Raw genomic sequence first — 72,089 nt, forward strand, 5'->3', positions numbered from 1 at the left:
TCAACTAGAATTTGCCCAAATCTGGACTTCATACAAACAGAATGACACACTGTGCACCCTTTCACGTGTCTGGCTTCTCTCACGAGCATCGTCTGTTCAAGTTTCATCCACGTGATACCAGGTGTCAGACCTTCGCTCCTTGGTCATGGCTGAGTCATATTTCCTTGCAAGTGCCCCCCACCCTGACCCCCAGGAAAGAGAACCCGTTATTTCCGCCTCGAAAGAGGGCAACAGGGTATTCTGCTGATTTGGGAAACTGGGTGTGTTTTCAGCCTATGTTCTGGGAGTAGGTGTGAAGCCATCTGCCCCTCCCCCTGCTCATGCTGACTCTCTCTCTTTCTCAAATAAATAAATAAAACCTTAAAAAAAAAAGAAATGAAGAGAAAGAGCCCAGCTTAGGCCTGGCCACTGGAAAATATTGGGAGAGCACATCGTGTTTGTTCTTTGCCTTGCATGCCTGCTTTCTCTCTTGGGTCCTCTGGTAGTCAGCTCCTTGCAGACAGATTTTCTCTGCTCTGCATGAATCATACAAGCAAAGGCGTAAGCCCTCCATTTCTCGGCTCATGAGGCCATCCATTTGTGACGGTTAATTTTATGTGTCAGCTTGGCTGGGCCACAGTGCTCAGATCTGTGGCCAAACACTCTTCTGAGTGTTTGTGTGATGTTAATTTGTGATTGAGATGCACATTGAAATCAGTGGGTTTTTTTTTTTTTTGAGTAGAGGACATTGCCCTCCCTAACGTTGGTGGGCCTCGTCCAATCAGTTGAAGGACTTACACAAACAGAAACTGAGGTCCCCTCACCCCCGGAGCAAGAAGAAATTCAGCCTGCAGAAGTGTTCAGGCTCAAAATGTTAAGTCTTCACTGGGTCCCCAGCCTCCTGGTCCAACCTGCAGATTGAAGACTTGCACCTGCACAACTGTGTAAGCCAATCCCTTAAAATAAATGTCTCTATATCTCTATGCATCTGATTGGCCGAGCTCGAATCAGGTGTCTGAATCCAGGACCCACCCTCATACCATCAGAAGCTCTGCCAGAGGTCAAACTCCAGATCGGGGCTGGAGTGGGGGAGGGTGCTTCTTAGAGAAAGGTTGTCAGGGAAAAATCAGGAGTAGGAAGGGTGGCATGAAGAATTCTTTAAAAAAAAAATTAAAAGCGAACTTGTATGGTATTTGTCTTCCTCTGACTGACTTACTAGGCAATGCTGAAGGCAGCAAGGAAAAGATGGGGGTCATCCAATACAAAATCCACCAGGAAAAGGCAAACTCTGGGACAGTTCAGGGGCAAAAGGATAAAGAGAGAAAATGTAGAAAATCAGGTGAAAGTGTAATACATACAGATGTTATCATATGTATGCACAAGGACCACACAACAGCTGAGCATCCCAAAAAGCCAGAGATGGACCCGGAAGGGACAGCACGGATAGACTCCTTCTTTTAGGGCAGAGTTTCTCAGCTTTGGCACTAGTGACATGTGCGGTGGGTCATTTTCTGATGTGGGGCATCCTGGGCACTGTAGGGTGTGGAGCAGGGTCCCTGGTCTTCACCCACCATGTGCCAGTAAGATGTCCTCCTCAGTGTGACTGCCGGAATTGTCCTTGATTGCAAACTACTGCCATAGATACATAGATAGATAGACATATAGATAATCAATAGATGGATAGGTGGATGGATAGATGATAGAAAGATAATAGATGATGGATAGATAATGGATGGATGGATGGATGGATGGAAGATAGATACATAGATATATAGATGATGGATACATGGATAATAGGTATCTGATGAATGGATGGATAGATAGATACCTACATACATAGATCAACAGATAAATTATTGATGCTTACATGATCAATAAATACATAGATACATAGATGATGGGTGGATGGATGGATGATGGGTGCATGGGTTGATGGATGGATAGATAGATGGATGGATAGATGGATGGATGGATAGATGGTAGAGGGATAGATGATAGGTGGATGGATGGATGAATGGATGGATGGATGGATGGATGGATGGATGGATGGATGGATGGTTGATGAATGGATAGGTTGATAAATGGATGGATAGATAGATGATGGATAGATGGATGGATGGATAGATGGTAGAGGGATAGATGATAGGTGGATGGATGGATGGATGGATGGATGGATGGATGGATGGATGATTGCTTGGTTGGACAGGTAGAAGATGGATAGATGGATGGATAAATATATGGATGGATGGATTGTTGGATGGATGATTGGTTGCTTGGTTGGACAGGTAGAAGATGGATAGATGGATGGATGGATGGATGGATGGATGGATGGATGATTGGTTGGTTGGTTGGACAGGTAGAAGATGGATAGATGGATGGATAAATATATGGATGGATGGATAGATAGATGGGTAGTTGGATAGATGATAGGTGGATGGAGGGATAGATAGATAGAAATGATTGACAGGTAGAGATGATAAGTCAATACAGATGACCCACACACAGACACAAACGTAAAGAGACAGGTGAGGCTCTTTGCTCGGTTTCTGAGCTCTGAAAAACAGGAGAGTCTGAGAAGCAGGGGAGAAGGGCCCCTCGCTCTGAGCAGGTCTGTCTTCACTATGACAACAGAACATCAGACAAGGGGCGACCTCACACCAACCCTAGAGGAAAACCCCAAACCACATGGGGGTGGGTGATCTCTGTCGGTGGACCCACACCACCAGGTGCCTCAGGATCAACCCTTCACTGCTGCAAAAGCACACAGAGATCGCTACGGCCCCCTGACCCGCAGACGACCCCCGCTGTGGGAGCTGAGGTTTTCCGGAAGACTCACTGGGAAGGAGAGGGGTTGGGGGGGACAGTCCCTCAGGAGGCCAGCTCACAGCCTGGCCCTTGCACGGTGCAGGGGGCTGCATCAGGCGCCCAGGGGAGACCTCACGTTCCATCCTGGATACGTGTGCTGAGGAGTCTGGCTGATGCAGGGGTGAGCACAGAGGAGGCAGGGTCAAGACTGCCATCCCCCAGCCCCCAGCACCACTGACATATGAGACGGGGCTCACACTTTTGGTACCAGCGACCCACCAGCACCGAAGCCGACTGTCCGCTGAAGTGTTGTTCTCGCCACATCTCCGTTTCCCACAACACCCCTGTGTGCCCCAGAACGCCAGCCAGGACCCCATATGACATCAAGGAGCTCCTCTGGGCTGTGACACTTTGTCAGGCTCGCCTCGTTCCTGGTGTCTTTCTGGCACTTTCGAGGCATGATGTTTGGGGATTTTGTAGAATGTGCCTCTGTTGGGGTTTATTTGTGTGATGTTTTTCTCATGTTAGACTGGGGCTGTGGGTTTCGGGGAGCAAAAGCACAGAGGTGACACGGCTTTGCGGTCCCATGCTATCGAGGGCACCTGCTCTCAGCCTGAGTCGTCCCCGTGGACGCCGACCCTGAACACCTGGCTGTGGTCTGTCTGACAGGTGTCCCCATTGTGAGGTCACGACTTCCCTGCCTTGGATTCTCTGCTTGTTGGAAGGAGCGCACACTCAGGGGTGAGGATTCAGGTGAGCAGAAACGATTACCTTAGCACATCATCACTCCACCCGAGGTGCACTGCTCCCGATTCTCTCTATTCCCACTTCCGCATGGCCCGCCGAAGGCCTTTGCTTAGAGGCCATAATAGTAGTCGAAACACCAGGGCTAGGTTGGGACATCTGCAGTGGGAAGGGACAGCCCCCCACACCCAGCCATACCCTCCCATGTCCCACACCACCTGGAATTCCACATTAGAGATTCATTCCTTTGGCGTTGATGAGGTAGTAATGAACGGCCTTATTGAACTGGTATATTAACAGGAGACAATTTAATGAACCCCATTTCCAACCAAGACAAGAAGAGACCCAAGACAAGGAATCCCAAGGTCAAACGCGGAAGAGTGACCTGACTTGGTGGGTTCACCAAGCGGATGATGCCTCCTGACATTTTTGGCCCAGGGCTACCCTGCCTTGTCTTTCCCGAGCTTACAAGCCCAGGTGGGCCCCCCGCAGTTGTTTGCCATGGGGCAGGCCCTCTAAAAACCCCATTCGTAAAGGATGTTCCAAGGGTTGACCTCCACTCTCGCCAATGGCGTCCAGGCTCTGCGCGGGCTGTCCCCAGTAGCTTGACACCATGACTGTGTCCCGAATGGTTGCATGGCAACCACACCAGCACACGTATGTCTGGCTTTCTCGAGCTCTCTGGGAGGCAACGCGTCTGGGGAACGAGCCACGTGTGCACGTGCAGTGGGTCATGACCGCCAGTCACCCCCCAGCTAATCAATGACGCCCACCCCTGAGCGCTTTCCAGCACGAACGCTTAGGTTCAGAGAGGAGTGCAGGTCAGACGTCCTGGAGGATTGTTGCAAGTGTGATTCCTGTTTGCCAAGGAGGCTGTGCGTGTGCGTGTGCATGTGTGTGGACGCGTGCACATGTGTATGTGACCATCATGGGTTCGTCCTGGGGCACAGACGCTTGGTTTCAGGGTTCATACTCCACCAGGAGATCGTGCATCCACAGTGCTGTTCTGTAGCCAGAAGTGTCTGCAGATGAGAGGAAAAAGGAAATGTGGTGAATGTATTCTCTCATCTTATATACTCTATCATGTTATATATTATGCCGTTCTATTATGTATAAATTATATTATACAGGTTATACTATAGAGATTGTATTCAGTTCTATATATTATATACACTTATAGTATCTAGATTATATTATATATATGGGTATATATGGATATATATAGGTTATATTATATGTGCATTATATTTAATTGCATATAGTATATATTACATAGATTATTATATATAGATTTTATTTTATAGAGTATATGTAGATTATATTATATATAGATTATATTTTATTATATATAATTGTATATATAATCATATACTATCCATAGTATCTTATATATACACTATAGATATATATTAATATTATATATTATATATTTATATATGAAATATAATGTATGTTGTTATTATATATTATATTTATATATTATATTTATATATTATTATATTATAGATATTATAGATAATAACTGTAATATAATCTGCATATAATTGTGGACTATGTGTATTATATAATTACATGAAATATATATGATTATTATACAAAATATATTGTAATTATTATATAATATAATATTTTATATTATAAATTATAAATATAATTATGATATACAAATATAATTCATATAAGTTATATTAAGTAATTATTATATAATACAATTATTATATAATATATATTATATATAATTTTGTATGAAGTAATTATTATATAATACAATTATTATATAATATTATATATTATATATAATTTTGTATGAAGTAATTATTATATAATACAATTATTATATAATATATATTATATATAATTTTGTATGATTTATGTTTTATATATGTTTTATATTTTTTATATATTTTATATGTATAACATATACAAATATATAACTATATATTGTGCCTTTTGTATATTTTTAAAGTATGGTTTATATATAAACACTTAAATATTATATTTATATATAAATATTTTCATATATATTTTAATATGGTTTATGCTTTTTGCTTTATCCGTAACAGAGTACCTAACGCTGAGCCGTGACGACCCAGGCAGTCCCGCCATTTGCAAGAGCATGGATGGACCCCGCGGGTATGATGCTTCATTCCACACGGCAGAGAAAGACACGCCGTGCGCGCTCGCCCTTCTACAGAGAATCTAAAATGCTCAGACTCACAGTCGCAGAGACCAGACCGTGGTTCCCAGCGGCTGGAGGTCGGGAAAGGCAGAGTCCTTGGTCCCAGGGTATGTATTTAATGTTCTTTAAGATTTTTCTTTATTTATTTGAGAGAAAGAGAGCACAAGCTGGGAGAGAGAGAAGCAGGCTTCCCACTGAGCAGGGAGCCCGACGCAGGATTCGATCCCAGGACCCTGAGATCACGACCTGAGCGGAAGGCAGACGCTTCACCACGGAGCCCCCAGGTGTCCCCAATGTCGCCTGGCGTCCCGTGTTTAGAACATACAACCTCAGGGCACTAGCACGTTCACAACTGTGCACCTGCCATCTCTATTTGCAGAACCTTCCATCCCGCGGAGGAGACCCCGTCCCCCTCCCCAGCCAGTGGGGACCACCTGTTTGCTCCCCGTCTCCGTGCACTTCCCATGTCTGCAGGACCACACACGACCTGTCCTGTGAGTCTGGCTTCTCATACGAGCATCGTGTCCCCAGAGGCCGTGCACGGGGCAGCCGGCCTCAGAGCTCCGTTCCTGTTCGTGGCTCAGTCCTACTCCATCCACGCATGGACCCCGTTGCATTTCTCCGTCCATCTGTGGACGCTGGGCTGTTTGCATCAGCGGGGGCTGGGCACGTCCCGTGTTGACCCACAAAGCAGAAAACACAACACAGCCTCCCTGAGCTGCAGGACATGGGGACACGGGCTCGTGTTCGTCACCTGCTCCTGAGAGCCTGGGGCGTAGTGGACACGCCCACACCCCGTGGCCTGGCTGCGTGCCACGTCTTCAGGGAAGTGGCATTGAGTACGGGGCCTCTTGTACCCGCGAGCTCGTTTCCTTGCACCGCCTCATCGATGCCAGCCCTGCAGACAAACGGCCACGGCCAGATGGGAGGGCCAGATAGCGTGTGCTGCGGTGTGCGGGGCGGAGGCCCTGTGGCTTCCCTTCCCGTGTCCTCGCCCACCTCACGATGACGACAGGACCTACCCGGAGCTGCAGAGACGGAAGGAGGTGACCAGACAGGACAGCGGGATAGCACGATGCGTGCCTCCTGAAACCCACTTGGGGGGCTCGGCATCCCCGAGACCTCGCAGGGTCAGGTTTGCTCAGAAAGGTGATGCTGGCACAAGTGTGCAGGGCACAGGGTCCGGGGCTGGCCTGTGGGTCTGGTCTTCGTGGCGCGCACAAGGAAGCGTGGGCATCTCGGTTCCCCCACACACGCTACCCCCCCCCCTTGATGCCAGAGTATGCCGTTTTCCTGGAGAAAGAGCAGACCGACCGTGCACATGTGGCAAAGCCCCTACATGCACAGGACTTGGGGTCTGGGGACCAACAGGGCTGGGCTGCTGGCATATTCGCACCCAGCATCCTAGAGTCACGCCTGCAACACTGCGACCGTCAGAACCGCACGGAGCGCTGACTGCTCCCTTCCTACCGCCGGGCGTGAAAGCATCGCCAGAACTGGGCAGAAAACGGGCTGGTCGAAGTCCCCACACGGTTCTCCCTGCAGGTGCTCGCGCCATGCACGCTTCCTCGTTTCTCCCACACGTTGCAGCAGAGGGAACTGTGGACTCATGGGGTTCTCGGGGTCCCCATTTCCCACACACAGACGTCTCTACTGCTCTGTGCGCGGCACCTGCCTTTGGTGACCATTCCCTGCCGGCAAGGCTGACGGTGAAGAAGAGTGGGGTGCACGCACACGTCTGCCGTTCCAGCGTGACCCATTTCTGTGGCGTCCACTGTCTGGAGGAACAATCCAGGGGTGGACCCTCAGGACCCTTCCGCGCTCACCCTGGGTGAGCGTCCGTGCATAACCCTCTTTTGTGGTGTTTCTGCCTCAAGTCGCCTTACTGAATTAAAAAAAAACCCAAAAAACAAACACACAAACCCAAAATCCTAACTTAACTGCACAAAGGACAGCTGGGGAGAGGCTGAGCCAAAAGGAGAAGGCCTCATCAGCTCCGTCAGCCCCACCTGGGAATCTGCCTGGCGGGGACTCCCATTTTTCATTGCTTTGCCCATGTTGGCAAAGGACCAAAAATTGCCCTCAGTGTTCATTTTGGGGTTTGTCACGAGTGCACAGATTTGCAAATTCAGGACTCACCAACAGTGAGGATGGGCTTTAGGGGCCCCCAGCTCGGACCGAGTCCGCAAAGGGGGGGCTGGGTGGGGTCTCAGTGGGCTCGTGACAGGTGCACAGCGGAGTCAGAACGGCGAATTCATGATCTGTTGGCCGAAACTGGTGTCCACAGACCCTTTGTACGTGAGGCGACATCAGACCGTCCCTGCCCGAGGGCCTCGTCCCCAGCATGGGGACGGACAAACAGGACGTGGTCCATCTACCCGGGGGAATATGACTCGGCCGTGAAAGGGAGGGCAGCTCTGACGCCTGCTGCCCTGTGGACGGATCCGGAAGTCCCGACGCCCCGTGCAAGACACAGACGCACAAGGACAAATCCTGCATGGTGCCGTTTATGGAAAACGTGCAGAACCAGCAAATGCACAGACATAGAGCAGATTTCCGGTCACCCGCGGCTGCGGAGGGCATGCGGAGCGGCCGCTCACGGGGACGGGGTCTCCTTCGCAGGGGATGTACGTGTTCCGGGCACAGAGAGAGGTGGTCGTTGCATGACCTTGCGAATGTACGACATGTCCCCTGAGTTGTGCACTTTGAAAGGGTGGGTTTTGTGTTGTGCGAATGGAGGTCAGATTCACAAAGGCACACGAGGGAGAAGAGCCCTTGTCCCCGTGTCCCCTGGGCTGCTGCTCAGCTCTGGGTTCCCTCCTGGGCTGTGACGGTCACTGCGTGCCACTTTGCACATCTGCCCACCTGCTCCCTGCCGTGCTCCCTCCCAGGGGATTCATCCTGTCCCAGCTCCAGAGACCAGAGTTTGAGATCCAGGCGGGGCAGGACCCCTGAGATCCAGGCGGGGCAGGGCCGTGCTCTCTCCAGAGGCTTCAGGGGGGGGTCCTTCCTCCTCTTCCACCTTCTGGGGCTCCAGGCGTCCCTGGGCTGGTGGCCACGTCCCTCCCATCTCTGCCTCCATCCTCACGTGGCTTCTCCTCTGTGTCTCTGTGTCTCCTCTTCTGTCTCTTGAAAGGACCCCTGTCATTGGATTTAGGGTCACCCTGATCCAGGACGGTCTCATCTCAGATCCGTAACTAATGGCACCTGCTTCATACCCACAGGCTTCAGGGATTCACGCTTGGACATAACTTTCGGGGCCCCCCTCGCATTCAGACCCGTGCACCTGCCTTTGCGAAATGCCACTCACACCCATACACCGCAGGTCATCGAGCCAGACAAGAGGGTGCAGCATGGTGGGTGCGAACCCCTGAAGCCTCAGCCCCAGCAGGGAGCGGTCACCTGAGCTGACGGCACCATAGCCGCGGACAGATGGCAGGGATGTGCAGGAAGTGCCCGGAAAGCTGTGACCACAGCAGCTGCTGTCACGGTGTTTCTGCTGGCCCTCATTGCACCCCGAGACAGCTCCTAGGGAGGCTGCCGCACGCGGTGACCCGGGGACAAACAGGCGGACTCCTGGGCGTCATGCCAGTGCACGCAGAAGGGCAATGCATCCTGGACGGGAAATAGTTCTTGCTGGACACACAGTCCCTCTGCTGGTCACACGGTCCTTCTGCAGACCCCCTGGGTCCCCGTGCACCCCAGCCACAGCCCCTGGGCTCTGACAGAAGCCAGGTCTGACCACAGCTTCCTGCACACAGCCCCAGTCTGCCCTCACGGTCTCTCTGGGCTGATGTGCCTGGCCACTGGAGGTTGCCACAAAACCCAGTTCTGACCACGGTGATGGAAGAGGAAGTTGGCCGCAGGGATGCTGACCAAGGTGCTGCTTTCCTACCACGGGGCCAGACTCAGAGGAGGGCGGACTGGCACAGGTCTTTTCCTCCTCCTGCCCTGAATGCAGACGTGACACCTGGTGCCGTGGCAGCCGCTTTGCACCATGAGGCAAGGATGCTAATTTACCAAGAAGGATGGTGGAAAAGGATAAAAAGAGAGGGGTCTTCAATGGCATCATGAAGTTGCCCACCCTACCCTGGAGGGCTCATCTCTAGATTTCTTAATACATGAAGAAAAAATAATAATCTCATGGTTTAAGCCACCAGTACTCAGGACTTACCGCTGGAAGCCTTCTTAATGAGTCATTCTTTTTTGTTTTTTTTTTTTAGGATTTTATTATTTATTTATTTATTTATTTATTTATTTATTTATTTGACAGAGAGAGAGAGACAGCTAGCAAGACAGGGAACACAAGCAGGGGGAGTGGGAGAGGAAGAAGCAGGCTCCCAGCGGAGGAGCCTGATGTGGGGCTCGATCCCAGGACCCTGGGATCACGCCCTGAGCCAAAGGCAGACGCTTAATGACTGAGCCACCGAGGTGCCCCTAATGAGTCATTCTTTGTGCAGAGAGGCTTCTCCAGCTCTCATTGAGTAGGCACCGGGGTGTGAAGACCTGTCCCAATGGCCAAGGACATGGGGTCCCCTGCGTCCACTTAGGATCTGAGGTACAGTTTGTGTCTGGAGGCAATCTGAGCTTTTGGAAGGCGCCGTGGTGTGTCTGCCTGTCCTGGAGATGGGTGAGGACCTAGTGTCTGTCTGTCCTGGACATACGTGAGGACACAGGTCCGTGCCCTTTTGTCTGGGGTCCCAGGGATTGAAGCATCAGTCCCCTACAAGACTCGTGAGTGCCCTACAAGACATGGAAGGAGCTTTGTCACTCCCACTTTGTTTCCCCCTGAGAGAAACTGTCACTCGGAAGGACCAGGTGCTCCCAGGGACTCCAATTCAGGCACAAGAGCAGATAAATGTGCCCCCTGCCCGACGGCAAATTCTCTCTGAACCCTCCACACCCATGCTTCCCTCCTCCACCTCCCTGTGACTGACACTGTCCACGGGCACCTTCTAGGGGCTGGCAGGCCCAGGGGCTGCTTCTGAGGGCTTGCACGCTGGGGACAGGGGTGCGTGCATCAGGGAAATAACTGCCGTCGACAGGTCAGTGGAACCATATGACTGATGTGACGGCCCCCTTAGCAGGTGCGAGTGCCCAGCTGGGGCTCAGGGTCTTGGCGTGGAATCCCCCACAAGAAGGAAGCTCGTGACTTTGGAAGGAACTGGGCTAAGGCCCAGCAGGTCTCAGCCTGTCCTCTCTGTCCCCAGAGCCAGGGGTCTTGGGAGGGCAGCCGTCAATACCTGTGCATTCATGCCAGACCTTAACGGGTGCTCCAATAAGATGCAGCTCGGTTTCCCAGGGCCTGAGCTGCTATTTTGGGTCCTGTTCTCCCTGTGGGACCTGCAGATTCCTCTCTGTCACTCAGAATCAGTCCCTGGCTGCCCAGAGCACATCCGGTCCCTCTGGCTTCCTTACAGCCAGCCCCAAACAAGCCAGCCGCAGGAACTCGGTTGGCCTGTGCCCAGCTGCTCCCTGGGCAGGTGAACTTGACATTCCTGGGGCCGAGAACACCTTCCAGACCACTTGAAGGAGTTGAGTCCATTTCTGTGCAAGGCACACACACAGTAAGACCAGCCTAATATGCATCCACACCCAGCCCCAACATGCCCAGCTTTATCCCCAGGGTCCTCACTGTTCCACCCTGAGGTCAACCACATGCACCGGGAGCCACAGAGCAAGGCTCAAAAACTCAGCCCTCAGGCCTGAGCTGGCCCCCAACTTGCTTTTGTAAATAAAGTTTTATTCGAACACTTCTGTGTCCATTTGGTTACATATCGCCCATGGCCGCTCTCATGACAACCACAGAGTCCAGGCATCTACACGGACACTGTGTGGACCTCGAGGCTTAAGTATTTCCAACCTTCTTCCTTAGAGCCAAAATATGACAACCCTGAGCTACAGCCCCGTGTTCACAAGGAGGTCTCGACCCCAGGTCACGGCCTTGGACACATTCAGTCAATAAAGATGCATCTGGCAGAGAGCTATTCACCTCATTCTTTAAAAACCTTAACTCGGGGTGCCTGGATGGCTCTATCAGTAAAGTGTCTGCCTTTGGCTCAAGTCATGATCCCAGGGTGCTGGGATCAAGTCCCGCGTCGGGCTCTTGCTCAGCGGGAAGCCTGCTTCTCCCTCTCCCTCTCCCTCTGTGTTCTCTCTCTTTCTCTCAAATAAATAAAAATATTTAAGAAAATCACCCCTAACTCTTGCTGTAGGGTTGTTTCATGATTCGCTGCTGCAACGTGCCCTTTTTGGAATTGACGGGACAGGGGGTGCAGGTGAATCCCACCTGGTCTATTTCAAGATGAGAGAACTTACCTGAGGAAGATGAAGGTAGAGTGAGTCAGTCAGCGTCCTACAGGTCATATCCACCCCGTAGGCCCTACAGATCTTGGATCTAATAGGTACAGCACCCTATTGATAAATATCACCACCCCCCAGCAGCCCGGCAGCCTGGACTCTCGAATGGTGACCGTCACTGGTGTCGTGGGAGAGATGTGCCCACGCCTTCTGCAGCATCTCAGAGACACATCCTCTGTGTGGGGCCGACCCCTCCATCATGAGTGTGACCTTCCGACATACCAGCATCACAGTCTGTAGAAACATAACATATGTAAGTAGGTAGATAGAAAGATGGATGGGTGGATGATAGTGATAGATAGATAGATAGATAGATAGATAGATAGATAGGATGGATAGATAGAGTGGATGGATAGATATGATGGATGGGTGGATAGATGGATGGATGGATAGATGGATGGATGGATAGATAGATAGATAGATAGATAGATACGATGGATGGATGGATGGATGGATGGATGGATGGATGGATGATGGATGGATAGATAGATACGATCGATGGGTGGATGGATGGATGGATGGATGGATAGATGGATGGATAGATAGATAGATTTGATGGATGGATGATGCATGAATAGATAGATGGATGATGGACAGATATGATGGATGAGTGGATGGATGAATGGATAGATAGAAAGATAGATAGATAGATAGATAGATAGATAGATAGATAGATAGATAGATAGATGATAGATAGATAGATATGATGGATGGGTGGATGGATGGATGGATGGATGGATGGATGGATGGAAAGATGGGTGGATGCATAGATAGGATAGATGATAGAGAAGATAAATGTAGATAAATAGATGATGGATAGTAGATGACTGATAAGTAGATAATACATAGATACATAGACGATAGTTGCATAGATATTGATAGGTATTGAAAGATATATAGATAGATATGAATAGATTAATAAGTATAGCTAGATATTGATAGATATTAATAGATATAAATTATTGATAGGTATGGATACACAGATGATACAATTCATGCATAGATCAAGATGACAGGTAGAAATAGGTAAATGGTTGATAGGTAATAGATGGCCGATACTAGGATAATAGATGCGTAGAAATATGCAAGATGATAGATAAATACAGATAATGACAGGTCGAGTCTACAGATGGTATATTGACAATAAATAGAGGACAGATCCCAACAAATAAATGAAAAGTCTATACAACGCAGATAGATGGGTAGCCCTGCATTTCCCCATGGAAGAGTGGCCCCGGGACATCATCACCGGGTCCCCAGAAGTGACTCACCGTCCACAGGACAAAGGTGCGGGAGCTCAGAACTTGGTTCTCTGGTATATCTTTCCTGCATCTTCCGCATCCTTCCCCACGCACGCAATGTGGTGAACTCCCCCCGTTGACTTGTGAAAATATCTACTTCTGCCCTCCAGCCCCACGCAGCTCCCCGCTGCTGTGGACACCCACCGGCCGGGTGGGACATGCAGGGACTGAGCCAGGAGCCCCCCTCCTCATCCCCACCCGTCCACCACCCTACCCCCGCCCAGGGCTGATGTGGGCAGTCCCTGCCCCGTGGCCTGGCCGTTCTGGCAACATACCAAAAGATGTCGCAATGCACCCAGCTTCAGAACGCAAAAGGAAATATGTTCTGCTAGCAACTTTTTTTCACTTTTTTTTTAATTAAAAAAACAACAACAACAGGAATGAGCTGTCTGGGTCGGAGGGCGCGGTTGCTTCTCTGCCTGCTATCTCCGGCGGATGGTCCTTGCTCTCCAGCATCGTGCAGGGGGATTGCATCCTGCAGGAGACACTGGTGGGGTGGGCAGGGTCTCTTGCGGCCTCTTTTTTTTTTAAATTTTTCTAAAATAATTTTTTATTATGTTATGTTAGTCACCATACAGTACATCCCTGGTTTTTGATGTAAAGTTCCATGATTCATTACTTGCGTATAACACCCAGTGCACTATGAATACGTGCCCTCCTTACTACCCATCACCAGCCTATCCCAGTCCCCCACCTCCTCTCCTCTGAAGCAGCTCTGAGGTCAGACGGAGGGAGGCTGTGGAGCGGGCACCCTGCCCCGCCCTGAGCAGGGTGGCGGGCGAGCCTCATAGGAGGCGGGGGCCCCACGGGCTTGGCCCTCGACGGAGCGAGCGCACAGACGGTTAGTTGCACAGGAAATTTCAACACGGGTTTCCTCTCTACCCACCCTGCCTCCCAACCGTGGCTGCCAGACTCGGAGGTGGACCCCGGCGAATTTGCATTTCGCAACGGCCTGGCCATGCCCCCGTGACACCTGCCCGAGCAGCCTCCAGACGGCCACCGTGACTTGGGCCGGCCCTCTGTGGACGCAGATCATTCAGGGGCACCTCTGACCGCCCGCCGGCGTGCAAAATGAGGACGGCTGCCTTCCGGATACCAGACGCCGAGGCTCAGCAGCGCGCGGCCCTCTGAGACCCCAGGTGAGCCCTCCGCCCTGCGCCCTGCGCGGCGCGCGTGCATGGTCGGGAATGAAGCGAGTCCGGCGGGGACAGGGTCTCAGGGGTGCCCACGTGGGCGAAAGGGGGTGGCGCGCACACAGCCAGGCAAACCCCTAGAGAGCGTTTGCAGAGGCGTCCAGCAGGGAAACTCTCCTGCCAACACTCATTCGGTAAAAGGCACCTGGGCCGGCCGAGCGGAGCCCCGCACGGGGCGCGCGGATGGGGCCGCCACACTGACAGCCACCGCGGCGGCCTGAACGGGGGGACAGGGGGCCCTGAGACCCCGCAGACGAGCTCACGGGGTGCCGGATCGTGTAAAACCACGGGGCGTTTGAGCATGTGCCAAGCCGCCCCCCGCCCCCAGCAGCGTCTGGGGACCAGGGAGCTCGCGGCGCTGGCTGGAGCGCGGGTTTGGACACAGTCAGCGGCACTGTTTGCGGTCAGTCGCACTGGGTCGTAAGGAGGCGGAACCCCACACCACGTGCTTCTGCGCCCACACCAAAGACCGTTTCTCTCGGTCCCCGTCCTGTTTGCGCAACGCGGGCGGGCGGTAACAGAGGCAGGGCCCCGGCGGCGCCTGGGGTGAGAAACGGTAAAGCCCCGGGAAGAAGCCCCTGGCCCTGCTGGGAACTGAGCCCGCGGGGTCCGGACACGAGCCAGCGAGCGTCTGTTGTTTTCTGATCGGACGTTTCCATGCTGGAGGAAGGGCGTGTGGTTGGGGCAGGGCCGGTGCCAGCGTCGGTGCAGGGAGGGGAATGTGTCTCCGGGGACGGCGGCCCCCAAATCCTAGTGATCGTGTCTGGGGAGGGAGATGGGACCCAGGACTTGGCAGGAATCAGGAGGATGGATGTGAGCGTCCGGGTGGTGCTTGGAGAAGCATCTGTGGGTCTGCTTGCGGTGGGAACTATCCCGGCTTGGCCACACCCCAGGGACGCAGGTGGAGCAGCGTGGACCCTGTGCAAGGCTCACCTGGGACCCCCGACCCAGCCACACCCTGTGTTGTCCTGTCCAGGAGAAGGGGGCAGGGATGAAGGGATGGTCGGTGACAGGTTAGCAGGGAAAGTGGGTAAACACCAACTACCACCGGCCTGGAGATGCCCCTTGACAAGGCAGAAGAGCCCTCCCACTGACCCCCCAAACTGGGGTGCTGCTCTCCTGGTCAAGACCCTCCGTCTGCACCTCCTCCTTGTATCACCAACGGCCGGCAAGACACCGCCGCTGGGGCCCTCCCTTTCACATCCCCCTTCATGTCCCTGGAGGCAGCGGGGTGGGCGGGCAGGATATGGGGAGCCCAACGTGCACCTGCCACCTCGCTCTGCCTCCCCGACTGAGGACAGGGCCCCTGGGAGCTGACCCACACCTGTCACGGCCCCTCTCGTCCACTCCCTGGGGCCAGCAACAGCATGGGGAATCGTGACCCTGTGACAGAGCTCAGGGCGCAGCTGAGGGGACGTCCCCGGGGACAGCGCTGGGCTCCCCCCCAGCCATGTGTGTCAGTGCCCTCGTCGGCCACACGGAGGGATGCAAGGAGTGCCTTCTCTCTGGAGCAGTGCACAGATCCCGCAACTGTGCTGAGCTGAGCCGAGATCTCAGGGGTGGGAGGGCTGCGTCCCCAACATCCCGCTGCCCCACGTGGGGAAACTGGAGCCGGAAGAGGCGAAGGAGGTCGCCCACGCACACAGGATCCAGGCTTTCCGCCTGCAGAGCCCTTCTTAACCCGCTGCCTGTCCGCTAGCCTGCCATCCCATTGATCCAGGCATTGAAGAAGTCATCATGTGCTGGGCTCCGTGCTGAGTATTTCGCTGGGCAGGGAGAGAATTCAAAATATTGAGATGCACTCCTGGGCTGCAGGTTGCAAGGATTTGAAGTGGGAAGAAATCCAGGAGGGCTTCCTGGCAGAGGCAGGGCTCGCCAGGTCAATGTGGCACCAAGGATGTTGTGAATGGGAGCAAGGGCGGGGATGGGCTGTGTGTGTTCTGGGTGGGGCTGGGGGCAACCCCAGGAGGAGGGTGTCAGGTTAGCACCCAGCCCAGAAAAGCACCGGAAGCTTCTGGCACTGCTGGGAATTGTAGGGTTGAGCTTTGCAAAGAGATCAGGTTGGGGTCCTTGTCTGACCACGGGGATGAGAGCCGGGTGGGCGGGTCCTGAGGAGACGACACCACACAGGTGGAATGTGTGGTTTGCCAGCAGAAGACAGGGGCTAGACCAGAGGGGAGGGTGTCCCATGAGACACCTGATGGCTGGGAGGCAGAGAGGCATGGACCAACGCAGAACAGTGATGTCTGTTGAAGGCGGTGCCTTGGTATAGCCGCTGGTATTGGCCAGACTCCCAGAGAGGCTCATGAAAGGTGTTGGGCTGACGGCAGGGACCCTGGGTGACCTCAGTATTGTTTATGGGGGGACCCCTGACAGAGAGAGGGGCTATAGGAAGACAGGGGCAAAGGGAGGGTGTCTTGGAACACAATGACATGTCATATACGCAGGGTGAGGGCACAGTCTCTCCGATATGGCACTGGTGGCATTTGGGCTGGGCATTGGGTGGCATCCCCAGTCTGCACTCGCCAGACGCCAGTACCATTTCTTTCCCCCAAAGTTGGAATATCCAGAAATGTCCTCTGGGGAAAGGGGCAAAGTCACGGCTGGTCACGAACCCCTGTGATAGATAGATGATAGATGGTTGGATGGATAGATAGATAGATAGATAGATAGATAGACAGACAACAGATAGATATGGATGGACAGATGATAGATAATTGGATGAACGGATTGATGGTTGGATGGATGGATGGATGGATGGATGGATGGATGGATGATGGATGGATGGCTAGAGATGATAGATACATGCTTGGATGGATGGATGAGATAGATGATAGATAGATGATAGATAGATAGATAGATAGATAGATAGATAGATAGATAGATGATAGATAATAGATAATAGATAGATAGAGTCTCTCATGCTAGATCAGGGTGTCTCAGCCTCAGTACTGCTGATATCTGGGGCTGGATCCCCCTCTGATGTGCGACATCCTGGCACTGTAGGGTGCTGAACAATGTCTCTGGTCTCCACCCACCAGATGTCAGGAGCGTCCCCACAAGCTATGACACCCCAAACTGTCTCCAGACATCACCAAGTGTCTTCTATGGGGCAGAATCCCCCCCTCTCAGTTCAGAACTGCCGAGGGAGAGGATGAGAAGGAGCAAGGGACAACAGAGCCAGAAGGCTGGGAGAAGCAGCAGGACCGAGTCACATCCTCTGGGTCTCAGGGAGAGAACTGGGCTGGGCTAGGGCGCTCTGGGACACTTTCTCCCATTTCTTAATGTTCTGCCACATGTTTTTGTTTCTGTGATGAAATCATAGTGGTGATAGGGCACAGTGGTGATAGGGCACAGAGCTCATGTACAGAATAAGCAGATGCAGGCTACACCCGGGGAAAATGAGCCAGGGTTTACTCTGCACAGTTCCCACAGGAAGGTCCCTGTAGCCCAAGATGACCTGACCACGGACAAAACCCTGGCTTGAACAAGGGACATTTTAACGAATAAAGCAGGAACAATGGGAAAACTCTTTTGTACTGTTCTGTGCCACAAAGAGGACGGAGAAAGTGTGTGGTTTAGGATGCCTGGCTTCTGGACACCCTGGTCACTCACTGCCTTGGATGTGTCCCATCCACCAGCATGTGCAGTCCAAGTACCCTGCAGTTGGAGGCATTGAGTCTCCATGTGAGGGTGAGGAAGGGGATGGAGCAAGGCCACCCCTGCACTTAGGACAGGGACAGACCAGCAGGCACACATGTGGGATGGGGGAGAGAACCCAGCAGTCATGGCCATAGGCAATGACTGGGTAGGGTGAGTGCATATACTGTGGCCTTGTAGATGACACCAGAAAACATCAGCATGAGTTTGGTAATTGGTGGGTGGGTCAGTGGATGGATGGATACATGGTAGGTGGATGGATGGATGAAAGGATGGGTTGATGGGTGAATGGATGAATAAATGGAAGAATGGATGGATAGATAGATGATAGATAGATAGATAGATAGATAGATAGATAGATAGATAGATAGATAGAATGGATGGATAGATGGATGGATGGATGGATATGATGGATGGATGATGGATGAATGAATAGGGAGGTGAATGGATGGATGGATGGATAAGTGGAGGGATGGAAGGATGGATAGATGATAGATAGATAGATAGATAGATAGATAGATAGATAGATAGATAAGATAGATAGATAAGATAGATAGATAAGTGGATGGATGGATGGATGGATGGATGGATGGATGGATGGATGGATTAGTGGAGGGATGAAAGGATGGATGGATAGATAGATAGATAGATAGATAGATAGATAGATAGATAGATGAGTGGATGGATGGATGATTGGATGGATGGATGGATGGATGGATGGATGGATGGATGGATGGACAGATGAGTGGATGGATGGATGGATGGTGGATGCATGGATGGATGCATGGATGGAGGGAGAGATGGAGGGAGAGATGGATGGGTTCATGGGTGAATGCATCATAAATAAGTGGAAGGATAAATGGAAAGATTGATGGATACAGGATGAATGGATGCATGCAGGAACAGGTGGATGGATGGACGCTGTACACACGGACCAATAAAACAAGAAAAGAGGTAGGTTGCCAGTCAATCCCTCCAGACCTGTTTCTTAGGGCAGCTGTAACCAATGACCACAACTGGTGGTGGGGATGTTGGAGATGCTGTGGGAGCTACACACAGGTGGTGGTATCCCAACATGGTGCACACGCCCAAAGCCACTGCAGTGTTCGCTTGAAAACGGTGAATTGTATCTCAAACAGAGAGAGCGGAAGCAAACAGCTGTCCAATGCCCGTGCTCTTACTTCCTCACCGCGGGCTATAAACACTGTCTGCAGGACACGTTGCCAGTGCGCTGGGTGCCACAGGTTCTGAGTCACACTCACAGGAAGCTGCTGAAGGGGCGTTCCTGAGAGCCCCACCACAAGATGCCCGTCCCGAGCTACGGCTGGCCGGTTTCCTTCCCCGTGCACGACTCCCTCCTGACTAAACACAGCCGTTGCCACTTGTAAACAGGCATACGAACAGCACACAGGCTGAGTTTCTGCCTTCAGGGCCATGCACAGCCCAGCGTGGGCAGCCCCCCATGCGCAGAGCGTCCTCCTGGCCGTGGCTTTGGTTTCCAGCTCATGCCAGCACCACAGTGACCTTCCTCGCCACTGGGTTCCATGCTGGCTGCTTTGTACGGATGCCAGGCTCTGTGCACATCACCATTGGTGAGAACAGATCTCAGGGCAGAGACGATGGGAGACCAGAGAGATTATTAAGGGACCAGAGAAATTTTTAGGGACACGGACTTTTGGGGAACAGAGCTTATTGGAGATACATGTCAAAGATGGCGGCCCCATGATCTGCATTTGGGGGTCCCACTGGGGTCACAGGGACCGACTGAGTGTGCTTTGCCCGAGCATCTTAATGGGCCACGTGTGCTCAGACACAATGACCCCACTCAGAGCATTTGACCTGCACCCCAGCCCAAAAGAAGAATTACCCTTAGATCCTCTTTCCCACTGAAATCAGTTTCCATCTTGCTCAGAACATAACACAATTTCCGTAGTGCCTTATGCTTGTCCTCAGACTCCAGGAGGCGGAACATCAACCCCAGGTCAGGTGCCTGGGACTTCCCGTTGGGCACTCGGGGAGCACAGATTGGGTGGCTCCTGAGCCCCTGTCCAGTGCCGTCCTCCACGTGATGGGTGACGTACGCATGGCATGCTCAGAGCTTCTCCTCGATGTCCACCTTCACACCCTCCAAGCACGACCCAGACCCAGACTCACAATGCCATGCCTACCTGTCCACCAGGCGTGGACCAAACACCCCATCCCACCTTCTCTGCGCTCACCTAGCAGCACACCAGGGACTCCATGCCATGCCCTGGCTCCAGGACCCCTTCTTCTGATCATGGGCATGTGCAGTAGCCCACAACACCCTGGGGTACAACCCACTGTGTAACACCTCATGCACCTGGATTCACACCCCACGACCCGTCCCCGTTTAAACACAGTGGCCACGTGACACATGGACCTTGGGGTCATGATGCTCAGTGAGAGAACTAGACACACACAGTCACATTGTGTGTGAGTCTGTTCGTCAGAAATGTGCAAAACATTTCTGTGTGCAGCAAATGTGGCAAATCCCCAGTGACAGAAAGCAGATTATTGGTACTGGTGGGAGGGGTAATGAGGACGGGGTTGTCTTAGTCCAGTGGGGTGTCCATAACAGAACACGACAGGCAGGCATTAATTCCTCACAGTTCTGGAGGTTGGAAGTCTGAGGTCAGGGTGGCGCTGATTCTGTGTTTGGGGGAAGCCTGCTTCCTGGTCAGCAGTGACCTCCATGCTCCTTGCAGAAGGAGAGAGTGGAGACATCAGTTGTCCACAGAAATCACCACCAGTGGCCAGACTTGGCTTGGGGATTAAACAGAATGGTGCCTACTGCCCAAGTGTTGGGGGTAGGGTGACCAGCCATGTAGATTTGCTTGGAAAGCAGGGGGTCCTGAGAGGCAGGACTTTGGGAACCAAAACGGGGGTAGTCCTGGCAAAATGGGTGTAGTGGGTTGAATGGTGAGCTCCCAAAATATATGTCCATGTCCTAATCATTCACAACCTGTGGAACATATGTAGAAATAAGGTCTTTGCAGATGTGATGAAGAGAAGGACCTGAGATGAACTCATCCTGGATCAGGGTGGCCCTAAATCCAATGACATTTGTCCTTGTGAGAGGCAGAGGAAGAGACACAGACACAGAGGAGAAGCCACGTGAAGATGCAGGCAGAGACAGGAGGTGTAAATATAGGATAAGATTGGATAGATAGCTAGATAATAGCTAGATAGAGATGGATAGATAGATGATAGATAGATAGATAGATAGATAGATAGATAGATAGATAGATAGATAGATGATAGGATGGATGGATGTGCAGATGGGTGAATGGATGGATGGATGGATGGATGGATGGATGGATGGATGGATGGATAATGATGATGATGATGATGATGATGATGATGATGATGATGGATAGATAGATACATAGATAGATACATAGATAGATACATATGATGGATGGATGGATGGATGGATGGATGGATGGATGGATAATAATGATGATGATGATGATGATGATGATGGATAGATAGATAGATAGATAGATAGATAGATAGATAGATAGATCAATTGTCTCTCATGCTAGGCCAGAACTTTTGAGCCTGAACACTGCTGATATCTGGGGCTGGATCCCTCTCTGATGTGGGACATCCTGGGCACTGTAAGGTGCTGAACAGCATCTCTGGTCTCCCCCCACCACATGGCAGGAGTACCCCACCACTCTAGTGTGACCAGCAGAAACAGCTCTGGACATTGTAGAGCATCCCCTGGGGGCCTAGTCACCCCCAGGTGGAAATCCCTTCACCAACACGGAGGCTGGTTGGGTAGGAACATCCCCTACTTCTCATGGGCTGACTGCCTACAGGGTTGAGGGACACTGGGCTCTTCTTAGAGTTTCAGGGAACACCCAATTATATTGACCAGAAAAATCCACATATGTTGTCTCAGATCCAGTGTATTAATACCAAGGCCAAACCGCAGGGTGCCTGCCTGGGGCTCCATGATGAGGATGGATCAGACACAGCCTCTGATCTCATGTGAGGGCCAGGATGTGGCAGGTGCGGACCATGTGCCCCTCGGAAGGTCCCAACATGCGCCACGCACTGTGTGGTCTTGCCATGAGCATGTGTGTAAGGCAGAGCCTGACGTGGGTTTGGTCTTCCGTGCAGATCTCCAAACACCCCCAGCTGGGAGTCTAACCACAGCCATGCTGTGACCTAAGGCTTAACCTCTATTTCCTCTTCTGTGACATGACAATAGTACTACTTTCTCCCCCCTCCTCTTGAGGATGCTGGGCTAACACTCAGGCCCAGGTGATATAAGGCTGCACAGGTACAAGGAGCCGACCCCAGAAAAAAGATGCCCTTGAACAGTAGGACCGCCAACAAGAGGGAATTTGGCTTGGGGGTTTTGGGCCATGGGTTCACCCAGCCTTGGCTAAGCAATCCGTATGATGGGTATATCATCACTCCGCAGGGCTTTGTGAGTTCAGTCAGCTCCATGCTTCCATCACGGGAAAACACGGTAAATTAGGAAGTATGCATTATTAGCTCCATGACAGTGTTCTTGTATCAGAGCTGGGTGGGAGCCCAGTGTCTTCACACAACAACCTGAACTGTGAGCAATGGGGTTTGATGTTCCACAGGACTCAGATGAGTCAAGGTGAATCCATCACAGCCTCGAGGACATACCCAGGGCCCCCTCCAACTCCCCGCCTTCTGGACGCTCCTGGCTCTGCTCAGAGGCAGGTGTATCTGAGAGAGGACTCCCACACATTCCCGGTGGCAGGACAGAGTTCCGGGGCGCACGTGGCTTCTGATTGGAACAGCGATGGACCCAGTCCCTAGAACTTCGCCCAAGACCAAGCTGTCCATCTCCTTAGCCTTGCTCATCCTCTGGGGCCCCAAGTCTCTGATGCTTCTGGCAAAATTGCATCTCAAGGTCCACCCACACCCCATCCGTGTTGAGCTGCCCCAATTGATGGTGGGTGCTTCCAAGTTACCTGATTCCGCCATCCACGGACAGTCTTGTTGTTGAAGATCCCAGGGTCTGGCAGGGGAATGTGCCAGTTCAAATGCAAAATAGGTCACATCTTTGGAAAGTAGGGGTCTCAGAGGTTGGAGAGAGAAATGTATTCACATTCTGCACAGGGAGAAATTAGGATTGAAACCTAGGTTCTTGCTTCTCTGAGGGTTTGTGTATTGATTGAGGTTCTCAACAGAAGCAGACACTGGTGGTTAGTTTTATGTGTGAATGCGGCTGGACCTTAGGGTGCCCAAATATTTTAGCCAACAGGCCTCTGGGTGTGTCTGTGTGAGATGAGCATTGCATCAGTGGACTGAGTAAAGCAGACGGCCTTCCCCAGTGTGGGTGGGCCTCAGGCAATCTTGAAATCCTCTCCCAACCTGAGGAGAACAGAAGGTGGGTAAAGGAGAATCAGCTCCCTCCACCTCACTGTCTCCAGGCTGGGACATCTGTCTTCTCCTGCCTTCTGATGTGAGGGTACAGAGGCTGCTTCCATGGGCCTCCAGCCTGCAGACAGGAGACCATGGGACATCTCACCCTCCACAATCATGTGAGCCAATTCCTTTAATAAATCTCTTTATATATATGTATATGTGTATATATCCTACTGCTTCTGTTTCTCTGGAGAATGCTGACTCATACAAGAGCCAGAAGGATGGAAAAATAGATAGATAGATAGATAGATAGATAGATAGATAGATAGATAGATATAGAATCAACAGGTAGGTAGGTAGGCGGATGGGTGGATGGATGTATGTAGGGATACATGGATGGATGGATGGATGGATGGATGGATGGATGGATGGATGATGGATGGATGGATGTAGGGATACATGGTTGGATGGATACATGGATACATGGATGGATGGATGGATGGATGGATGGATGGATGGATACATGGATACATGGATGGATGGATGGATGGATGGATGGATGGATGGATGGATGGATACATGGATACATGGATGGATGGATGGATACATGGATGGATGGATGGATGGATGGATGGATGGATGGATACATGGATGGATGGATGGATGGACAGATGGATGGATGGATAAATGGATGCATGGATAGATACATAAATACATAGATACATGGCTGCTACATGAAAAGATCTATGTCTACCTATAGAAGAGACAGAGACAGGTAAAGTGAGAGAGAGATTTCTTTTAAGGAATTGACTCATCACTGTGGAGGCCAGCAAGTCTGAAATCTGCAGGGTTGATCAGCAGGCTGAGGCCCAGGGAAGCACTGAGGCTGCATCTTGAGTGTGAAGGCCATCTGGCCACAGAATTCCCTGTTTCCTCTCAAAGCCTTCAACTGATCAGACGAGGCCTACCCAACCCCATTATGGAGGGCCACCTGCTTTACTCAAAGTCCATTAATTGAAAAGTTAATCCTATCTAAAAGAAACACACACAGCAACGTGTAGACTCGTGTTTGACCACAGATCTGGGTACCATGGATCAGCCAAGTGGACACATAACACTCCCTGTTACATGGTGGCAATGCAAAGGGGGCTCTTTCAAGGCACCTCACAGTTCCCAATTGAGGAGCTTACCTTCTTTCTTCCTTTGTGCAACAGACCTGTGGCTCATCTTAGAGGGAACAAGAGCACGAGGGAATGCAGTTTGTTGTATTTTAGTTTTTGCACTAATCTTTGTGCGGACATATCTTCTCCTTTCTTTTTTCCCCAGTTTTATTGAGATATAACTGACATGTAACTTTGCATGAGCCCCAGGGGACAACATAACAATACGGCATGGGCTTTCAAAAGGACATAAAGAACCTTTGTTTGAATCGATAAACACAGTTTTCTGTAATTAAGTTTTAGGAGGGGATAAGAAAAACACCCCAGATGGTTTACATGGTGAAGCAAAGAAGAATTACAACCACTTCACTGGCAAACTTCTCCTCTTGCGTTTTCTTAATCTGATAATCTTCTGAGCTTTGTCACTAGCAACTCAAGTGACATCTTTCATTACGCCTGCAGAGACTCATCAGATGTATCTGGACATGCTGGCTCGATCTTTCAATTCTCTTCCATGGAGTAAGCGTTGTGAAATCCAGCAAGTGGGTAGCATACGTGGTCATGGAGACCCCAAAGATTAACAGAGGCCCACTGTGGGATACTTGGCCCTGTCTTCACAGAAAGATAATCATCTGCTTCTCATGATCTTATCAGTTTCACAACAATCGGCCCACTGGCCTCTACACCACCCAGGAAACCCAGCCCTTCTCCTGCCTCCGAGAGGCCCTGCAGTTCACAGTGGGAGGCGTGGCTAGCAGCCTACAGCACAGCAAAAAGATGCGTGTGCATGGGGAAGTTGTAAGTAACTCATTAAGTAGAGAGCCCACAGAACAACAAGGTACCTAGTTAGAGGGGTACCAGGATTACGTGTGAATGCAGACAGGTTGCCCATGTAGATATGGGACTGTGTTATTATGGGCTGAATTCAATCCCTACAAATTTAGCTGTCGAAGTCCTCACCCCAAGACTCCAAAATATGACCTCAATTGGAAATAGGGTTTCTGTAGATGTAATTAGGCAAGACGGAGTCACACTGGAGTAGGGCGGATCCCTACTCTGATATGACTGGTGTCCTTATAAAAGGGAGAAATTCGGACATAGACACACACACACACACACACAGAAGGACAACCATGTCAAGACACAGGGAGAAGATGGGGTTTACACGCCAAGGAGAGGCCTCAGGAGGAACCAGCCTCAGCCCCGCCTGGATCTCAGACTCCCAGCTTCCAGGACTGGGAGTCATAAATATCAGTTTATTATTCCATGAGAAAACAAATTGCAGACTCGGGTACTCTGTTATAGCAACCATGGGAAACCCATACAGTCAACAGTCAGGACAATTACCTACACAGCATTAGAACTCCAACCAGTGTGGTTTTGTTCTCTGCTTCCTGCCCTAACCTGCTATTTCTCAGAAATGGAGACCAATCCCACAGAGGAGAGAACAATACCATTGCCTGGTCGAGGATGGCTTGTCTCCACTGCAACCCTTGCTGGCCTCTGTACTCAAGTCTGGTCTGTGGATGACTTTCATGAGGGACTCTTCATATCCATGACCACCTCCAGCTGGAGCCTTGTCTGGAAGAGATGGATGGACATGCACTGATCCATGGCGTTCTCTCTCCCATGAACTATCTAAGGGGGTACCCCGTGGGTCAGAGGCCACAAGAAAGAATATATGGATGGGCCTTGGCCTCAGCCCACCTCAGATTTCTTAATCTCAACTCTGGACCCCACAGGCATAAGGATCATCTCTGCACAGTCACTGAACAACATCTGCTGGGTCTGCAGCAAGCCTCACACGTTTCAAAGGACTGAACGTATTCCCGATACCTCTCTCTGAACTCAAGGGAATTGAGCTGGAAACAAATAAAGAATAGCTGACCAGAGATTCATCCACTGCTAGACCCTTCCTAATAACCCATGGGCCAAAGATTGCGATGAAAACAGAAAAGATTTTGAATGAATGATGTTGCTGGCAGCCACGGCCCCAGAGATGCCCACGTCCTCACAGATGTCCTAATCCCCATGTGGTAGGCAGAATACTATAGGTGCCTCCAAAGTGCCTCCAAAGTCTGGAAAAGACAAGGAATCAGATTTTACCTTAGACCCGCTGCAAGGAGCCAGCTCTACCAAAACTTTGACTCTTATCTGGCAAAACGGATTTGGGGCTTCTGGTCACTACAGCGGTAGAAAGCAGATCTCTGTTGCCTAAAGCAACTTGTGCTTTGTTACAGTAGGAAGCTCACACAAACAATAATTAAGACACAATGCATCGAAACACATTAGGGTGGAACCAAGGTGGTGAAAACAGGCAAATTCATAGCCTTGAATCCATTCCTTAGACAAGAAGAAAAACTGCATGCCCATGACCCAAGATTCCATCTTAAGTATCTAGAAAGAGCTAGGTCAAACCAAAATAAGGTAGAAGGAAGGAGATGATGAAATGAAGAGATCAGTAGAACGGGGGGGGGAGGTGGGGATGTATGGGGTTGGGAGGAGAAAAATGTGCAAAGCTTATCCTTATGCCTGTGGGGTCCAGACTTTAGGTAAGACTGGCATCATAGGGTTGCATTAAGGGTTCAATACAATGCACCTGTTCGAGGCTGGCTGATCGGAAATGCCCGGTAAACACCCACTATTTACAACCAGGCGCTCCAAAGCAAGTGACACCTCGCTTCGTGAAAACAACCTCCGGAGGTCACGTACGTTTGCCACTAGCAGCATTGCCGTGACATATCTGCTTCCCGTCCATACCCATGTCAACCAGGAAGAGAAAAAAAAAGAAACAACTCTTGAAACGTTGGTGAGATCCAAGCCCAACGGTTAATTTTCTTGATGAATTAAATTTTTTAACGTATTTGTGTTTCCACAGTGCTTAGTACGATAATGACTTCAAGGCACCCAGTTTTATTGTAGTTTGGAAAGCTAGCTTAGGGCAATTGTTGGCGGAACTGTAACTTTTTTGCTCCCACCGTCTGTGGGGGCTTCAAGTCGGGAGGTTGGGGGTGGGCACGTTCCCTGTAAGATGCTTCCCCTCCCCCAGCAGTGACCGGGTTGTTTGTTTGGTTTTGTCAGGACGGATGTGAGCGTTGGGTTCTCCAGCCACGCAAGAGACTCCAAAGCTCGTACTCCCTCATGAAGCTGTTTAACATTTCCACGCATATTTACAATCACATACAAATCAAAAGCGGTTTCACTGAGAACTGCTTTTGCACACTGCCCCCTCCCCCCAAGTCCCAGGTGACCCCCTCCCTCTCCTTGCACGAAGATGGACAGCAGCACGGGGTCTTCAAACTGAGATGTCCAGGGCACCAGAGCCCGCCTGGGGGGATCCCCACACACACTTAGTTTTAAAATAATCGACTCGTGACAACGGAAAGAAGGTTGCTCCTTTTCCAATCAGCATTCAGGTCAAATGCAAGGTCGAGAAAGTTCTAGAATTCTGGGTGAACAAGAGAAAGCAACCCCTCCTCCAGGATAAATCCTACTCGGACGTATGTCCCCAGGGGCCCCAAAGGAGAAGCCCCCCTTCTTAATCTTCAACCCCAGGTATCCCAGACTTGAAGGGTCCCATGTCACCCACCTGGAGGCACCTGTTTGACGGCCGGGGAAGTGACTCACTGACAAAGCAGGTGCATGGGGCCTATGCAGGGGAAGCTCTGAATTCAGTGGAGCAGTGGCAATACTGACATTTCCAGTTTACCACCTTTCCCTCCTCCACATACAAAGAAGGAAGAGCTGCCAGTTGGACACATTGAGACTTGTCAAGATGGCAGACTCATTTCCCACTAGTTTCAAGATTTGTGGGTGGGAATCCCACGGTTGAAACTTTTGCAGGATTTCCTCCAGATGTGCTGTGTGTTACACCATGAGTTAGCAAGTGCTTATTGGAACGAATCATCGCCTATCTGCTCCGGGGACATTGAGTCCTCCTCCTGGGGGACCTTGTAAGATGTGTGGTGAAGTCAATGCCTATTGAAAGCGAAAACGAGACAACAGAGGCATTTTTCGCTGCACGGATATTCCCTTTTATTCAAAGCGTGGTAAATTCTTGACCTCAGTTCAGCTCATTCGGGAAGTTGTGTCCCATGCATTCTTTTACTGTTGGGTTTAATAATCGTGCATCAAAGCGTGTGATATGTTTACGTTCCTTGAGTTGATTTGACCACAAGGACCGGCAACTTGGAGGAAGGCTTTTAGCACGGAGGCCCTGACGGACAGGAAGTGAAACACACGTGTGCGTTTACAAGACGCACACCTATTTTTGTTGTTCTGACTTGGATGGGATCATAGACCAAAGAGTTGCAAGCACGTCTCTAAGTCACCGGGCTCAGAATCTGCAAAAAGAGTGATAACAAAATGGCAGTTTGACGAGAAAGAAAAAAAGTCACGATGATGTGACATTGCCCAATCTTTAAAAAGACTTTGTTCATGGGTTGGTTAAACGCATGATACAGTATATAAAGATGATATCGTTAGGGATGCCTTCAAAACGGTCGTCTAGCATTTGTATTTTTAAACAGTAACGTTCACGGTGTGTCCAGAATTGTTTGCCATCTTTTAAAACTTACGGTGTCCGCGGCTAATGTCCAAATTGTTTTAGAGTGCATGGAGAAAGACATTGGCACTAATTTCGTGGACGGCCATAAAGAAGGACTACACATGGGTGGCTTAAAACAACCAAATTTGTTGCTGTCCCAGCTGTAGGCCAGAAGTCTGAGATCCAGGCAGGGTGGGGGTGCTGAGATCCAGGTGGGGCAGGGCTGCTGTGATCCAGGCTGGGCAGGGTTGCTGTGATCCAGGCGGGGCAGGGCCATGCTCCCTCCTGAGGCTCCAGGGAGGGTCCTTCCTGCCTCTTCCAGCTTCTGGGGCTCCAGGCGTCCCTGGGCATGTATTCGCATCCCTCCCACCTCTGCCTCTGTCCTCATGTGGCTTCTTCTCTTTATTGTAAGGACCCCTGTCATTTTATTTTTAAGGACCACCAGCTCCAGGATGAGCTCATCTCAAGTACTTCAGTTAATCATATCTGCAGAGACCCAACTCCCCAATAAAGCCCCCTTCACAGGTTCTGGGGGTCAGGACGTGGACATATCCTTTTGGGGTCACCTTTCCACCCCCTCCCCACCGCATTGCAGGCCACGAATCGGGGTTTGCTGGCTTGGTGGAGGCGGTGAGTGTGGTCTCATTCTTGTAGGGCCAGTGGTGGGGGGCGAGGGCTGTCCCACAGCGGGGACGCCAAGCTGGGGACACGCGGTGGGCACGGAAGCAGGCACAGAGCCCTCCAGCAGGGCACACGTGGGGGGAAACTGGCAGGGCCCCTGAAGGTGCGCAGAAAGAGGAAGCAGCAGCAGGTGGGGCCAGTCCCTGGCCGACTGTCAGCAACCCCCAAGCCGTGTTAGCAGTGGGGGAGGGAGGGGAGCGGAGCTGAGAGCGGCTGAGAATAAGGATAAATAAACCCACTCTCTTTGCCACCTGCCCTTGGGGACGCCGTTCCTCCCACAGTGAGCCTTGAAATGGCTCGACCCCCAAATATGGATGTGAAAGCCAAACAGAAACTTGGGGATGGGCAAAGAAAGGTCTGAAAGCTCCCTCCCAGGGACGCTGCCACTGTCTTCCGACACCCCTGCCACCTGCAGTCCCATCCTGGGAATCACCATGCAACCCCCCACGAGGTGTGTGAGCAGAGGTGGCCTCCCTGAAACTCAGCCAGCCAGCCAGCCCCAGGACACACGCCCGCAGCCACGCTGGGGCCCTGCCCAGCCCCGCGGCGGGTGCAAAGGTCAGGGCTGAAAATCCCCACCTCCCGCAGGACAGAACTGAGATTTTTGCCTGCGGGCCACACTGGACGGCCGCCTGGACTGCGCCCAGGGCTGAAGACGGGGATCACTTCCCTCCTGGTGTGTGTGTGTGTGCGCCTGTGTCTCTCTCGAACATCCCACTCAGAAGGGTGACCAGCTCGGCTCCGCTGCTGGGGACTCTCCAGGCTTAGCCCTGAAAATCCCTCATCCCGGGAAGCCCCTGGGTCCCCACAAACTGGGCCAGTTGCTGGCCGCAGCCGAGAGCCCACGCTGGCCACTCAGAGGACACGCCTCCGGGGGTGTGGAGCAAGGTGGCGTCCGGGCTGATGGCCCTCCGGGAAGCCAGGGCTGGAACGACACCTGCTCACGGGCTGGACAGCTGCTAATGTTACAATAGCCCTCATCACCTGCCCCCTTGGACCCTGCTTTGATCTGGGAACTCCAAGCTGCTCGTAACCCTAAAAAATGGAAAAAAACAAAAAAAGCACCCATAGCCTTGAGGTCCTTTCCCTCCCACGTCCGTTTGGCACTTGCAAGGACTGGAGTTTCCATCAGGACACCGGCCGACCCAGGATCCCCGTCCACCTGGAGGGCATCGCTGAGCACAGGGGACCCACCTGTGTGTGGCCAGCGTCCTGTTATCAGAGTATCCACAGCAACGCCAAGACGACACGGCGACGTCCCCGTCCCCTCACCCCCGGGGAAATAGCTCTACTATTTTATGCTGCTTTTCTCTTAACTGATTTTATGTTATCTCGTTTTATTTTTCGTTTTATCTATTTATTTTTTCGTGGCGAGAAGGCTTCCTACGAGATGTAACTTCTCGGCAAATCGACACGCACAATGGCGTCCTGCTGTCTATAAGCACGAGGCAGCACACTGAAACTCAGGAACTTTTTAAAAAGAATTTTAGAAGATTACTTATATAGTTGAGAGAGACAGAGAGAGCACGAGAGGGAGGTGAGCAGCATAGGGAGACGGAGAAGCAGACTCCCCGCCGAACAAGTTGCCCAGTGCGGAACTCGATCCCGAGACCCTGAGATCATGACCTGAGCTGAAGGCAGATGCTTCACCGGCTGAGCCACCCAAGCATCCCATGAGGACTTTTTCTTCTTGCAAAACTGAAACCCTGTCCCCAAGAGACACTCACCCCAGGTCCTCATCCCCCAGTCCCTGGCACCCACCACCTGTGAATTGGGTGGCTCTAGGGGCCCCATATACTTGGAATCACACAGATTTGTCCTTCTGTGTCTGGCTGATATCGTCAAGGTCCATCCACGGCCTAGCAGGTGCACAATGTCCTTCGTCTCTAAGGCTGGGCCCAATTCCACCGTGGGCAAGGACCACGTTGTGATCAACACGTGCTGGAGTGATGGAAAACAGAGCTACCATGTGATGCAGCAATCCCAGTTCTGGGGACACACCCAAAAGAATCGACGTCAAGACCTCGAAGGCATAGCAGCACCCCCGTGCTCACAGCAGCAATAGGACCAGGAGCCAAGACGTGAGAACAAGCCAAGTGTCTACGGAAGACGAGCCGACGCAGAAAGTTCTCCAGGGTCTGATAAAGCCCCAGCTGAACGTCTGCTCCTCCCCACCCCGGGGCCATTCCTGGGCTCTTTGTACAGGACCATAAACCCCATCTCTGGTCCTACAAACTGTAGGGAATGTAGGCAGGCAGGATCCCAACCCCAGGCTGTGGGGAAACAGTGGCTGGCTCTCCTTCACCTGCCCCAAACGTTCCTAAGCTCTGTCTCCTTCCTGCTTCCCACTACGACCCCAACACCTCACCCCCTGCCGCAGCTCTGCTCCCCCTGCTGTTCCCTGGGGCCCTACCTGGCCGTTTTCCCTTCCTTGTCCTCACTGTGGTCTCTCAAAAGCCTCCATGGACCCAGGCGGTGTGGGCTCCCAGCCTTGGGAGGCATGCCAGACCCCAGCCCTGCACCAGCTCTCCCTCTGCTATGCATACATCCCTCCATGCACACACTCACTACCAACCATTATGGACAGGTATCCGACTTAGCAGTGGGAATCTAGAAATAAGTTCTGCACGCCCCCCCCCCATGGAAGGCAGAACGATGCCCCTCCCCCAATTTGTCCTCATCCTAACCCCCAGAACCTATGCATGGGTCCTGTTGCTTTGCAAACAGGGCATTGGGGGTTGCCGATGGCATGAAGGCTGGTCACCGGCGGACCTGGATGGAGGTGGTCAGACGACCCTGGGCTCTGTCCTGTCTGCATGCGTCCAATGCACTATGGGTCCTTCCGCGTGCAAGAGAGCAGCAGGAGAGAGAATATCGGGCAGGAGACACAACGGTGCTCAGCCAGCTTTGCAGACCAGGGAGGAAAGACCACAAGCCAAGGGACAAGGGCTCCAGGAGCTGTAAAAGGCCAGGGAAGGAATCCAGCCCGCCGGGAACTCGCCCTGCGCACAGCTGGATTTGAGCCCAGGGAGACCCGTGGGGGGCTTCAGAGCTGCACAGCGGGCAGACAATGCATGCACGCCGTTCCTGCCAACCAGCTGGGCTGGGGCTCACGCGTGTCCCCGCGACCGCAGGACACGAACGCACCGACCCCTCTCCTAGCTGGATGTCCCCCCGCGTTTGGCAATGGGAGTGTCACACTCTTAAGATGGGAAACAGCAAATATCGCGGTCCCTCCCCGGGGTGGGCGTCTCTAGGGGCTTCATTCCTGAAACGCTAATATGACAAGACCGTCAAGGGAAGCCCTGCTCGAGCGTTTACTCCGCGTGGCATATAACGCCGGCTCTAGAATCGTCCACGGAGAACGGCAGAGGACAAAGGCCCCAGGAGGAGGGCTTGGGGGCCGTGGGAAGGGCTGGATCAGGAAGAAAACAAGTCTCGGGGGGGTGGGCAGCGTCAGCCGTCATGACGAATCCCACGTAGGGGGGTTGCAGCCCAATGGCGGGCGGGCCCTCTTAGTGGCTGCCCCAAACCAAAGCTGGAGAACCCACTCCCATTAGCACTGCCCACCCTCGAGCATTACAACTCACCCTCAAACCGGGGCATGGAGCCAGAATGCAAGGGCAGTTGCCCCAGGAATGCTTTTCAGGGTTCTCCAGTGCAGATAGCGTGATTGCAGGCACGTGTCCTTCCCTCCGTCCGTCATGTGTTTCTGCAACACCTGGGATTCTTTCCTGCAAGCGTGCTTCTCTTTAAAAACCCCAGTCGGTCCCCCTCTTGCCCCCAACCTGCCGCCTGGTAAGAGAACATAATAGTTGGCTCGGGCAGCCATCCCAAATGTCCCACGTGCGGCAGCTTCAATAATAGGGATGTACTGATCACAGCCCTGGAGGCTGGGAGTCTGAGATCCAAGTGGGGGTGAGGCTGGGAGTCTGAGATCCAGGCGGGGCCAAGGCTGGGAGTCTGAGATCCAGGCAGGGCTGAGGCTGGGAGTCTGAGATCCAGGCGGGGCCAAGGTTGGTTCCTCCTGAGGACCCTCTCCTTGGCGTGCAGACCCCGTGTTCTCCCTGTGTCCCTATGTGCTCATCTCTGTGCATGTCTGTGTCCTCCTCCCCTCTCCTTATAAGGACCCCAGTCCTATAGGATCAGGGCCCATCCTAATGACCTCATTTTGATCGAATTACCTCCTTAAAGACCCCATCTCCAAATACACCCACCTTCTGAGGTCCTGGGAGTAAGGGTTCCAGTGTGTGAATTTGAGTGTGTGTGTGTTGGGGGGGACATAATTCAGCCCATAATAGGGGAAAAAAAAAACTCAGAAAATATACAACAGTCCAGCGCTGGCTTGGGAATAAGAAGCAGTCCGAGTAAGCTTGTCAGTCATTAATATTCACAGAACTGTTTACAAAGTAAAAGAAAATAATGTGAAATGTATCCAAAGAAAGTCATCCTTGAATGTAGCACCTGGTTGCATGATAAACTCACCCTCGTCGAGTGGTCCCCTGAATATATTCAGGTGCCACTTTTTCCCTTTAATACCCTTTTTTACAAATGTATATAAAAACTCTGTGAAATCCCCGGCAGTGACTGAGGGCGCCCTGCCCGCCCCCCTCCCCGGGAGCCCGCTGTTGAAAAAGAGGAACCTTTTCCATGCACCAGGGCTCAGCCCTGGGGCTCCGCCTTTCATAACCTTTGTGAGTTTAATTAAATCTCCACATGACAGGTTGCCGTTACCAGCAGCCGGCTGGGTCCCCTAGGGGGTTGGGGACCGTGTCGAGTGTGCTGGGGGGGACGGACCACCGCAGGGTCCCTTCTGCAAAGTGACAGCCGCCCGTGCACCCACGTAAGGGTCCCCACCGTGCAAGGCTCAGACAAGCTCCACGGGGCCAGCTCGCCCAGGACTGTCACCGTAAGTCATGGGACCAAAGCGGGGGGCATGCAAAACAGAGTCCGCCAGAGGTCCGGCCACCCCTGGGGAGGCCATGCTGACCGCAGGCGAGGGGATGCACCTCTCCACCTTACAGATGCTGCTTGAGTGCGGGGAACGTGGTCAGCTCCCCGTTTGGGATGTGCTGTTACAACCCCGGGCACCCCAGTGTCCTACCAAGTGTTTGTGGGGCGCACGGGGAGAGTGCGAGGCCTGCCGCGGCATCGCAAGACTCCAGTGGAGGGCCGGCCGGGGCGTCAGGGCTCCAGGGAAACTCCCCGTCCTTGCACATCTCAGGATAGGAGAACCAGGAAACAGCTCAGCGTCTCGTGGGTTTTCGCACACACTCCGTCCCTCACGCCCCGCGTCCCTCTGCCGGACGGACGCTGTGGTCTAGCCCACTCGCCGTGGTGGCTCCGTCTCTCCAAAGATGCAGGCTCTCCTTCTTCAACCTCTGTGGCCCCAGAATCCTCTCCACACCTGCCTTTCGTGCTTTCTTTTTCCGTTTTTCTCTTTTCTTTTCTTTTTTCGGTTTTGGTTTAATGGGGGCGGAGGCATGTTTTCCGTTTTTATGCACGGCAGTGAGCATGGATGCAGTGATGACGGGCACGCCAGCCCCTTTCACCAGGGTTTTGTGCAGGGAGTTTCTGACCCCTCATAAGGCAGGTGCTGTCGTCCCGGCGGGGAAACTGAGGCCCTGACGGAAACGGTTTGCCCAAGGCCCATACCCAGAAAGGGGCGCAGGAGAAGGCTGGGTGTCTCGCACATGTGGGGTTACCGTGAAATGACTGTGCTGGCCGAGGCAGGAGGCGTGGGCTCTGTGGGCCCCCCAGGCTGGAATCGGCCCTCTCTGGAATTCTGTCCCCCAACAGGGGGCGTGCCGGGTCCTGGTGGGTGAAGCACAACTTGGGGTGGCAAACATAGACGCTTGACTCATGCTGTCTTAGGTCAAGGTGGAAACCGTGTAATTGGGTAATGAGGAATTTCATGTCAGCTTCAGGCATGGCTGGATCCAGGAATGTCAATGATTGTGAGCTCCTGCTCTCTCTCTCTCTTCCGTCCCCTCTTGTCCAGCTCTGCCTTCCTCTGCCTCCCTTCACCGTAGGATTTAGGGACTCTTGAGAAAGCCGCTTGCCCTGTGTGCAGGGAAAGAGGTTCCCTGGCAGGTGTGCACCCCCTCTTTGGAGAGCAGAACTCAAAGGGACCAGTCCCTCTTGAGGGTTGTGATGGATGGTGCCAGGGTCAGATGACCACCACTCGGATAAGTCCCTGTGAGCACAGTGATGGGGCTCTGGGAGGGGACACACTTGCGCCACGTCTCACTCATGTGTGATTGACAGGCCTGTGGACCATGAAACTCAGAGAGGGACAGACCCCAGGGGAAGAAGGGGGAATAGACACAAGGATCTTCTGCAGCAGGGGAAGGGCAGGGGGAGCTGGACACTGCAGGCTCTGGTGCAGCAGGGGGACGGCAGTGTGGGGAGCTGGATGTTGCAGGGTCTGGTGCAGCAGGGAGATAGCGGGGGGAGCTGGACACTGCAGGTACTCGTGCAGCAGTGGGATGGCGGGGCGGGGAGAGCTGGACACTGCAGGCCATGCTGCAGCAGGGGGAGGGCAGACAGAGGAGCTGGGGCAAGGGGCCAAGGGTGCAGGAGGGGCACTGGGCGAAAATGCACACTGACCTTTCCTTCCGTTCATGCATCCACACGCTCACCTTTACGGAGTGCATCCTACATCCTTCATTCATTCTCTACCTCACACATTCACCCATGCATTCCCTCCCTGCACACAGACAGGGAACAACCCGTGTGCTCTTCACTCCCTCCGTCTGCATTTAGGGAGAATGTCCTCTGTGTCTGGGTCTAAACTCAGGACAGAGCTGTGTGTCTCCCAGGCATGGCCTGGAGGAGAGGACCCTCACCTACGCCAGCCAGCAGGCATGGTACCATGCCCTGAGGACATGCACAGGTGCTCAGAGAGGACTGGATGCCCGCTGGTCAGGGGAGGAAGGGGAGCATCGTGGGCAGGATCCCCCAGACCTGTGCCAGTCCAGGGGTGAGGGGCTGCCTTGGGAGACACACAGAAGGAACAGGGTGGGGGGACTCGGGGAGCAGGTGAGCTCGGTCAAGGCATTCTGCTTCTGCACGAGCCAAGGGGCTCCTGGGGGGACTGCCGACACCCTCAGCCCCTTCTGTCCCTGTGTTCTGATGCGTGCCCATGCCCGATGCTCACACCCAGTAAAGAGCAGGTGCAAACTCACCTCGTGGTGGATCACGGCCAATGGTCGCAAGTAAGGACAGTTCCCTGCGTGAGGGAAAACCACAGCTGGTCACAGGTGGGTGCAAGCCACGGTCTTGGGCCAGTCCCCTTCTGCTCCTCAGCACACAGCGTGCCCCAGAAATGCCCTCCGGGACAGCACAGGCTGAGACGGGACAGCTAGACACAGAGCAGGTGCAGGGCTCAGACAGGACGGCATGCGTGGCTTGCAAATCATTGCACAGGACATGTCCAATGTTCTACCCACGGTCCGAAAACGGGGGCCTGGGTCCTCCCTCTACCTCCCACTGGCCGCTCAGCTTCCCGAAGGCCTCCGTGCCTCGGTTTGCCCACTTGCAAGGGGTCTGCGTCAAGGACAGCTCGGGGAGAACAGGTTTGCAGACACCGAATGTGGGGCATGCCTGGGAACACTGCAGATGTGGTCTGAGGGCTCGCAGACACTCGGCCCCAGCCTTCCCACCACCCCAGGGACACTAGCCAGGAAGAAACTGTCTGTGACCTTGGGACAGAAGGAAATGAAAACAGGTTCCCCCTGGGAACCCTGAACCCACAACGCTGGCTTCCTGGGGGAAAGTGTTATGTCATGAGTGAAGACGGCTGTTGTCAGGTGCCTTCCTCTGTAGTCAGGTCCCACCGCGGGTTCAATTGGCCACGGCAACCACAGGCCAGCAGACGTGGGTGGCCGGCTGCAGACACCTCAGCAGTGACCCGAGGGGTGGGGACACCGGAGCCCAGGGAGGGAAGTCTTAGAAGGTGGGGTGAGCAGGGAGCCAGGAGGACACAGGGCCACAAGAGCCCGTTAGGACGTGGGGAAGTGCAACAGAAATGACTTCAGGCTTTTCCCCACCGTGATCCCCGAAGCACTTTATTTTTATTGAGGTATAATTCACATAGCACACGAGCAACCCTTTAAAAGTAAACAATTTGGGGGGCACTTAGTGCATTCACAATGTCATGCAACCACCATCTCAAGCTGGCTCCAGAAGACGCTCATCGCCCCACAAGGAGACCTGGTCCCCACAGTGCAGTCCCTTCCCCCTCTTTCTCTGCAACCCCAGGTGACCACCAATCTGCTTTCTCTCTGTGGGTTTCCCGTTCTGGATGTTGCATGTAAATAGAGGCACACAGAATGTGGCCTTTGGCGTCTGTGTCTCTCCCTGAACATCATGTTTTGGAGGTCCAATTATGGGGTAGCAGGTGTTAGACCTTCACTCCTTTTACATGGTTGAGTAATATTCCATTGTATGCATGCATGCCATCTTCTGCTTAAGCATCCATCCGTTGATGGAAATTTGGGTGGTTTCTACCTTTTGGCTGCTTTGAATAGTGCTGTTATGCACATGCGTGTAACATGCTTGTGTGTGGACATATATCTTCATTTCTCTTGGGGTTTACCCAGGAGCAGAATGGCTAAGTGATAGAAAGAGAGAGATAGATGATTGATAGATAGATGATAGATAGATAGATAGATAGATAGATAGATAGATAGATAGAGTGGGTGGATGGATGGATGGATGGATGGACAGATGGATAGAGATGATAGATAGAGGATACGTAGGTAGGTACATAGATACATAGATAGATATGTAGATATATACATTGAATGGATAGTTGGATAGATAGATAGATAGATAGATAGATAGATAGATAGATAGATAGATAGATAGAATGGATGGATGGATGGATGGATGGATGGACAGACGGACGGATGGATAGAGATGATAGTTAGAGGATACATAGGTAGGTAGGTACATAGATATGTAGATATATAGATTGAATGGATGGATAGATGATAGATAAATAGATAGATAGATAGATAGATAGATAGATAGATAGATAGATAGATATGGTGGATGGATGGATGGATGGATGGATGGATGGATGGATGGATGGATGGATATAGGGATAGATGGATAGATAGATAAAAATGATGGATGGGGGCACCTGGGTGGCACAGTCATTAAGCGTCTGCCTTCAGCTCAGGGCGTGATCCCTGTGTTCTGGGAGCGAGCTCACATCAGGCTTCATTGGTAGGAGCCTGCTTCTTCCTCTCCCACTCCCCCTGCTTGTGTTCCCTCTCTCGCTGGCTGTCTCTATCTCTGTCGAATAAATAAATAAAATCTTTAAAAAAAAATGATGGATGGATGGATGGATGGATGGATGGATGGATGGATAATATGATGGATGGATAGATGGATGGATGCATGCATGCATATAGGGATAGATGGATGGATAGATAGACAGATATGATGGATAGATAGATAGATAGATAGATAGATAGATAGATAGATAGATACATACATACATACATACATAGATTGGGTGGGTGGATGGATGGATGGACGGACGGATAGATAGATAGATAGATAGATAGATAGATAGATAGATAGATACATACATACATACATACATACATACATACATACATACATACATAGATACATAGATTGGGTGGGTGGATGGATGGACGGATGGGTAGATGATAGATAGATAGATAGATAGATAGATAGATAGATAGATAGATGATAGATAGATGATAGATATACATAGATTGGGTGGGTGGATGGATGGATGGATGGACGGATAGATAGATAGATAGATAGATAGATAGATAGATAGATAGATAGATGATAGATATACATAGATACATGGATAGATGGATAGATACATAGATTGGGTGGGTGGATGGATGGGTGCATGGAGAGAGAGAGATGATAGGTGGATGACAGATAGATAACAGATATAGATGGATAGATGCATGGACAGTCTAGAGAGGTGGGTGGGAACATTCACATGGACTATTTCCCCCTCCATTGCCTCATTTTAGTGCACAGGCCACCATCTTACTTGAGGAAGAACTCACTTGTTCATTGAACCGTCCTTCAGAAACAACCAGCCTTACTGACCCCTTGATGTGGGACTTCTGGCCTCCAGAGCTGGGACAGAGAGTTTCCATTGTTTTAAGCCCCGAACTTGTAGTCACGTGTTGCCATAGCCGTAGGAAAGCAACACCGTCTCATCTTCCATGGTGGAAACTGGACACACAGAGGGAGGTCTCTGCCCAGGGCCATCCAGCTCCCAGTAAAAGAGCTGTGACTTGAACCCAGGTCTTGCTAACCAACCCGTCCTCCCAGGGCTAGGCTGTTCATCACCAGCCCATCATGCCTCCATGGACACACTGCAGAGCTGGCCATCGATTTCACATGTGAAAAAAAAATGTAAATGGGTCCATTTAGGGGATTTCCCCCTCCCCCACCCCCAAGTCACCACAGTTTTCCTTCCATTCATTTCAAGACACTGCTTCTTTGATGTAATAATAAAGTAAACATCTAAGTTCATATACATTTTAACTGTGGATGGGGGCTTGAAGTACATGAGTTTCAGTTAACAAGCAAGGTCTTTCTTACGCAGGATGATGAATTCTGCATTGAAATGAGGCAAGCGAGGGGAAATATTTGAGGCAAATGTGCTTCATGTTCTCATCTACTTATCTAGACAATCCATCCATCTATCCATCTATATCTATCATTTACGTATCTACCTATATTCATCATCCATCCATCATCTATGTATCTATGTATGTATCTATCTATGTATCTATGTATCTATCTATCTATCCATCACTCCATGTATATCTGTCTGTCTATCCATCCATTCATCCATCATCCATCCATCTGTCCATCTATATCTCTCTGATCTATCTATCTATCTATCTATCTATCAATCATCTATGTATCTATCCACCTGTCTATCTATCCATCCATCCATGCATTTATCTATCCATCTGCCCATCTGTATATCTATTTATCTATCTATACCTATCACCTACCTATACATCCATCATGTGTCTGTCTATCTATATATCTATCCATTCATCCAGCCAGCCAGCCAGCCATCATATCTATCAATCGATCCATCCATCCATCCACCATATGGATGGATGAATGGATGGATGGATGGATGGATGGATGGATGGGTATATCTATCTATCTATCTATCTATCTATCTATCTATCTATCTATCATCTATCTATCTATCTATCTATCCATCTGGCCATCTATATCTGTTATCTATCTATCCATCCATCCACCCATATGCATGCCCTTCCATCCATCCATCTATGTATCTATCTATCTATCTATGTACCTACCTATCAATCACGTATCTATGCACCCATCCATCTAACTATATCTATCATCTATCCAGCTATCTGTCTAACCCTATGTTCCATCAATCATCTATTTGTCTCTATTGTCTGTGTATAGATCCACACACATACACAGTGCCCTTTTTAAAAGACCCTTCTCTGGAACCCAAGCACTTCCCGTCATCACAGAGAGGGAGATACACCCCTGTCTGTCTTCATCAGCATGTTGGGGGAGCTCTTCGCATCAAGAAGGGAGAGGTTTAAACACTATCTGGAAAGCAGGAAAATGTGCATATCCAGGGCCTGTCAGACTGAATGGCTCCTGTCCCTGGGGGTTTGAATCAAGAGGACAAGGGAAGGGGCCCATCCCTAAGTTCAAGCAGGTGTGAGACAATCAGGATACCTTGGCCTCTCCTCAAACGTTCCTTGGACCGTTTTCTCTTTGGCAGCTTTGCAGGACACGTTGGTAGAAACCGCATGAGTACAATGAACCCAGTTGTGCTTAAACTATTACATACGTCGACAGATTAGCCTGGAGAAGAGATTTGTATCGCTATCTTTGAACAGAGGACAGCTTTAGTGCATTCACTGGGGACCCACCTGCCCCTCTCTCCATCGACTTGTTCTGTAAATCTCTCCAGCGTATTCATGCTGTTGCCCTCCTGGTTCCGTGGTGGTAGAGGTGCCTGAAATTCCTGTTATGCCCTGCTTGCAAACTGCTATTTCCCGGCAGGTCCCCAACCCCCAGGCTGGCTGGGTTTTCTTCCACAGAATGGCTGTTCACGTTAATTAATGCATGCACGCGGTCGCTTCCTGCCTTATAGACTGAGGTTCCTTTGGCAGGTGCCACTCAGATCTGCTGAGGAACATGTGCATAGGGGGTGCGGCTTGAAAATGGAAAAAAAAAAAAAAACCCAACAGTGTAATGCAAACAGAAACAAGGGGCTTGTTGCATTTCAGAGAATCTGGTCTGTGGTGGGTGAGGCAGCCCTTTGGTTGTGTCACACTCTGGGAAAAAGACAGAGAAGGCAAGCAAACGCGAACGCGGCTGCTGTCTTGCGGGAGGTGGAGATTAAAATCTACACACTGCACACACGTTTAGACAGACAATGGCATGCAAATCACCCGTAACTTACAGCGCACTCGGGTTGTGCAATGCAGAGGGAAGTAGGAGAACAGAAAGCAGCAAGACCATCACGTGTGCATGTGTGCTTAGCGAGGAGGATTCTTGCACTGTGATCTGAGCAGACAGACGGGCCCTCCGTCCCCCACCCCCCGCCTCGCCCACCAGCTGTCCCCATGACTGCTGCTCAGCCACCCCTTTGAAGTCTTAGAACACAGTGTTCACTCAGAGGCGATGTGGCGGTGATGTGAGACTCGGGTCTACAACGATCAGGGACCTTGAGGCACGGAGGCATTTGGCGGTATCCGGCCGCACGTAAAGAAGATGCCGTGACAGGCTGCAAAGTGACCAGGAGGCCACCGGTGATGCAAAGGCCCCCTTTGGAAGGCCCCTCGTGGACAGAGAACCGTTCCGCATCCTTACCAGCGTTTGTTGTTGGCGGTGTCTTTAGACCCCAGTCATTCCGATACCTGTCTGGCGGTATTTCATTGTGGCACTAACGTGCACTTCCCTGATGACACACGACGGGTAGTCCCTTTCGATAGGCTTCCGTGCCATCCGTACGTCTTTTTTGGTGAGCTGTCAGTTCAGATCTTCTGCCCATTTTTCAGATGGGGATGTTTGTTCTCTTATAGTTGAGTTTTAACACTTCTTTGTAGATTTCAGATATATATACATATATGTAATTTTTTTTAGATGTGTCTCTGGCCGATATCTTCTGTCAGTCTGAAGCTTGTATTCACATGCCCTTGACATTGTCTTTCCCAGAGCAGACGTTTTTGATTTTGGTGAAATCCAGCTTATCCATTTTTTTTTCATGCATCGTGCCTTTGGCATGCTGTCTAAAACGTTATCACCATGCCCAAGATTATCTAGATTTTGTTCTATGTCAATTTGGAGAAGTTTTATGCTTTTGCATTTTACACCTGAGTCTGTGACCTGTTTTTTGGTTTTTTTTAAAATAATAATTGTTTATTATGTTATATTAGTCACCATACAGTACATCCCTGGTTTTTGATGTAATGTTCCATGATTCATTACTTGCGTATAACACCCAGTGCACCATGCAATATGTGCCCTCCTTACTACCCATCAGCAGTCTATCCCAACCCCCCACCCCCTTCCCTCTGAAGCCCACGGTTTGTTTCCCAGAGCCCATAGTCTCTCGTGGTTCATTCTCCCTTCTGTTTACCCCCCCCCCCACTTCATTCTTCCCTTTCTTCTCCTACCAATCTTCCTATTTCTTATGTTCCATAAATGAGTGAAACCATATGATAATTGTCTTTCTCTGCTGCCCGTTTTGAGTTCATTTTTTATGAAGGATGTAAGGTCTGTGTCTAGATTCTTGGGTTTTGGGTTTTTTTTTTTTTTATTTTGGGGTTTTGTACGTGGATGTCCAGTTGCTCTCGCAGCATCTGTTGAAGAAACTATCTTTGCTCCAGTATATTGCCCTTGCTTTTTCGTTAGGGATCAGTTGACTGTATCTATAGGGCTTTTTCTGGGCTCTCATTCCATTCCTTCAGTCAATTTGTCCATTGTTCTGCCAATACCATGCTGTCTTCATTGCTGCAGCTTTATAGTAAGTCATGAAGTTTGGTAGTGTTAATTAGTCTTCCAGCTTTGTTCTTCCCCTTCAGGATTGTGTTGATTATTCTAGGTCTTTTGCCTTTCCGGATAAATTCTATTCACATCTCGTAAAGAGGTGTTGAGATTGGAGGTATCTCTCCTCTATCCCACAGATCCCATAGCATATTAAGGCAAGAGCTTACAATCCCAGTTGGGGGGAACAGTCAAGCTCAGATTCAGGGATCTCTCAGGTACCATTAGTTTCTGAGAGTTTCTTAGATCCCATCAGACGTCCCCTCAGCAGACACCAGGCCTGGGTTAAGAGCAGGCATGATGACGTGATTGTCATGACAATTGTAAGACAGCTTGGGCAACAGGGCGAGGATGACAATTGGAGACTGAAACACTGTGGAAGCACTCAGAAAAGGGGAGGAGAATATTTTATAGTTACAGCACGGAAAAGATATAAGGTATTTTATAACTAAGCAAGGTATAAAATACAGAAGACATCATGGGAAAGATCTTGTGACATAAAGATATAAAATCTTAATGCAACATGGAACACCACCAACAAAATTAAAAGATGGGTGGATGTATGTAGGTATGAATAGGTAGTTGGAAACATGGATGATAGATAGATAGATAGATAGATAGATGGAAAATATAGAAGATATAGATGGATGAATCGAGGGAGAGAGGAAGGGAGGCAGGGATGGATGGCTGTACAGATAGAAAGACAGATGCATAAGCAGATGGATGGAGAGATAGATGATAGATAGATAGATAGATAGATAGATAGATAGATAGATAGATATGATGGATGGGTGGGTGGATGGATGGATGAATAGGTGGATGGATGGGTAGATAGATAGATAGATAGATAGATAGATAGATAGATGATGGATGGGTGGATGGATGGATGGATAAGTGGATGGATGGATGAATGCATAGATGATAGATAGATAGATAGATAGATAGATAGATAGATAGATGATGGATGGGTGGATGGATAAGTGGATGGATGGATGAACAGATAGATGATAGATAGATAGATGATGGATAGGTGGATGGATGGATGGATGGATGGATGGATGGATGGATGGATAAGTGGATGGATGGATGAATAGATAGATGATAGATAGATAGATAGATAGATAGATAGATAGATAGATAGATATGATGGATGGATGGATGGATGGATGGATGGATGGATGGATGGATGGAGAGAGGAGGGGAGACAGGGATGGTCGGATGGATAGATACATAGATGACTCTGGGATGGGACGTCCTATGCACTGTACGATGTTGAATAGCATCCCTGCTCTCCATACACCAGACAGCAGTATTATTACCCCCATCCCCACCCAGTGGTGACAACCAAAACTGTCTCCAGATATTGCCAAGTGTCCCCTGGTGGGTCTAGCAAAGTATCCTAGGGGAGAACCCTTACCCTGTGTGTATTGTCACCCCCTCCTGTACCTTCTATCCATCTAGATGACCTGTCCTTTTTCCGAATCAATAATCAAAATGTTTCTGTCCCGTCCATGCAGTTCCTGAGCCTGTTGGTGGTCTCCTCGCCTCTCTCTGTTACCTTGCAATCCTACCCGTTTCATGCCTTATCTTTCCTTGGATGCTCTTCTCTTTCTTTAATGTAGGGTGATCACGGTTTCTATCATTTCTTTAGCTTGATGGAGCATGTCAACGAAACACCTCCCCCCTCCTTTTTTGTGCATTAGTTTCCTGGAAATTTGCTGTATCAAATTACCCCAAACTGGGGGCTGAAGCAGCACAAATGTATTCTCTCTTATCTCTGGGGACCAGCGTCTGAGAACAAGGTGTTGGCATGTTTGGTTCCCTCTGGAGCTTCTCGGGGAGAGTCTGTTCCATGCCTCTTCTGTTTTCTGGTGGTTGCTGGCAATTCTGGGTGTTCCTTGACTTATAGGAGTATGACCCCTCTTTCTGCCTCCATCTCCACATAACCTCCTCCCCAAGTGCCTATCTGTGTCCAAATTTCCCCTTTTTATAAGGACGTCAGGCATCCTGGAGTCAGGTCCCATCCTGCTCCAGTATGACCTGCTCTTAGTTTAACTACTTGCAAAGTCTGTTTCTAACTGAGGTCACTTTCTGTGGTATGGGGAATTGGAAGCTCAATTTGGGGGAGGCACATTTCAGCCCATGACAACCACAGACTTTTCTTGTGTCTTTCGTGAGTTGCCCACAGTTGACCAGAAAACCCAATGCAGCTTCCTCTCTTGGGTCACATCACAAACACTGGCCACGTCCTGGGGCTGGGGGCCAAAAGGCGGTCTCCCACACAAGGCTGGTGATGGGGATGCATGGTTTTCTAGAGCCCACGTGTGAATGGCCAGAACTTCTGGGTGTCATAGTCAGATTCCAGACCACAGTCTTGCTGCCTCCACCTGTGTCGGCTGGGCCTCCTGGGGAGTCTTCTCTCCAAGAACATCCGTCGGCACTGGCAGGGGTATCACTGTAGCCGGGAGCATCACCCTGGGGTGCACTGAGGGCCAGCAGCAGCTGGCTGGACGGAGGGACTCAGGGGGGTGGTTCTCATGCTGATGACACCCCAAGACAAGTCTCTCCTGGTGGATGCATAATTGGTTCTGTCTGTTAATGGAAGGCGGGGCGACCCAGAAAATACCACAAACAGCTCTTAGGAATATTCTCCTCCTTGACGCCTCCTGCAGTGGGCTGAAATGGGGGTCCCCAAAAGACATGGCCCCCAGAACCTAGGAATGTGATTTGTTTGGAAATAGTGTCTTTGCCGATGTGATTAATGAAGGATCTGAGATGAGCTCAATCTGTATCAGAGTGACCCTAAATCCAATGACTGGGGTCCTTATACGAGACAGAAGAGGAGACACAGACACACAGGAGAAGCCACGTGAGGACAGAGGCAGGGATGAGAGGGACACGGCCACCAGCCCAGGGATGCCTGGAGCCCCAGAAGCTGGAAGAGAAAGGAAGGACCCTCCTTTGGAGCCTCAGGAGGGAGCACAGCCCTGCCCCACCTGGATCTCAGCAACCCCGCCTGGATCTCAGCAACCCCGCCCCGCCTGGATCTCAGGGGTCCTGCCCTGCCTGGGTCTCAGACTTCTGGTGTCCAGAGCTGGGGGAGGATGAAATCCTGTGGCTTTAAGCCCCCCGTTTGTGGTCCCTTATGAGGACGGCCCCAGGACTGTCATCCAGTTACTGGTCTAGCTAGCAACATCTAGGGAGCACAGCGTGGTTTACAAAGTGTTTCCCCTTCACTGGGTCACTCCATATCACAGCAGCCCTCTGACGATCACCGTTGAGGAGGAGACTGAAGGTCCAGGTGGGGAGCCCACGCTGGGGACTCTCAGTCCTGCAAGGTGTCTCAGAGGGCCACCATAACCAAGCACCACAAAAACCCAAGACACCCGGAAGGGAGACCAGCCGCAGTGCCAGGGGCTGGCTGATGGCTTCCTGTCGCCACAGTGAGCTCAGCACCTGGGACAGCCCCCAACACGCAGGAAACACGAGTCGTGCCCGTGACAGAAGACACCGGGGACCCAGAAGGAGCGCTCATGAGCTTGAGTCACTGCTGCTCTCCACCGGCTGCCTTCTGACCCCTGAGGACGCCCCACCTCAACCGAGCCCCAAGGACCCCCGTGCTCAGCGCCAGGAGCCTTCCCATAGAGCGTCCGGCTCTGGGTGGAGGATCAACAGCATTGCTCACAGTCGCCAAAAAGCAGAAACAACCCAAGGGTCCACCGCGGAGGGATGGGTGAACTATATGGGGTCCATCCCTACAGGGGAACAGGGCTCAGCCATGAAAACAACCAAAGGTCTGACGCCTGCTTCCCCGTGGATTGACCTTGAAGGCATGATGGTCTAGCAGACGCCAAAGGCCACAGACTGTGTGATCCTGAGTCTTTGAAATGTTCAGAAAAGGCTTGTCCACAGAGATAGGAAGTCGATGCATGGCCACCTGGGGTCTGGGGGGTGGGAGGAATGGGGCTGGGGGCCGGAAGGAATGGAGATGGGACCTAGGATGAATGGGGCTGGGTCTAGGACAAATGGGGCTGGGGTCTAGGGTGAATGGGGCTGGGATCTAGGATGAATGGGGCTGGGGTCCAGGATGAATGGGGCTGGGGTCCAGCAGGAATGGGGCTGGGGTCCAGCAGGAATGGGATTGGGGTCTGGGATGAATATGGCTGGGGTCTAGGATGAATGGTGCTGGGGTCCAGGAGGAATGGGACTGGGGTCTGGAAGGAATGGGGCTGGGGTCAAGGATGAATGGGGCTGGGGTCCAGGATGAATGGGGCTGGTGTCCAGCAGGAATGGGATTGGGGTCTGGGATGAATGTGGCTGGGGTCTAGGATGAATGGGGCTGGGGTCTGGGAGGAATGGGGCTGCGGTCTAGGATGAATGGGTCTGGGGTCTAGGATGGATGGGGCTGGGGTCCGAGAGGAATGGGGCTGGGGTCCGAGTGGAATGGGACTGGGTTCCAGGAGGAATGGGGCTGGGGGCCGGGAGGAATGGGGCTGCAGTCCGGGAGGAATGGGTCTGGGGTCTAGGATGAATGGGGCTGGTGTCTGGAATGAATGGGGCTGGAGTCTAGGATGAGTGGGTCTGGGGTCCAGGATGGATGGGGTTGGAGTCTAGGATGAATGGGTCTGGGGTCTGGGATGAATGGGGCTGGAGTCTAGGATGAGTGGGTCTGGGGTCCGGGATGAATGGGGCTGGGGTCTAGGATGAATGGGGCTGGTGTCTAGGATGAATGGGTCTGGGGTCTGGGATGAATGGGGCTGGGGTCTGGGATGAATGGGGCTGGTGTCCGATATGAATGGGGCTGGGGTCCAGGAGGAATGGGGCTGGGGTCTAGGACGAATGGGGCTGGGGACCGGCGGGAATGGGCGTGACAGCGCTACTGCGTGCAGGATTTCCTTTCGGGGCGCTCAGAACGTTCTGGGGTGCCATTACGCCGACGTCTGCACATCTGTGAACATATTCAAAACCGCAGAATTGTCCACTTTCAACGGCTGCGCTTACAACATGTAAATGACATCTCAACAAAGGTATGAAGAACCAAAGAAACGAGGCGCATGCAGGCGTCCCGGGCAGAGGGCAGAGAGCACTGGCGCGCGCGCCCGCCGTGCGCTCAGACCAGCGCGCATTTCCTGTGAGGCAGAGGGCGACAGGCCGTCCCACCCGCGTCCGTCCGCAAGAGCCCCCTCCGCTCGCCCGTTTCTCTGCTCGGTTCGTAAAATTTCCATTCTGCCACCCACCCCGCCACCCGCTGCCACGTCCCAACCACAAGTGCGCGTCTTTACGAGGAGCCCGGCCTGCCAGAGCTGATTTCTTTATTAATCAGCCGTGGCGCTCAGAGGGCGGCCACGGCGTGGGGGCCCAGACGCCCCGAGGGCACGCGGCCAGGGCTCGGCGGTGCAGAGGGGGCTGAGCGCGCTCCTGAGCTGACTCACGAGGACGCGGGGGCCGGCGCGCAGGGGGCTGCTTCACCGAGCCTGTCTTCCTCCCATCCCCCGCCACGCACGTCTGCTTTCAACCCTCCTGCCCAGCATGCAAATTCGCGGGCGAACAAGCTGCCCCTGGGGGTGGGGGGACAATAGATCCCCACGTCCCTTGTTCTGTGCGCAGAAAGGGAACCAGCGTCCCCCCAAGGCCGCCCTGTGCTGGGAAGACCAGGGCACCGTGCTGCACACGCCGACTGCTTTCCTGCCTGTGCTCGCAGGCTCCCGGACGTCCACTCATCTCCCTGCAGTGGGCACGACCCCGCGACGCACACGTCCCCGTGAGGAACACGTCCCCAGACGTGCCCAGAGCACAGAGCAGCGTCCCCACTCACCCTCTGCTCCCTGCACGTTCTGGGTCTCTGCCTCCCCAGCCCCACGTGTGTCCGTCCGTGGCAGCCCTGGGGACCCCAAGGACCATGAGTCATTCTGGGTCCTGACGCCCCGCGTGGACCGAGACGGCCCTGGGGTTGCTGTAGGACGCACACCTGAGCCTGCCTCACTGGAGCAGAAAGCATTCCACTCAAAGTGAAACTCGGGGCTATTTTTAAACCGGTTTGAGGAACCTCTCAGGTGCCGGTGGCAGATGGCACGTCTTCGGGGCAGGAAGAAAGGTCAGCTCAGGGCGGCGGCTTGAAATCTGCAAGGGATTTGAAGGCGGTATGCTGGCCTCTCCTGCACGCAGACCGTGTGCGTCCTGCTGGTGGACACTCCCAGGAGAGTGTCCTCTAGGACGAAATGGCCAACGTCCAGGCTAGCTGTGTCGGGGTGAGGCCAGTCAAAGCAGGCCCATCCAGGGATCCAAGGGCGTCTCTGGGGCTCCCGTCCGCACGAGGGAGGCCCGAGCTACCAACGGGCCACCCTGAGCCCCATGCCCTGCTGACAGGAGCCCCCACATCTTGCAAGTGGGGAGCCCACAGCCTCGGCTCCCTGCAGAACATGATGCAGGAATCCATATTTGGACCTCAAGCCAGCAAGGTCAGGAAAACGGACCTCGGCACCTGCGGCCTGAGCCCCAGACCCTCCTCCCTCGAGGCGTTTTCCGACCTCCAGGAAAAGACTGGCTGACCTTTGCTGATAAGCTCTCCATATGAGCTGCAGCCCCGGGCTTCTAAGTCCCAAACACATGAGGGCAAAGGGCTCCTGCAGGTGCCAGCAGCCGGAAGCACGGGGCTTGCCAAAAGAGGTCGCTCAGTATCCCGGCCTGAGGCCATCAGTATGACGGTGGTGAGGCTCGTGGTCCACAAAAACAGCAAAGCGTGAAGACGTGTCGTAGCCCCATGCTCAGCGCTCTGGGCCTGTCCAAGCCCCAGCTCTACGCTCGCCCTCTTGCAACCTCTGAGCCCCCGTCTGTAAGATGGGACCCTGACGCCGGCCTCACCACCTCCGGGCATGGCAGCAGGGACCAGGGAATGGGCGAGGGACCCTGTGCGGTGCGGTGCCGGCAACTCAGAGGACTTACTGTAACTCAGTGGGATCACAGGAGCTCCCGTGCAATCACAGTGTGAGCAGGACCAGCAGTAATGGCCTGAGGCCATCAGTATAATGGCTGGCAGGACCAGCAGCAATGGCCTGAGGCCATCAGTATAATGGATGGCAGGACCAGCAGCAATGGCCTGAGGCCATCAGCATACCGCCTGGCAGGACCAGCAGCAATGGCCTGAGGCCATCAGTATAATGGCTGGCTCAGCTCAGGCCACTATCACAGAATCCCACTGACGGACGGGGCGGCTTCAACCACATTCATTTCTCGCAGTTCTGGGTGCTGAAAATGCAAGAACTGGCACGGACGGGCTCCGGGGAGGCCCTGTCCTCCTGGCTTGCAGACGGCCCCACGTCCCCAGGAAACCATGGCGTGGCAGGTGGATCCTGAACTTCACGTCACACACCATCTCCCCTTAAAGCATCCTAAAGATGCGTCCTCGAGCCCCCAGTAACCGTCGTCAGCTGGCCCCACATCGGGCTGCCCCATGCAGGTGCCATCTTCGAAAGCCAGGAAAGACACACGCTTTGCTTTCTTTCCCCACCTCCCCCCGACTTTCCACATGTGGCAGCTTTTTCCCAGCCCTCAAAGAAAGAGAAACCGTGCATGGTCCCGGCTGACGCAGGGAAGATGAAGAAAAGCACCAAAGGAATCCCGCAGACTGTGTCAACCAAAAGAAACACCGTGTGGCCTGCTTTCGTTGGCATTTCCATCACCAGCTGCAAAGACGGCGAGGTCTGGACCCTCTGTGCCCAGACAGCAGAAGGGTCCAGCACACAGCACAGGGATCCCTTTGCTGGACTCAGTCCCAGCACCATCAGGGAGCATCTGAGGGACAGGTGGCCGGGAGCTTGATGTGTGGGTTTGCACACGTCTCTGTGAGGGCGGAAGAGCCCGGGCTTGGAGGTCCACAGAAGACACGCAAGTTCACGGTTTCAGTTCCAGCAGCAGGAAATCGCTCACACCTGCTGCATTCAACGGGGTTTCCATATTTCAGGCTGATCCCTGCAGTCCCGCTCAGGGCTTGGTCCTCACACCGCGCTCTATCAGGCTGCGAAATATGAAACCAGGTCAGCCCGGCAGCCGAGCCTGGAGCTGGACCCTGGGTCTGGACCTCTGGGCTGGGCACCTCTCTCTATGCCAGGCTCCCCCGTGCTGGGTTCCTCTTGCAAATATGGACATACATAACGAAGTTGTGGGAAAGTGCTCCCACATAATGATTTTCCTCCAGGGGCTGAGATTGCCGTCTGCAGAGAAACCCCCTGGGTCCGTCTCCATCTGTTTGTCTCGATGCTCCAAGGGGCAGGGCTGAATGGGATGAACCACGCAGGGATTTTCATCAGGGAAACTGCCTGCATGAGAGCGGACAGGGAGGCCGTCAGGGAAGGCAGGAGATGCCTGAGCTTGATGCAAATGAAAGACAGAGATACAGCAGTGTGGGGCGGGCACCCTGATTGCAGAGCTCCCAGGTGGGCCATGCACGGCACCTGGGGTCCTGGGGCCAAATGCACCATGAGAGGAGACCCCATCCCCCAGGTGCAGCACCTGTGTCCTGACAAGGAGCAGCCCAGGGGCCGGGCCTCTGCACAGACCTGGGGACAGAGGTCAGAGATAGGAGCCGGGACCACACCGACGATGCTGCTGTGGGGGACCCTGTGAGGGGCACGGGTGGCTGTCCCGTCGTCTCTTAATATGAGAATCAGCACAAACATAAGGAACTCTAGTAATTGTCTCCCGTCCTCTATGAGGCCCCTTGGCAAGCCATCATCCCTGTATCAGTTAGGGTTCTGCAGAGAAACAGACACAAAAGGATGGAGATATATGATACCCATAAATAAATGCAATAGGGTATACATGCTCTCAGACATATATGTGTGCATATATTTATACACACACACACACACACCCCTCCATGTGGACAATAGCACGTAATGTCACAGAATACATGTGTGTCTGCTGTGAGCGTCTGTATATGCAGGATATATGTATGGGATATACATGCGTGTGTATACACATGACACGATATATGTGTGTACAGTATAAACATGCATACGTGTACACGCAACGAGTCGTATGCAATACACACCCATCTGTATGTGTGTATGTGTACAAACGTATGCACGCAACACAATGCCCACAATAGAGCATATGCGTGTGTACGTGCCGCAGGACATGTATTCAGGAGGATTGTGTGTGTGTAATAGGAAATGCGTGTGTGTATATGCAATAGAATGCATATACCATAGGGTGTGTGTGTACATACGTATATAGTTATGAGTTGGGGGACATGCGCTATGCAATTTGTGTATATGTATACAAGATGATAAATATGCAACAGGGTGTGGGCCTATATATAATGAGACACGATGAATATGCAATAAGGTGTGTGTGTGTGTGTGTCTGTATACATGCATATACATGAGACACAATGAATATGCAATAAGGTGTGTGTCTATATACATGCAAATACATGAGACACGATAAATATGCAATAAGGTGTGTGTCTATATATATGCATATACATGAGACACGATAAATATGCAACAGGGTGTGTGTCTATATACATGCATATACATGAGACACGATAAATATGCAATAAGGTGTGTGTCTATATATATGCATATACATGAGACACGATGAATATGCAATAAGGTGTGTGTCTATATATGCATATACATGAGACACGATGAATATGCAATACGGTGTGTGTATATATACATGCCTATATATGCGAGAAGATAAATACGCAATAGGTTGTATGTCTATATACATGCATATATATACACAAGATGATAAATATGCAACAGGGTGTGTGCCTATATACACGCATATACACGAGACACGATGAATATGCAATAAGGTGTGTGTCTATATACATGCAAATACATGAGACACGATAAATATGCAATAAGGTGTGTGTCTATATACATGCAAATATGTGAGACACGATAAATATGCAATAAGGTGTGTATATATACATGCCTATATATGCGAGAAGATAAATATGCAATAGGGTGTGTGTATATATACATATATATATATATGCTAGAGGATAAATATGCAATAGGTTGTGTGTCTATATACATGCATGTACATGAGACATGATAAATATGCAATAAGGTGTGTGTCTATATACACGCATATACATGAGACATGATAAATATGCAATAAGGTGTGTGTCTATATACATGCCTATATATGCGAGAAGATAAATATGCAATAGGGTGTGTGTATATATACATACATATATATGCTAGAGGATAAATATGCAATAAAGTTGTGTGTCTAAATACATGCATATATATACAAGAAGATAAATATGCAATAGGGTGTGTGTCTATATACATGCCTGTTTATGCAAGAAGATAAATATGCAATAGGGTGTATATATATACATGCCTATATATGCGAGAAGATAAATATGCAGTAGGGTATGTGTATACACAGCATATATATGCGAGAGCATAAATGTGGAATAGGATATGTGTATATATACATACATATACATGAGATACGATAAATATGCAATAGGTTGTGTGTATATATACATACATTTATATGCAACAGGATAAATATGCATTAGGGTATGTCTGTATACACATACATATATAATACCATATGTTGCATATATATGCAATGCACTGCATATACATAGGATATGTGTGTATATACATGCATTTGTATAAATATATGCAATAGGACATGCATGTGTATATATGTACATAAACACACATGCATATATAGATACAGATACAAAAAAAAAAAAACACCTCACATCAAGGAATTGAGCTCGCGCGATTGCAGGGCTGGTAAGCCTGAAATCTGCAGGGCAGGTGGGCAGGCTGAAGACTCAGGAGACAGCTGACCCTGCAGTCTGGAGGCAGAACACCTTGTCTGGGAAACCTCAGTGTTCGTGTTCGGGCCTTCCCCTGATTAGACAGGGCCCACCACAGACTAGAGCATCGTCTCTTCGCTTCGAGGCAGCTCCAGAGTTTGCCGTGCCCTCCATTCTTGATGCATAATCAGATGGTGATATACCCCCGCCCCAAAGAGCCCATAGTCTGTTTGGGGAAAGCCGCGGGACCTCACTCGAGAAATCAAGAGTGCGAAGCAGAGATAACATGCAGATGGCAATGTGGAGATCGGTCAGGTACTCCGTCTGCGCCAGCTGGACAGGCTGCCTACCTGGGCGTCCGGGTTCCTGCACCTGGGAGGCTGGGAGGGCGTTGGGGTTTCGAAACCACACCAGAGGCGTGTGTCTGGCTGTTGGGGCAGGAGCATAGGTGCTGTACCTTGAAGCACGTGCGTGGGTGTTGTTACCTTGAAGCAGAGACGTGAAACAGCCATGTGACACACGGGCACACCATTGCCTCCACCCGTGCTCATGCAGTTAGCGCATGGGACCATTGGCGACAGAGCAGGGGACTCCCTGCGTGGTGTGCCCTCCCAGAGCCCTCATCAGGGTCTCCAACGTCCTCCCCAGTCGCGAATGAGCAGCCCCGGGTGGGCATCCCCAAGATCGGCGCCCCAGCTGTAGGTGAGGGAAGCAGGAGTGTCCAAGCACAAGGCAGAAGAAAGCAGGCCAGGCACAGGGTGACAGGGACAGACCTACTGGGACTTCAGGGCTGGTGGCTCAGCGCCCCCGTGTGGCCAGCTAGAGCAGCCAGCGATAGTCAGGACGCTCCCCGGGGCGACCCCCTCCACCTTCCAGGGGTCCTAGAAAAACGTTTGCAGCTGGAAACCGGGTTAGCGTCTTGGTAACTGTGTAACCTCCCAACTGTGTGTCTCGTCTCCCTTGGCGTCCTCCTGGCCCCAAGGATGAAGCCGTTGCACCATAGCTTGCAGCACGCTCCCTGCGTTTCAAGTGGCAGGAAGGGAGGGACTCTCCACGCAAGGGCCAGGTGTCCTGGCGCACGGGGGATGTCTGGGTATGACGCAGCTTTGCAGGATTTAGCGCGCATCAGCTCAGCTCCGTGACGCAGGGGGGCAACAGCAGCTGGGCACCGGGGTGCGGGACAGCAAGGGGGAGGAGCGCAAGGGAGGCCTTCAGGGAGGAGCCGCGTTCTGCTGCCCTCCTCACCGCGGTGCCCCTTGCCTTCCAGACCCGCGCGCGCAGGAGCGCCAGCAGCGCCACGATGGATATGAACATGACGCGCCCGGACAACGCCACCATCCTGATGCTGCGGGACCCGACCATCGCCGTGGTCCTGCCCGTCGTGTACTCGCTGGTGGCGCTGGTCAGCATCCCCGGCAACCTCTTCTCCCTGTGGGTGCTGTGCTGTCACATCGGGCCGCAGTCGCCGTCAGTCATCTTCATGATCAATCTCAGCGTCACGGACCTGATGCTGGCCAGCGTGCTCCCGTTCCAGATCTACTACCACTGCAACGGGAACCACTGGGTCTTCGGGGAGCTGCTGTGCAACGTGGTCACCGTGGCCTTCTACGCCAACATGTACTCGTCCATCCTCACCATGACGTGCATCAGCGTGGAGCGGTTCCTGGGCGTGGTGTACCCGCTGGCCTCGGCGCGCTGGCGCCGGCGCCGCTACGCCGTGGCCGCCTGCGCCGGCGTCTGGCTGCTGCTGCTGGCCGCGCTGTCCCCGCTGGCGCGCACCGACCTCACCTACACCGTGGAGGCGCTGGGCATCGTCACCTGCTTCGACGTGCTCAAGTCCACCATGCTGCCCAGCGTGGCCATGTGGGCCATCTTCCTCTTCACCCTGTTCATCGTGCTCTTCTTCATCCCCTTCGTGGTCACCGTGGCCTGCTACACGGCCACCATCCTGACGCTGCTGCGCACCTCGGACCCGCACGGCCGCGGCCAGCGGCGCCGCGCCGTGAGCCTGGCCGCCGTGGTGCTGCTGGCCTTCGTCACCTGCTTCGCGCCCAACAACTTCGTGCTGCTGGTGCACATGGTCAGCCGCCTGTTCCTGGGCGGGAGCTACTACCACGTGTACAAACTCACGCTCTGCCTCAGCTGCGTCAACAACTGCCTGGACCCCTTCGTGTACTACTTCGCGTCCCGCGAGTTCCAGCTCCGGCTGCGGCGCTACCTCGGCTACGGGCGGCTGCCGGCCAGCTGCCGGGACACGCGCCGGGAGACCCTGTTCTCCGCTCGGACGCTGTCGGCGCGCTCCATCTCCAGCGGCCACGGCGACGGGCTCGACGCCCCCACCCGGCCGTCCCTCAATAGGCAGGAGAGCGTGTTCTGAGCCCCGCACCCCTGGGAGAGGGGACAGCTGGGGGACAGAGAGCACGGTCTTTCCCCAACGGCCTGCCAGAGGCAGCCGCCGTGGCTGCGTCTGCTCTGTCCGCCAGCGTGAGCACGGAGACCGTCCCCGAGCGGGCACGGAGGCCGCCTGGAGCCCGTGCTGCGTCCCCCAGCGTGAGCACGGAGAGGGTCCCCGGGCGGGCACGGAGGCCGCCTGGAGCCCGTGCTGGGTCCGCCAGCGTGCACACGGAGAGGGTCCCTGGTTGGGCACGCAAACCGGCTGGAATCCGTTCTGCGTCCCCCAGCGTGCGCACGGAGAGGGTCCCCGGGCGAGCTCGAGCCTGGGGTCCCAACACAGCCGCAGGGCACAGGGAAGCAGCGAGACAGAACATGGGACAAGACCCAGCGTACCAGGAGGACTGGCCCTGCTCCTTGAGGATGACCACCCAACCTGACCGAGCAGCCAGCCAGCCCAACTGAATCCCCCTCCACCCCCAACATCCGCCTGCCTGGGTCTCTGTGCCTCCTGCTGGGGGCTGCCGGTGACACCTGCTGCTCCCCGGCCTGGGGACCCAGGCACCTGGCAGGACTGCGGACCGCACAAGCCTGCAAGGCTTTGAGCTTAGGGGCTTTCGGGGTGGAACAGTTGTGGGGCAGGCAGCCTCCCCACTGGTCATTTGAGATACAGATGGAGATTGATAGCTGCTATCTGGGGGACCCTGGGGACACCTGCTCCCGCTGTCACTGCTTTGGAAGGAAAACAGACACAGCTGTCCTAGAGTGAATAGTGACCCCAAACCCATGTCCACCCAGGACCTCAGGATGTGACCTCCTGGATCGGGATGACCCTAAATCCAATGACAGGTGTCCTTACAAGACACAGAAAGGAGACACAGACACAGGGGAGAAGCCACGTGAGGACAGAGGCAGAGATGGGAGGGACGTAGCCACCAGTCCAGGGACGCCTGGAGCCCCAGAAGCCAGAAGAGACAGGAAGGACCCTCCCCTGGAGCCTCTGGAGGGAGAACGGCTCTAACCCGCCTGGATCTCAGAGGTCCTGCCCCGCCTGGATCTTAGCAGCCCTGCCCCCCCCCCCCCCCCCCCGGATCTCAGACTCTGGTCTCCAGAGCTGCAGGTCGATGAATCCCTGTGGTTTTAAGTGTCCAGTTTGTGATGGCTGCCCCAGGACACACACCATTTCAGCCACTCTGAAATTGCAAGTCCATGTAAAGCTTGATGCCTGGTGTGATTGCAGGAGGCCCACCACGCCCAGCGCTGGCTCCTGGGGGACCCCGGTTCATGGGACCCAATCCTTGGTGTGCAGGGCTCTCTCTCCTGCAGGGTCAGCCCTCGTGATTCCCAGTGTGAATGCCCAGCACGAAGCCGCCCAGAGAGTCCCCAATACCGCGGCACCAGAGACTTCCAACGCCACCAACACCTTCCTGCACGCCGTCTCCAGATTTTAATTCTGGAACGGGCCTGCCAAGCAGAGAGGGCAAGTGCTGTCATCTCTGGGGCCCCAAAGCCGGAGGCTCCCCAAGGTGGTTTGCACAGAGAAGGCCTGAGTCCCACCTGGAACTCCCACCCACGGGCTCCTTAGTCCTCGAGACGACGTGGCCAAGAGGTGACCTCTCCCCTCTTTGATGCGCACGGTGATGTCCATGCATGGAGTCTGAAAATGATGCAAGTGGCTACCGTTCACAGAGGCACCTGTTCGGGGGAGTAACTGGAGAGGCATACACGGTTCCGGCTTCCCGTGACATGCTGTGGACCCCGGAGGTTAGTGTATAAACTGTGGACCCCGATAGCAGCCTCCAGAGGTTCCAGGCCGCCTCCCTGTGCATGGTCCTAAAATCAAACTCCGGTTCCTACCTTTGCTTTGTGACCATGCATGTCTGGGGCGGGGCGGGGCGGGGGAGGGACAGAGGCACGTGCAGGTGGAAAGCAGGTGAGCCCATGCTACGCTCGCCCTTGGGAACTGAGAGTCAGCCTTGGGGGTCCCCTCGACACCCTCCATGCCACACTGGGGTCGTGCATAGTCATTGCCCACCGCCTTGCAGCTGGAACGTCTCCACAAGGGACAGCGTCTAAGCACATTGGTCCTGAATGGCCACGTGTGTGCACAGAGTTCAAAGCCACCATAGGGACCCTTCACAGAGACCCCTTGAGACTTACCTGGTGAAGGATTTACCTGGGGGAGGCACAGGTGACTGACTCCAAGAAGGCTGGCATTAGGGAACCCCGCTCTTCCCGACTCTCCCAAACCCAAACCCTAGAAAGCAACGTCGACACAGCCCCAGCATCCAGAGTCGGAAATCCTGAGCCAGCAAGACACCCCCACCCACGCTCTGGGCGTGGGCCTCTGATGCACAAAAGCTGTGAAAACCTCAAACCCGCCGCACGGAACACCTCGGCGGCCCGTGAGAAACCCCACACCTTGATTCTGGAGGAAGCCTGTCTACCTGATATCCTCCTTCACAGGATGTCAGGCCCCTGGGGGCCTCTGGTGACAGAGGGGACTGTCACCGGTGTCACTGTCCTATTAGATGGACAGCACCTCGGCGTCGGCGTTAGCGGGGAGGAGGAAGGGAGGCAATCGCACGGGGTCTCTCCCATTGCTGGGAATCCCAATGCACAGTCCCAGCTTCATGCCACGGTATCGGTCCCGTTGCCTGAAATGCCAGGGATGGCCTTGCTTGTGGTTCAACACGAGAATAATGTGGTGTGCCATGTGCGTCTGTGTGTGTGTGTATGTGTGTGTGCGTTCCCCAGAAATCCAACCTGTTCACCTGTGAAGTTGCAAATTAAAAGTATGCACATGTGTGGGTACGTATGGATGAGGAGTTTTTTTTAAGGATGTGACACCAGGATTCAGGTCCTGAGCCAACCCTGATTCTTCCCCGTGCAGAAGGCGAATGCATTTCTCATTCTGACCTCTGAGACCCCTGCTTTCCAAAGACACGTCCCATCTCGCTTTGAACTGCACATTCCCTCCAGCCAGACCCCGGGATCTTCAACGACAAGACTCTCCAAGGAGGGTGGAATTGGAAGCACACGGCACGAATCGGGGCAGCACAACACGGATGGGGCGTGGGGTGTAATCAAGGATTTGTTGTCCGGAATGATGGGGCTTTAAAAAGAAATCCTTTTTTCTAAGTGATACATGTGTAATTATTCATGTGTCTAATGATATGATGTTTGATATGCTCGGCTTAAAATATTACAGAAACAGATGCATACACACATATACATGCAGGCATGCATGCACACACATGTGTCCGTATTCACACAGCTGTGCAGGCATCCATCCATGAGTGCAGACATGCACGCACAAATGCACACAACGTACCCATGTACATGCATGTGCACATCTATCCATGCATGTACACATATGTGTGTACACAATACATGCACACATGCAGGCATCCATCCATGTATGCAAATGTACATGCACACCATGTACCCATATGCACACATGCACGCGCGACCATGCATGCATGCACGCACATGCATACACATATACACGCACAACATGTACCCACATGCATACATGCATACATGCGGCCATCCATGCATGCACACACAGTCATACACCACGTACGTGCACACCATGTGCCCATATACACGCATGCACACATGCAGGCACCCATCCATGCATGCACACACAGGTTTACACACATATGTGCATAGCATGTACCCATATACACGCATGCACACATGTGGCTGCCCATGCATGCATACACACATACGTGCATACCATGTGCCCATATACAGGCATGCACACATGCAGGCATCCATCCATGCATGCACGCACATGCATACACATATGCGTGCACAAAATGTACCCACATGCATACATGCATACATGCGGCCATCCATGCATGCACACACAGGCATACACCACATACGTGCACACCATGTGCCCATATACACGCATGCACACATGCAGGCATCCATCCATGCATGCACACACAAGCATACACACATACGTGCACACCATGTTCCCATATACACGCATGCACACATGTGGCTGCCCATGCATGCGTGCATGCACACACATACATACACACACACGTGCACGTGGGCATGCACACAAATTTGGGGGACTAGAAGAAAAATGGCAGAATGCTGATCACTGGTAATGCTTGAAGGTGGGTGAAGGCAATGTGGGGTTTCATTCTATAGTTCTCTTTCCTTTGAGCATATTTGAAAATATCTATACTTCAAAAAGATGAGGCATACTGGGAAATGTCACACAAAGAAATCAATTTCTGCCCAGTGTCACCTCTCCGAATTGCTGAATATATGGAAGAAGCAAACATTCCCAACCCAGCTGTTCTTGTTTTTCCCTTTTCCTTCCAATTTTTTAATATTATGGTAAAATACATACACGCAAAATTTACCGTCTTAACCACGTTTAAGTGTGCGGGTCCGTGGTATCAAACACATTCAGTGTCCAGAATTCATCTTGTAGAATGGGAGCTCTGACCGCAGCAAACAAGGAACCCCATTCCCATCCCTCACCATCTGCTCTCCGTCCCTATACAAGGGACGCCTCGAGGGGCCTCGCATACACATGGAGTCAGGCAGTATTTGTCGGTTTGTGTCTGCGTTATGTCACCGACCGTCACGTCCTCCAGCTTGGCCCACGTCACCTCTGTATCAAGGTACCATGTACCCACCCCACGATTCACCTGGGTGTTAGAACCTTTGTAGAGGTGTCCCAGAAACACCACAATGCAGCTACGGGACATTTCCATCGCCCCAAAAAGATGCCCGATGCCCATTTGCTCCCGATCCCGACGGCCAGCCCCAACCGAGCACACAATACACTTTCTGCGTCTGTCTACCATTTATCACTATTCTCACCTCCTTGCTCCGCGGGCTGGGTGACCACCGCACGTCCATCATGCCCAGGACAGAATCCAAGTAGCCCTAGTGAAGCAGATTTTGTCCTCGATCTTCAACAAAGGATCCAATCAAAATACCCAAAGCAACGGGGCTGAAGGAGCCAGGACACACAGAACTGTGTCTCCATCACGAGGTGCGGGGAACACATTCCTACCCTGCACTTTTCACTCTTTCTGGAAAAGACAGCCAAGGAAACGCATCCCACACTTACCAAAACTTGAGAATATCATAGTTATTTGGTGAGCGTAGAAATACTTTGGGTTCAGACTGACATAGTGAAAAAGTTTCAATGTTTGACCTTGGCTTTTTTTTTTTTTTTTTCCCAAGTCTGATCTCTTTGGAAATCTGTGCCATTCTGCAAATGTCCACAAGGGATTTTTTGGTGGTTTTTTTGTTGTTGTTGTTTTGTCTTGTTTTGTTGTGGGTTTTTTTTTTTTTTTTTGTAGTGTCATAAAAGTAACTTTAGGGTAGGAATAAATGCAAGTGAAGGCACAGGGAGAGGGGCTCTGGACGAGGATACGCCGTGTAACGGGTACGCTAGTCTCTGGGACTCACCGATAAACCCCACACCACGGGCAGCCATCGTAGGACAAACCCCACACCACGGCATCCCCCAGTCTATCACACAGATGAGCTCCTTCATCTCAGTAAAATGGGGTGGGGGTTGGGTCCATCTTGCAGAGGAGCAAACTGAGGCACAGACACGTGGAAGGATTCACCCGGGGTCCCAGAGCTGGAGAGTGGGACGCCCCGGGTTTGAACCTGGCACCTGTCCCCAGAGCCCGATCCCACGTCTCCGCGGGAGCCCAGACTGGGTTTATGATTCCTGCCTACAGTCGGCGGCTAAGTCCCTCACGGAAGGCGTAGGCTGGCCCACCCGGCAGCTCTCCCTTGTCTCCGTGTGCCCCTTGTGGGGACACGCTTCTGCCGTGAAGATCACCCTGAGTGCAAGTGAAAAACCATCAGAACGCCAGCCAGCCTGTCCCCCTCCTCGTCGTCGCCAGTCCCCACAAAGAAGCAGGCGGGGGGACCTCTCGGGAAAACGATGTTCCGTTAACTGGATCCTGGAAGGGTCCTGGGCAAATGGGCGACCTCCGATAGCGGTCTGGGGATGCACCTGTGTTGGCTCGTAATTGTGACCAAAGCACCAGGTGATGGGAGGATGTCGTCAACGGGACGGGGAAGGATGTGACAGGTGCACGGGGACCCTCCGTGCTATTTGGGCGACCTCCCCATGAGCCTAAAACGATTGCATAATAAACCAGCTCTTCTTTAGAGAACGAGATGCGTGGCTCGTGCACAGACGTGACGGGATCTGGGGGGAAATGTCGAGCTCAACCTATCAAGAACTGACCTCCAAAATACGGGGGTTGTTTTGGGCACGCTGTCCTGGGTGAGGCCACCCGGCGATCAGAACCGCCATCAAGGGGCTGGCTGGTGGGCAGCCATAATCCAGAGAGGCTCCGTGAATTCAGGGGTCTGGGGGACTGGGATGGACGGGCACAGAGATGGGAGGAAAGGGGTAGGATTACGTGCATCCTGCCGTCCTGGTTCTCGGGCTCTCTGCGGGGAAAGCACCAGGGACAAAAGAGGCGGCCACTGTGATCTGTATGGAGGGTCCCCAGGCTCTGGGAGCTGGCTCCTGGGCCCCCAGCCACCTCCCCAGCCCCCAGGTGCACTGCAGACTCTGGGTTCCTGCCTGTGTATTACGACACGGGCTATGGGCATCTATGCTTCGAGCCCCTATCCCGTGCCTCATAGGAGATCAGCCAGCGCAGGACATTAAGGGGGGAAAATGAGAGCTAACAGTGCCACCAAAATACATCATAGGCTGTCATGTTGAAATACGTCTGTGCCATATATATACAGACACATGGCACGTACATACACATACGTATGTGCAGTGTGGGTTTCTATGCACGCATGCATATTCCTCTGGGGACGTTTCTGGTGGTCACAACCGTGGGGGGACACTACTGGCATGTGGGAGATAGAGACAGGGACACTGCGTAGCACCCTACAGTGCCCAGGACGCCCCACATCACACTGTCAGCCCCAGATGTCAGCAGTGCCCAGGCTGAGAAGCGTGGACCTGGTATGAGAGACTCTGTCCGTCCGTCCGTCCGTCCATCCATCCATCCACCCACCATATCTATCTATCTATCTATCTATCTATCTATCTATCTATCTATATTTCTATCCATCCATCCATTCTTCCATCTATCTATCCAACCATCCATCATCTATCCATCATATCTATCTATCTATCTATCTATCTATCTATCTATCTATCTATCTATCAATCATCTATCATCTCTATTCATCCATCCATCTATCCATCCATCCATCCATCCATCAATGCATCTATCGCTATATCTATCATCTACCTACCTACCTACCTACCTACCTACCTACCTACCTACCTACCTATCATCTATCAATCATGTCTATGGTCAGCGTTCTCAACCAAGGGCTATTCTGTCCCCGGTGGACCCGGGGCAGGATCTGGAGAGAATTGGGGCTGTCACAACCTGAAAGGAAGGCACTGCCATCTAGTGGCGGAAACTGGGCATGCCGCTAAATATCCTGTTGAGCACAGGACGCCCCCACAAATATGAATCATCCAAGCCCCCCAAATGTCAGTAGTGCTTAGACTGAGAAGACCCCCCACCACGTTAGCAGGAGAGAGTCTCTCTCTCTTTCTCTCTCTCCCTATCTACCTGTTCACCCATGTATCTGTCTGTATGTGGCAGGGTTATCAACCAAGGGCTATTCAGCCTCCCCCAAAGGGGAACCCCATCTCTGCCTCTCGATTGCCTCCCGGGGACCACCCCACTGTGCTCTCGGGGACCCCCGTCTCCACGCCCCCACCGCGCCCCGGGGACCCCCATCTCCGCACCCCCCATGCCCGCGCCCTCCACCGTCTCCCGGGGTCACCCCCATCTCCACACCCCGTGCCGCGCTCTCCCGCTCTCCAGGACCCCGTCTCCGCTCCCCCACTGTGCTCTCAGGGACCCTCATCTCCGTGCCCCCACTGTGCTCTCGGGGACCCCCATCTCCGCACCCCCCATGCCCGCGCCCCTCCACCGTCTCCCGGGGTCACCCCCATCTCCACACCCCGTGCAGCGCTCTCAGGGACCCTCATCTCCGCGCCCCCACTGTACTCTCGGGGACCCCCATCTCCGCACCCCCGCCGCGCCCCCGGAGACTCCCCCCTCATCTCCGCACCCCCTCCACCGCCTCCCGGGAACCCCCCATCTCTGCGCCCGCCCCCCACGGCTCCCAAGGGGTCCCGCGACGTCGGGTTCCCGGAGACTGTTCGCAAGGACCTCTGCCCCAGCCCCTCGGCGGGCGCAGCTGGTTTGGGGGCGCGGCGCCGAGGGGACGCGCAGCCTGGGGTCCAGACCAGGAAGGCAGGGGCGGGGCTCCGGTGGGGGGGCGGGGCCTGAGTGGGGCGTCCCGCGGGCCTGGGCGGGGCTCGGCCTGGGTGGGGCTCCGGCGGGACGCTCGGGGAGGGGCCTGAGCGAGGCCTGGGCGCGGCGTCGCGCGGGCCGGGGCCTCGTTGAGGGCGGGGCCTCACTCGTCGCTGGGCGCGGGGCGGGGCTCCGGCGGGCGGGGCGGGACCTGGGCGTGGCGTCGCGGGGGCCTCGTTGGGGGCGGGGTCTCACTCGACGCGCGGCGCGCGGCGCGGGGCGGGGCTCCGGCGGGCGGGGAGGGGGGCCTGGGCGGGGCGTCGCGCGGGCCGGGGCGACGTTGGGGGCGGGGCTTCACTCTGTCAGGAGCGGGCGGCGCGCCGCGGGGGATCCGGCTTTGGATCGAGCTGCGGGCCCCGTGCTGGGCGCGGGGGTCGGGGGGCGCCATGGTGCTGAGCCCGGTGATCGGGAAGCTGCTGCACAAGCGCGTGGTGCTGGCCAGCGCCTCCCCGCGCCGCCGGGAGATCCTCAGCCACGCGGTGAGCGAGCGGCCTGCGCTGCGCCTGGGCCGGGGTCTGCGGCGGGGCTGGGGCCGGGGGTCCGGTAACCTGGGGGCTGGAGCCGGGGGGACGATGGGGGAGCCCTGGGGTCAGGCACCTACGGACCTGGGGACCTGGGGGGGCCTGGAGCCGGGGGCTCTGGGGGCCTGGGGGTCTGGTGACCTGGGGCTCTGCTGCCTGGGGGACTGGAGCCGGGGGCCCGGGAGCCTGAGGCTCGGGAGCCTGGGGCTGGGGGTCTGGTGACCTGGGGCCTGGGGCTGGGGGTCTCGTGACCTGGGGCTCTGCTGCCTGGGGGCCTGGAGCCGGGGGGAGGGGGGAGGGGGACGGGGGGGGCCCTGGGGTCAGGCGCCTACTGACCTGGGGACCTGGGGAGGCCTGGAGCAGGTGCCCTGGGGCCTAATGACTGGGGACCTAGTGATCTGGGGGCCTGGGGCTGGGGGTCTGGTGACCTGGGGCTCTGCTGACTGGGGGACTGGAGCCAGGAGCCCAGGAGCCTGGGGCTGGGGGTCTGGTGACCTGGGGCTGGGGGTCTGGGGACCTACTGATCTGGGGGCCTGGGGCTGGGGGTCTGGTGACCTGGGGCTCTGCTGACTGGGGGACTGGAGCCAGGAGCCCAGGAGCCTGGGGCTGGGGGTCTGGTGACCTGGGGCTGGGGGTCTGGTGACCTGGGGCTCTGCTGACTGGGGGACTGGAGCCGGGGGCCCGGGAGTCCGGGAGCCTGGGGCTGGGGGTCTGGTGACCTGGGGCCTGGGGCTAAGGGTCTGGTGACCTGGGGCTCTGCTGTCTGGGGAACTGGAGCCGGGGCCCGGGAGCCTGGGGGCCTGGAGCTGGGGGGGACGGTGGGGGGGCCCTGGGGTCAGGCGCCTCCTGACCTGGGGACCTGGGGGGGCCTGGTGACTGGGGACCTAGTATTCTGGGGGTCTGGTGACCTGGGGCTCTGCTGACTGGGGGCCTGGGGCACCTGGTGATTGGAGGTCTGGTGACTGGGGTTTCTGGTTCTAATGCTGAGGGGTAGGGAAGGGGCTGGTGACCCAGGGACCTATTGACCTGGTGGCCAGGGTCTTGGGGCCAGGGGTCTGGAGACCTGGGAGGTGGGTGTGGGTGGGTTGGGGTGGAAGGAGGTGTGGAAGGGGGACGTGGTGTTGACTGGGGGATCTAGTGATTGGGAGCCTGGTGCCTGTCAGCCTATATCCAGGGCCTTGGGGATGAGGAGCCTGGTGCCACATGGTCTGGTGACCAGGGATCTGCTAACCCAGGGAGGTTGTCTGCTAACTGGTCCCTGGGGCCAGGGGCCTTGGTGACCCAGCAGGACCTGGTGCCGGGGGACCTGGTCACTGGGAGCCTACTGACCATCGGGGCTATGCTGGGGGGCCCAGTGACAAGGGCCCTATGACTGGGGTCTAGTGACCAGTGCTCCAGGCCGGGAGCTGGGGGACGCAGGCTGGGGAAAGTAGGACTCTGTGATCTGGTAGCAGGGATCTGCGACTGGGATCCTGGTTGGAGCCATGGCTTAGTGATTCAGGGTCGCAGTGACTACACTAGTAGCAGTCTGTACGGTCTGGGACCAGAGTCTTCAGGCCAGGCCGAGTGGCCGAGGACCTGCTGGCCAGGGGTCTGCCAGCCTAAGACCATGTCTGTGCCCGAGCTGGGTCCTTCCTGGAGCTGGTACTGGGGGAAGGGACAGACCCAGAGTGGAGGGGACATGGTCACAGTGGGGATGCCCTGTCTGGGGAACGGGGTACTGGAGATAGGAGGAGATGCAGACCCCAGAGGCAGGCAAAGTTCTGGGTGGGAGTACGTACAGAGTGAGGGGTGCTTTCAGTACCTCCAGAGGAGGGCTGGGGAGTACAGACCAGAGGAGGGCTCACAGAGCAGTCTAGGGGAAACGGGGTGTAGGAGGTCAAGGACCAAGGAAGGGGCCCCTCAGAGAGGTGGGGGCAGGGATGGTCAGAGCCTCACGGGAGCTCTGTCGGGGGATGCCTGTGGGGCGGGAGAGTTTGACCCTCTGTGTTCAAGGCCCACATTCCTGTCCCCACCGACACCAAAGTGTCACTCTCTGCATGACCAGCTCCCCACGGGGGACGGCCTTGCCTGTCCACACGTGTTAGGGGACCACAGTCAGTCGTCTGTGGAATTTTGTGCAGGCGGGATGGACAGCTGTTTGTTCACCGTGGGTGGGGGGGTGAAGTGCCGGCCCCAGGGACGCTCTGGGAGCCCTTTGACCCCACACAGCCTCAGACCCCAGTGTCCCAACCAGATTTACCTGCTGGCCTCTCTGTGGCTGCCCCGTGTACCGATGTCTTCCTGCCAGGTCTGCTGGGCCCCAGCCAGCCCCCGCTCCTCCCCAGGCAGCCCGGAAATGGCACTGGTCAGTGGTTGGTGAACACTGGTCAGTGCCTGGCTTCTTCCTGGCACGTGGGAAAGGCCACACGTCCTGTAAAAGTGGCACATGGTGCTCAGGGTCCTGTCGACCCTCAAGACCCCGTTCTCCCCTCTTCCAGGGTCTCAGGTTCGAGGTGGTTCCTTCCAGGTTCAAAGAGAAGCTTGATAAAGCGTCCTTCCCCACGCCTTATGCCTACGCCATCGAAACAGCCAAGCAGAAGGCCCTGGAGGTGGCCAGCAGGATGCATCAGGCAAGGGGGCTCTGCTCCTGCGTCTTTCGAGGGTTCTCTTGCTGGGAGGGTGGTTTCGGGTTTTCGATGTACATGTCGTAAATAAATGCCATTTACCGTATCCTATACAATTATTGTGGCTCATCTATGAATGAGTGTTGTCATGTAGCATACAATTATAATTAATATAATAATATATTCTATATTCTATATTAATATAATAATATGTTTCATATTATATATTAATATAATAATATAATATATTGTATATATTATACATAGTATAATTATAGTATATAGTTATATATAGTATAGTTATATAATATATATTTTATATGTTATATATAATGTATAATATAACCTTTGATAAGTTTATCAGCCTCTTACTGTGTAATATGCTGTTGGGATTAACTGAAGGGTATCATTTATCATAAAGAATTAATGTAGATTATTTATTACTATGTGCACCTATGTAATATACAATTAATATAACAGTATCACTTATAATAGTGAATATAGCTTATCTGTTTCTGTATATTACTATGTAATATTGTAAGTAATATAACAGCATCACTCATGATATAGAGTTAACACCCAGGGTCCTGGGATCGAGCCCTGCATTGGGCTCCTTGCTCAGGGGGACCTGGTTCTCCCTCTCCTCACAGCTCAGTGCTCTCTCTCTCTCTCTCTCTAATACATAAATAAAGTCTTAAAAAAAGAAAAAAAAATGATACAGAATTAACAGACCTGAACTATTATTATACATTATTATATAATACACTGCTGTAATGAGTATGACATTGTCATTTATGTTATAGAATTAATGGACCCAAACTATTATTATATGTTGCTATATAATATACTATTGTGATGAATATAACGGCATCACGGTATAGAATTAATGGACCTGAACTATTATTATACATTACTATATAATATAGTATTGCAATAAGTATGACATCGTCATTTATGATATAGAATTAATGGACCCAAACTATTATTATATGTTACTGTATAATATACTATTGCAATAAGTATGACATTGTCATTGATGGTATAGAATTAATGGACCCAAACTATGACTATACATTACTATATAATATACTATTGCGATGAGTAGAACGGTATCACGGTATAGAATAAATGGACCTGAACTATCATTATACATTATTATATAATATAATATCGCAATGCGTATAACTTTGTCATTTATGACACAGAATTAAAGGACCCAAACTATGACTATACGTTACTATATAATATACTATTGCGATGAGTAGAACGGTATCACGGTATAGAATTAACGTACTTGGACTATGACTTTACGTTACTATATAATATACTATTGCGATGAGTAGAACAGCATCACTTACAATGTAGAATTAATGTATCTAAACTATGACTATGTTACTATGTAATATACTATTGCAATGAGTATAACAGCATCATTTATGATACAGAATTCATGTGGATTATTTTTTTTTTTTTAAGATTTTATTTATTTATTCGACAGAGATAGAGACAGCCAGCGAGAGAGGGAACACAAGCAGGGGGAGTGGGAGAGGAAGAAGCAGGCTCATAGTGGAAGAGCCTGATGTGGGGCTCGATCCCATAACGCCGGGATCACACCCTGAGCCGAAGGCAGACACTTAACCGCTGTGCCACCCAGGCGCCCCTCATGTGGATTATTATTGCTAAGCCTTATAATAATATCCTATTGCAATTAATATACTATAGCAAATGCAGTGTACTTAATGCTATAATAAGTATTGGTACAAATAAGCAAGTATTGATCAATTGGTTTTCGACAGTAGAAAGGTCAATATTTAAGGACAACCTAAGTTCAAGGTTCTGCACAAATCCTAGATGTGTGTGGTCAGGCCCAAGCCTGAATTTTCCACTTGGATGTATTGTATTGTCCAGAGTACCTTTCCTCAACGTACATTGAGCGGGTCAAAAAACCAGCTTTGTCCTCCCCCTCCATAGGGGAGGATTTGGGGTCACACCCATGTCCTTGCTGGGGACATTGAGGACACTCACATCGTATTTGCTGATGTAAGACTGGCCTCATCCCCACCTGTCAACATCACCAGCGTATTTGTGCAAGACCCATGGGGACATCGCTTCTAAAGCTGGGTTGGGATTTCTTGCAGAAGGACCTCCGGGCCCCGGACATTGTCATCGGAGCGGACACCATCGTGGTGAGTCTCCCCTCGGGGCCCCTTTTCTGACCTCCAGTTTGGTTTGTGTGTCCTTGGCGACTGAAATCAAGGTGTGGACAGTGAGATCTGGTTAGCGAGAGTGGATCCGTCCCTGGTTCTCTTGCAGACGGTCGGGGGACTCATTCTGGAGAAGCCAGTGGACAAGCAAGATGCGTACAGGATGCTCTCCAGGTGAGTGTGGACTGTGGTGCCCCTGGGAAGCAGCACTGTGCACCTGGGGTGGGGATAATGTCCGGAGCGGGGTCAGGTCCTCAGGTTAGGGTCCCGAGCACCAGGGTGGGGATAATGTCTGGAGTGGGGTCAGGTCCTCAGGTTAGGGTCCCGGGCAGGGTCAGCACCTGGGGTGGGGATAATGTCCAGAGTGGGGTCAGGTCCTTGGGTTAGGATCCCGGGCAGGGTCTGCACCTGGAGTGGGGTTAATGTCCGGGGTGAGGTCAGGTCCTCGGGTTAGGGTCCCAGGGTGGGGTCAGGTCCTTGGGTTAGGGTCCCAGGCGGGGTCTGCACCTGTGGTGGGGATAATGTCCAGAGCGGGGTCAGGTCCTCAGGTTAGGGTCCCAGGCGAGGTCTGCACCTGTGGTGGGGATAATGTCCAAAGCGGGGTCAGGTCACGGGTTAGGGTCCCGGGCGGGGTCTGCACCTGTGGTGGGGATAATGTCCAGAGGGGGGTCAGGTCGTCAGGTTAGGGTCCCGGGCAGGGTCTGCACCTGGGGTAGGGATAATGTCTGGAGTGGGCTCGGGTTCTCGGGTTAGGGTCCCGGCCAGGGTCTGCACCTGGAGTGGGGTTAATGTCCGGGGCGGGGTCAGGTCCTCGGGTTAGGGTCCCGGGCAGGGTCTGCACCTGGGGTAGGTATAATGTCTGGAGTGGGGTCAGGTCCTCGGGTTAGGGTCCCAGGGTGGGGTCAGGTCCTCGGGTTAGGGTCCCGGGCAGGGTTCAGGTCCACGGCCGTCCATGCCTGGGTCATGGAGGAGTTTGCACTCAGCCTCCCTGGCCACCCTCCTGCTTGTCCGTGTGTGCGTGAGCTTTTATCCCTGGTCTCTTGTCCCCATCCTAGTGGTGGCTTCCCCGTGCCCACTTCTGTGTCACCGGCTTTCCCCACGAGCTTCTGCCGGGGCAGCGGGCAGACAGGCAGACGGGCA

At 52.8% G+C, this 72,089-nt stretch overlaps 2 protein-coding genes across 3 annotated transcripts in view; both read left to right on the forward strand.

Moving 5' to 3' along the window:
• Nucleotides 1-14,110: 14,110 nt before the first annotated feature.
• On the forward strand, nt 14,111-60,394 carry LOC113240788 (P2Y purinoceptor 8). Its single transcript, XM_044391893.3, has 2 exons — nt 14,111-14,507; nt 56,126-60,394. The coding sequence occupies exon 2, from the start codon at nt 56,159-56,161 to the stop codon at nt 57,233-57,235; it is 1,077 nt and encodes a 358-aa protein (XP_044247828.2). The 5' UTR covers nt 14,111-14,507; nt 56,126-56,158; the 3' UTR covers nt 57,236-60,394.
• A 5,509-nt stretch (nt 60,395-65,903) lies between these two features.
• Nucleotides 65,904-72,089, forward strand: part of LOC130544377 (probable bifunctional dTTP/UTP pyrophosphatase/methyltransferase protein) — a 23,060-nt gene continuing 16,874 nt past the window's right edge. The window contains exons 1-4 of one of the 2 annotated variants that reach the window (XM_057315890.1): nt 65,904-66,097; nt 68,620-68,751; nt 70,884-70,931; nt 71,059-71,123. In XM_057315890.1, coding sequence (XP_057171873.1) covers nt 66,005-66,097; nt 68,620-68,751; nt 70,884-70,931; nt 71,059-71,123 — 338 coding nt within the window. In that variant the 5' untranslated portion in view covers nt 65,904-66,004. The remainder of the gene's footprint in view (nt 66,098-68,619; nt 68,752-70,883; nt 70,932-71,058; nt 71,124-72,089) is intronic. The other variant, XM_057315887.1, reaches the window with a different exon arrangement.

Source organism: Ursus arctos, chromosome Y (genome assembly GCF_023065955.2).
Source record: "Ursus arctos isolate Adak ecotype North America chromosome Y, UrsArc2.0, whole genome shotgun sequence".
NCBI classification, from domain to species: Eukaryota; Metazoa; Chordata; class Mammalia; order Carnivora; family Ursidae; genus Ursus; species Ursus arctos.

Bases quoted from the DNA above. Each gene is read 5' to 3' on its own strand.
- LOC113240788 (XM_044391893.3), top strand. From the start codon at position 56,159: ATGGATATGAACATGACGCGCCCGGACAACGCCACCATCCTGATGCTG.